The sequence below is a fragment of the Microtus pennsylvanicus genome, chromosome 1 (assembly GCF_037038515.1).
Source record: "Microtus pennsylvanicus isolate mMicPen1 chromosome 1, mMicPen1.hap1, whole genome shotgun sequence".
In the NCBI taxonomy this organism is placed as follows: domain Eukaryota; kingdom Metazoa; phylum Chordata; class Mammalia; order Rodentia; family Cricetidae; genus Microtus; species Microtus pennsylvanicus.
The window spans coordinates 154,537,448-154,609,536 of record NC_134579.1 but is presented as its reverse complement, the minus strand read 5'-3'; the positions used below and the strand labels follow the sequence as shown (position 1 = coordinate 154,609,536).

The 72,089-nt window shown below is 37.8% G+C and overlaps 1 protein-coding gene and 1 non-coding gene across 2 annotated transcripts; both read right to left on the bottom strand.

The window, feature by feature from the left end:
- Positions 1–18,684: 18,684 nt before the first annotated feature.
- On the bottom strand, positions 18,685–51,441 carry LOC142842469 (vomeronasal type-2 receptor 116-like). Its single transcript, XM_075959195.1, has 6 exons — positions 51,245–51,441; positions 32,737–33,025; positions 31,650–32,462; positions 30,029–30,256; positions 25,996–26,119; positions 18,685–19,589 (listed from the first exon to the last, which is right to left on the bottom strand). Exons 1-6 carry the CDS (start codon positions 51,439–51,441, stop codon positions 18,685–18,687), a joined length of 2,556 nt encoding a protein of 851 aa, XP_075815310.1.
- A 12,231-nt stretch (positions 51,442–63,672) lies between these two features.
- Positions 63,673–63,779, bottom strand: LOC142842766 (U6 spliceosomal RNA). The gene has a single exon (XR_012909446.1). It is a non-coding gene; the product is annotated as a U6 spliceosomal RNA (small nuclear RNA).
- Between the last annotated feature and the right edge of the window lie 8,310 nt (positions 63,780–72,089).

The window sequence follows — 72,089 nt, the reverse complement described above, 5'->3', positions numbered from 1 at the left end:
TTTCTTTTTTTATTGCCTGAATTTAAGCAAGCTTTTATTAAAATTTACATATTGATCAAGATGGAATTTTCTCAGGACCAACATCAGGAAACATTCCAGGTTAGTTACTCATAAATTCTTCTTATACCATTTTCCAACTCATGTCTTTTCGCTTGCCTTCTAGACTGTGCATTGCCACTGTGAGGGTGCATTGATGAGTGTGAGCTGATGAGTCTCTTTCAGTGGATGGATATGGACTGCAGTTAAAGCAGAACAAAAATAGGCTATGAAGGCACAAAAATATGAGCTTATTTCCACATTGACCAAAGTCAGAAAGTTGGAGCACACCTCTATTCCTTCAGGGTTACTGTGTTTCTATCTTAAACAAACGGATCACCTAGATTTAGGTCAAAGAGTTCTGCTTTCTTCAAGGTTATTGTCAACTAATTGCCAGACTTTGTATTTCAGGAATAGAGATAGACATGTTTCTACCTCAAACAAAAGTGTAAGGGTTCAACTAAGGTTCCATTTCTTTTAAGGAGGTAACATTGGATTACACTCAGGGAGTAGTTTGCCTATAGGATGTTTTGATCTAAGGTGTGAGCATGACTTGTTTTGTTCTATCAACAGAATGTTGAACTATGGATGTAGCCCAGGAACTTCACCTTGTCTATTCATTTTCTTTTATCATGCTAATGCTGTTTTTTTTTATCTTACTACTACTTTTTGGGGCCAGAAGAATTTCAAGCAATTGGAAATTACATGTGGCCAGTTTCAGTATTTATAGAAACTCCATCCCAGTACTATTCTATGGTTTATTATTTTAAAATACATTAAGTAACAGAAAGTATTAAGACTTTCTCTGCTTGGTTGTAAGATTTACTTAGCATTTGATGAGGCAAACAGGACTACTGTTCTACTTTTGAACTTAATACATTTAAAGATCGACATGTAAAACGACATGAGCCCTGATTCTGTGATGACTTGTCCTGGGGGGTTAAGATGTGAGAGAGAAGTATATGACAGGAAGAGTCTCTCATTGGAAGGGTCTTATTTATATATTTATATGTTATTTATTTATTTTTTTAGATTTTTTTTAATTGAACAAATTTCTGCCTCCACCCAGCCTCCCATTTCCCTCCCCTCCCACATTTCTCCGCCTCTCCCCACTACTCTCCCTCTCCAACTCCATTCTAAAGAGCAGTCAGTGTTCCCTGCCCTTTGTGAAGTCCAAGGTCTTCCCCTCTCCATCCAGGTCCCAACTACAGTTTCATCTCCATCCTCTTTTTTCAGTCCTCCTCGACCTCCCATCTGCCTCTAACCCCAATCACCTCCTCTGTTTCTGCTCAGAATATATCAACCCTCCCATGGATATCATTGTGACATCGGATTCCAATTTGTAGTAAAAATAATCACCTTCATTGTATTAAAGATGGTCAAGGTGATGCAGTATGAGGAGTAAAATCCCAAATTCTGCAAAGAAGTTTGAGACAGCCCCCTTTTCAGAAAATTGAATATTGTTCTAACTCAAAACTCAGAAATTCACCATTCAAAAGTGCAAATGAAATTTACATCAGTAAAGGTTTATCATTATACCCAGTTTCATTTTATGTGTGGTTATTACTATTATTTTAATATCAACATCACGACCATACTTCTTTGCTCTATCATCACTCCTCCCTCTCATGGATTGGTCTTCAAAAGCTAGGCCCAGTGATTTATTGTACATCTCTGTATCTGCTTCTTTTGGGTTTTGGATGAATGTGCTATGATGACAATAGTGGAAGTCACCAATCTGATTAAAGAGGAAGGCACTATGGTTTAGAACCTTAACTGGGCTTATTCTTGTAAATTCCTGAGAATTTCCCTGGTGCGCTGTTTCTCCCTAGCCCTTTGCTTGCTCCCTCAATGAAGATATCACGTTTCTTGTTCTCCCTCACTACTGTTTCCCTTTCTTTAGCAACCTGTTCCCACATATTTCCTCTTCCCTCTCTTTCTCTCTTCCCCCACCCTTTGAACCCCTCTTCCATACTTCCAAGATTTTCAGAAGATCTTGTCTGTTTTCTAATCCCATGAGGATCCATATATATCTCTTAGGGTTCTCTTTGCTACCTAGCTTCTTTGGGAGCATGGGCTATAGACTGGTTATTCTTTGATTTACATGTAATATTCACTCATGAGTGAGTATATACCATGGTTATCTATCTGGATCTAGGTTAAGTCATTCAGAATGTTTATTTTCTAATTCCATCTATTTGAATGCAATTTCAAGATTTTATTCTTTCTAGGGATCAGTAATACTCCTTTTGTAAATATACCATAATTTTTAAATCTATTCTTCATTTTGGGAGCACCTAGGTTGTTTGCAGGTTCTGGGTATTGCAAATAGTGCTGCTATGAACACATCTGAGCAAATGTTCTTTTGGTATGAGTATGCATCTTTTGGGTATATTTCCAAGTGTGATATTTTTGGGTCTTGAGGAAGACTGACTTCCAGATTTTCCCAATCCACAGCAATGTTTTCCAAAGTCTTTTTCTTAGATTGTATTCCCACAGGTAATGGTGGAGTATTCCCCTTACTCTGAATCCTCTCCAACATAAGCTGTCTTTGGTGTTTTTGATCTTAGCCATTCTGACTTGCATAAGATGTTATCTCAGAGTCACTTTGTTTTGCATTTTCCTGATGGCTGAAGATGCAGAGCAATTCCTTTATTGTGCTTTGGTTATTTGCAAATCTTCTGCTGATTATTCTCTCTTTAGATCTCTACCCCATTTTGGTAGATTATTTTATAATTTGATGTCTAGTTTATTGAGTTTTTGTTTTTATATATTCTCAAATATTGTCTATAAATGTATATGAATAATCTGCGTTTGTATGTATCTTGATTTTTTGATACAATTATTTTTAAAAAATTATTAGTAATTTTATTACAAATTACCATCCCCTTCCCCTCCTATTTCCCTCCCTTTACCCCATTCCCTCTTCCCCTCCCTCTCCAGTCCAAAGAGCAGTCTGGGTTTCCTGCCCTATGGGAAGTCCAAGATCTCCCCGCTCCATCCAGGTCTCGGATGGTGAGCATCCAAACAGACTAGGTTCTCACAAAGCCAGTACATGCTGTAGGATCAAAACCCAGTGCCATTGTCCTTGGCTTTTCAGTCACCCTTCATTGTCCGCCATGTTCAGAGAGTATGGTTTGATCACATGTTCCATCAGTGCCAGTTCACCTGGCATTAGTGAGCTCCCATTAGATCAGCCCCAACATCTCAGTGCGTGGGTGCACTCCTCGTGGTCCAGACTTCCATGTTTTCCCTACTTCTGCTCCTCATTTTTGGACCTTGGGAGCTCAGTCCAGTGCTCCAATGTAAGTCTGTGTCTCTATCTCCATCCACTGCCAGATGAAGGTTCTATGGTGATACGCAAAATATTTATCAGTGTGGCTGTGGGATAGGGCCAGTTCAGGCACCCTCTCCTCAGCTGCTCAAGAAACAAGTTGGGGACATCTCCCTGGACACCTGGGAACTCCTCTAGAGTCTAGTCTCTTTCCCAACCTAAAATTGCTCTCTTAATTAAGATATATACGTCCCTGCTCCCATAACTGTTGTAATAGGAGCGGCGGGGCTGCCTCCTGGCACCCGGCCGCCCACATGGCTAGCTTATGCCCCTAAATAACAACACACAAATTGTATTCATTTAAACACTGCCTGGCCCATTAGTTCCAGCCTCTTATTGGCTAGCGCTTACATATTGAGAAAACCCATTTCTAATAATCTGTGTAGCCCACAAGGTAGCTTAGCAGGAAAGATCTTAACCTGCATCTGTCTGGAGTGGGGCAATCATTGCGACTGGTCGACTCAGCTTCTTTCTCCCAGCATTTTGTTCTGTTTACTCCTCCCAGCTATGTTTTAACCTATGAGGCCAAGCAGTTTCTTTATTACTTAACCAATGACCTTCCTCCATCACATATCCACTCTTTCTCCATCCCAACCATCCCTTTCCCCCAAATTCTCCCCATCCTCATTTTCTCCCTTCTTTCTCCCCATCTCCCCTTACTCCAACCCGCCCACCGCCAAGCTCTCAATTTTTGCCTGGCAATGTTGTCTACTACATGTTTTTCTTTGGGTTCACCTTTCAATTTAGCTTCTTTAGGATCATGAATTTTAGGCTCAATATCCTTTATTTATGTCTAGAATTCACTAATGAGTGAGTACATACTATATTTATTGATACAAATTTAAGGCCAATTTTGTTATATGTATATTTATGCTCTTGATTAAGGTATTAGGTGTGTGTAGCTCATTTAAAAATGTAATGTATGATTTAAAAATATAGGTTAATAGATAATCATCTATAATAGTCAAGCTTGTAGTCATGTTAGTTAGATTTTCTAGGTCTATAGAGACAAATTTCAGGTATATAAGTATTCTTCAAATCTCTAGAGGACTTTAGAAAATGGCATTTAAATGTTTTAATAACTTAGGACTTTTCATGGCATGAGACACATCTGCTCATGGCAACACCAATCTACTTCAATAGGAAGATGGGCATTGAAGAGGCTCCTTATAAAATCTGTTAGTCATTTATGCAAGAAATTGATTTTGCCTTGACTGCAAACTGGACATGCAGAAGCCACAGCGAAATGACTGCTGAACTTGCCTAAAATGAGATAATCCTTCATGGTTCCTACTTCATGAAAGAGTCTGCTAGACATTCTGCAGGACACATAAAAATATGACTGAAAAACTGCTGATATAGGCAGAACTGTCTTTGAAATTTCCTGCTTCATGGAAAAATCTGCTGGATACTATGGGTCTGTAGGCTGAAGATGAGTGCCCCAACTGTAAAGAAGAACTTTGGGAGACTGTCCAGGCAGTGATATGTCTCTGTCAATTCTAGAATTCTGAAAGTTGCTTACTAATAAACATAGATGTAAAAATACTCAGTAAAATACTTGCACACCAAATCCATTAGCCCATCAGAAAATCATCCCCATAATCATGTTGGATTCATCCAAAGGATGCAGGTATTGTTCAACATACAAAAAAAATCTTTGGCATAATCTACAATATAAACAAACTAAAACAATAAAACCAAATCATCATCTCATTAGATGTTGAAATAGCATTCAACAAAATTGAACATCCCATAAGGATAAAGGTTTTGGAGAGATAAGGGATAAATGAACATATATAAACATTAAAAAACAAGATAGAGGAATCCAAGAGCTAAAATCAAACCACTGGAAGAAAACTTAAAGCAATTCCACTAAAATCAAGAACAAGACTAGGCTTTCCATTCACTATATCTATCCAACATAGTACTCAAATTTCTAGCGTGTGCAATAAGACAACAAATGATTAAAGGGATTCACATTGGAAAGGAAAATGTCAAACTCTCACTATTTGCAAATGATATGGTAGTATACATAAGTGATTCCAAAATCTCTACCACGGAATTCCTACAGATGGTAAACACGTTAAAGAATGTGTCAGGAGACATCCAGATCCCCCCAGCCCCTGTCTCCCTCCCTCCCTCCCTTCTTTGGTGGCAGAGCACCTCCCAGCCCAGCCTGCTTGGGCGCTGGGACCTATCCTGAAGCGGAGGGCAAAGGGGAGGGCGGTAGCTCCTTTGTCCCCATAGCCTGCCTGCAGCGAGCAGGGTGGGCCCTTTGTTCGCAGGCTAACCAAGCAGCATGGAGTTTCAGTCTGGGCACCTAGTGTAACATCATTGTGGTGAATGAGTGCTGCGGCACCCGGGAACAGCCTGCCTGCACTTCCTGGTCATCCTACAGGGGCTATACTGCCCTGTACCTCCTCTCTCTTTATATTCCATCCAGCTTACATCCAGATACCCCCACCTCCTGTCTCCCTCCCTCCCCTCTTTGGCGGCAGAGCGCCTCCCAGCTCAGCCTGCTTGGGCGCTGGGACCGAACCCGAAGAGGAGGGCAAAGGGGAGGGCTGTAGCTCCTTTGTCTCCATAGCCTGCCTGCAGCAAGCAGAGTGGGCCCTTTGTTTGCGAGCTAAACAAGCAGCAAGGAGATCCGATCTGGACACCAGCAGAAACATCACTGGGGAGTGACATGACTGGGAAGGTACATCAGTTGGCAAGAAGACCTGATCCTGTAAAAGAAGATCCATAGGAGAGTATTGGGAGGAAGAGATGGGGAGATGCCAATGCAAGAATTCATCCAACATTCTGAAAAACAGCATGAAACCATCAGAAGCCAGCGACCTCACAACAAGAGGACATGAACACCTTAACCAAGAATAAGTAGAAATCATGAAAGTGATTGACACCTTTAAACAGCATATAAAAAACGCCCTTATAGATATGGATGAGAAGTATAACAGAAAGTTCGAGGAATTGAGTAAATCAGTGAATGATACCCTAGGAAACCAAGGAAAAACAATCAAGCAGATAATGGAAACAGTTCATGACTTGAAAACTGAAATGGAGGCAAAGAAAAAAACACAAACAGAGGGCCGGCTGGACATGGAAAATCTAGGTAAACGAATAGAGACTACAGAAACAAGCATAACCAGCAGAATACAAGAGATAGAAGAAAGAATCTCAGATTCTGAGGATAACATAGAGAAAATAAACGCACTGATCAAAGAAAACAGCAAGTACAACAAACTCTCATCACAAAACATTCAGGAAATATCGGACACAATAAAAAGACCGAACCTAAGAATAATTGGAGAAGAAGGAGAAGAAGTGCAGCTCAACGGTCCAGAAAATATACTTAATAAAATTATAGAAGAAAACTTTCCCAACCTGAAGAAGGATGTACCTATGAAGGTTCAAGAAGCATACAGAACACCAAATAGGCTGGATCAAAAAAAAAAAAAACCCATCCCCTCGCCATATAATAATCAAAACACAAAATATACAGAATAAAGAAAGAATATTAAGAGCCACAAAGGAAAAAGGCCAAGTTACTCATAAAGGTAAACCTATCAGACTTACACCTGACTTCTCTATGGAAACCATGAAAGTCAGAAGGTCCTGGATAGATGTACTTCAAAAACTAAAAGACCATGGATGCAAGCCCAGACTACTATATCCAGCCAAGCTTTTGTTCACTATAAATGGAGAAAACAAAATTTTCCAGGATAAAAACAAATTTAAACAATACATAGCCACAAATCCAGCCTTACAGAAAATAATAGAAGGAAAATCACTAACCAAGGAGTCCAACAATGACCACAATAACTCAGACATCTAGAGACCCTTCACCAGCGCAACTCAAAGAAGGGAAACACACAAACCCTACTACTGAAAGAGTGACCAGAGTTAACAACCACTGGTCATTAATATCACTTAATGTTAATGGGCTCAACTCACCTATAAAAAGGCACAGGCTAAGAGATTGGATACGAAAACAGGATCCAACATTCTGCTGTCTACAAGAAACACACCTCAACCACAAAGACAGGCACCTATTCAGAGTAAAGGGCTGGGAAAAGGCTTATGAAGCAAATGGACCTAAGAAACAAGCAGGTGTGGCCATACTAATCTCTAAGAAAGTTGACTTCAAACTTAAATCAATCAGAAGAGATGGAGAGGGGCATTTTATACTCATCACAGGAACAATTCATCAGGAAGAAGTCTCAATCCTGAATATCTATGCCCCTAATATAAAAGCACCCACGTACGTAAAAGAAAGATTGCTAAAATTCAAGGCAGCCATTAAACCGCACACACTAATAGTAGGAGACTTCAACACTCCTCTCTCACCAATAGACAGGTCAATCAGACAGAAACCTAACAGAGAAATTAGAGAATTAATGGAGGTAATGAAGCAAATGGACTTAACAGACATCTATAGATTATTCCACCCAAATAGGAGAGAATATACCTTCTTCTCTGCAGCTCATGGAACCTTCTCGAAAATCGACCACATAGTCGGTAACAAAGCAGACATCCACAGTTACAAAAAAATATTAGTAACCACCTGTGTCTTATCAGATCACCATGGATTAAAGTTAGAATTCAACAACAATGCTACCCCCAGAAAGCCTATAAACTCATGGAAACTGAACAGTCAACTACTGAACCATACCTGGATTAAGGAAGAAATAAAGAAAGAAATTAAAGTCTTCCTTGAATTCAATGAAAATAAAGAAACAACATACTCGAACTTATGGGACACTATGAAAGCTGTCCTAAGAGGAAAGTTCATAGCACTAAGTGCCCACTTAAACAAAACAGAGAAAGCACATATCGGAGACTTAACAGCCCACCTTAAAACTCTAGAAAAAAAAGAAGCAGACTCACCTAGGAGGAGTAGAAGACTAGAAATAATCAAACTGTGGGCAGAAATCAACAAAATAGAAACACAGAAAACAATCCAAAGAATCAATGAATCAAAAAGCTGGTTCCTGAAGAAAATCAACAAGATTGACAAACCCCTATCCAAACTAGTCAAACGGAAGAGAGAAAATTTGCAAATTAATAAGATCAGAAATGAAAAGGGGGACATAACCACAAACACAGAGGAAATTCAGAAAGTCATTAGATCTTATTACAAAAGCCTGTATGCCACAAAATTGGAAAATGTAAAAGAAATGGACAGTTTTTTAGATAAATACCATTTACCAAAATTAAACCAGGACCAGGTGAACAATCTAAACAGACCTGTCAGTCATGAAGAATTAGAAACTGTTATCAAAAACCTCCCTACCAAAAAAAGCCCAGGGCCAGGTGGTTTCAATGCGAAATTCTACCAGAACTTCCAAGATGACCTAATACCTATACTCCTCAATGTATTCCACAATATAGAAACAGAAGGGTCATTACCAAATTCCTTTTATGAAGCTACAGTTACTCTGATACCAAAACCACACAAAGACTCAACCAGGAAAAAGAATTACAGGCCAATCTCACTCATGAATATTGACGCAAAAATCCTCAACAAAATACTGGCAAACCGAATCCAAGAACACATCCGAAAAATCTTCCGTTATGATCAAGTAGGCTTCATTCCTGAGATGCAGGGCTGGTTCAACATATGTTACGGGAGGTCCTCCCACTCCTCCAGCCTATCACTGCTGAGATACCAGCCCATTGGGGGGTGGTCTCTCTCCCTTTAAAAAAGTGGCCACTTCCCTCTCCTCTCTCTCTTCACTTCCTGCACCGCAGGTGACTAGACTTCCTTCCTGGTTATGCAGAGGGCTGACAGTGATCTGTAAGTTTTTTCCCCTTTAAATAAATACCACCCTATTAATCATAATTCCAAACTGGTGTGGCATTGTTTATGACTTACGTCTTCAATTGGCACCCAACATTTGGTTTTAGAACCTCTCCTTTCCCCGCTCGGCTGCTGGTCGCGGCTTGGCGGGTGCCCTCCCTTCCTCAGCTGCTGCCTGTGCCTTTTAGAGGCCGCTTTGGCCTCCCCACGTGGATTTAAACTCCACAGGCCCGCGTAGTCTCTGCCCGTGTGGTTTGCTCTTTTCTGAGTCGTTTTTAAAACTCCCTTGCAAGCACAGCTCTTAAGTGGCGCAAACCAGAGCACGCGGTTGCTGAAAGCTGCAACCCCTCAGGGTGACTCTGTCATGTGGAGGCATAAGCGGCTTCCAGGTTGCTCTTCTCTACCCCTGGATTCTGGTTTCTGGTTCCATCTCTGGAATTGATTTAATTACATTTACTTTGTTGAGCAACTTATATTTTCCAGTTTTTAACAAATACTAGGCAGACTCTGAAACAGGACCCTGTTTTCGTCGAGACTTGGCAACAGCGCCACCTGCTGGATAATAGGTAATATGGCAGTTTTCGTTCCCAACTGAATTTTACTGTTCTGGTTACCAATACAATGGGTTATATCATGCAAGGTTTATATGACTATGGGGATAACTTAATTTACTGGTTACTAGGTTTCAGTATTCTTTTGAATATTCTATCATTTAGGAAGATCTTGGCACTCCTAAGAACCATACAATCTTTACCAGAAACTCATGCAGGTCAGGAGATTCAGGATTCAAAAGAGACAATAATAAAGACAATAATAAGAAGACTTGAAATGATTGAAGAAATGATTGGAGCTGGTGAACAGAGTAATAAGGCACAAGGACAGGATACAATGCCAACACCAGCTATTAGAACTGGCTTACCCAAGGTTTTAGCGGCATACCCTATACTTAATTCTGACAAAGCATCAACTTCTAAAGGCTCAAAGGGAGTCAGAGAAGCTAGAAGGATGCCAATAGCAATGAATGATCTAAAAGAAATTAAGCAAGCTATTGTTAATTTTGGCTTGCACTCTGCATACGTAAAGGAAATGATAAGGAGTTGGGCTTCTAATGCTAGAGCTACCCCCCATGATTTCCATCAGTTAGTGTCTGCAGTTTTAGATAATGGACCTTCCTTGATGTTTGGAATTTATTTCAGAGAAGAATCCAAACATATGGAACAGCAAGGAAGAGCAAAAGGTATTGAGGTTTCCCAAGATCAAATTCTTGGTGCAGGAGAATATGCTGATCCACAGGTCCAAGCTCTTTATGATGATGAAGTACTGTGTCTATGTCACCAAGCAGCTTTAAATGCTTGGAATAGGATACAAGATCCAGCAAAAAGGGTTGAATCATATACCAGAATTAGGCAGGGACAGAGAGAACCCTTTATTGACTTTTTGCAAAGATTGATTAAGGCTCTGGACATAGGGGTAACAGACCCAGAAGCTAGACGAATACTTCTTGAATCTCTAGCTTTTGAGAATGCAAACATAGAATGCAAAAAGATAATTGGGCCTTTAAAGTCTAGATCAGCACCTATGGATGAATGGATTCAGCATACGATGAATGTTGAGACGTTTAGCTATAATGATGAATCTTGGGTAGGAGAAGCGATTTCCACAGCAATGAGGAGACATCAAACTGCCAGGTGTTTTAATAGTGGTAAATTAGGACATCTGAAAAGGGATTGCAAGCACAGAATTTCTAGGAATATTATCTCCTCTGGGAATGACAAAAGTAGGAGGCCTAGGCCTTCAGGTATATGTAGGAGATGTGGTAAAGGCCGACATTGGTCCAAGGAATGCAGGTCAACAACAGACAAACAAGGCAACCGGATACCATCGGGAAACTCCTTGAGGGGCCTCTCACAGGCCCCCAAGCCAACAGTGGCCCAGTCATTCCCAGTCACAGTGGAGAACGTGCCTCACCAAGAAAATTAAAAGCTCCAATTTCTGCTGTAAAAAGTAATACTGGTCTAAATGATGAAATCCGTGTGGAGGATGAGTCAAAAAACCCAGTTGGACAGAGTAAACGTATATTTTGGCAGACTTCTATTAATGATCAAAGACCAAAGCTAAGAGTCTGTATAAATGGCACTTTTATTGAAGGCTTATTAGACACAGGTGCGGATATAAGTATCATTACGCCAGAATCTTGGCATCCGAATTGGCCTCTTCAAGAGGTAGATGTTCAGTTCCTGGGAATTGGAACCCTATCTCGTGTAAAACAAAGCACAAGATGGGTTGAATGCATAGGGCCCGAAGGGCAAATAGGAAGACTAAGGCCATATATAGCCAATATTGCCATAAATTTATGTAATCCAGCATATAAATAAACTAAAAGAAACAAACCATATGATCATTTCATTAGATGCTAAAAAAGCATTTGACAAAATTCAACATCCATTTATGTTAAAAGTCTTGGAGAGATTAGGGATACAAAGGTCATACCTAAATATAATAAAAGCTATATACAGCAAGCCGACAGCTAACATCAAATTAAACGGAGAGAAACTCAAAGCCATCCCGCTTAACTCAGGAACACGACAAGGCTGTGCACTCTCTCCATACCTCTTCAATATAGTGCTTGAAGTTCTAGCAATAGCAATAAGACAACATAATGGGATCAAGGGGATTCAAATTGAAAGGAAGAAGTTAACCTTTTGTTATTTGCAGATGATATGATAGTGTACATAAGCGACCCCCAAAACTCCACCAAAGAACTTTTACAGCTGATAAACAGCTTTAGTAATGTGGGAGGATACAAGATCAACTCCAAAAAATCTGTCGCCCTCTTATACACAAAGGATATGGAAGCAGAGAGGGAAATCAGAGAAGCTTCTCCATTCACGATAGCCACAAACAGCATAAAATATCTTTGGGTAAATCTAACCAAGGAAGTGAAAGATCTATTTGACAAGAACTTTAAGGCATTGAAGAAAGGAATTGAAGAGGATACCAAAAAAATGGATGGACATCCCTTGCTCTTGGATTGGGAGGATCAACATAGTAAAAATGGCAATTCTACCAAAGGCAATTTATAGATTCAATGCAATCCCCATCAAGATCCCATCAAAATTCTTCACACATCTGGAGAGGACAATAATCAACTTTATATTGAAAAACAAAAAACCCAGGATAGCCAAAACAATCCTGTACAATAAAGGATCTTCTGGAGGCATTACCATCCCTGACTTCAAACTCTATTACAGAGCTACAGTAATGAAAACAGGGTGGTACTGGCATAAAAACAGAGAAGTCGACCAATGGAATCGTATAGAAGACCCGGATTTTATCCCACAAACATATGAACACCTCATTTTCGATAAAAATATACAATGGACGAAAGAAAGCATCTTCAACAAATGGTGCTGGCACAACTGGATGTCAACCTGTAGAAGAATGAAAATAGACCCATATCTATCACCGTCCACAAAACTCAAGTCCAAATGGATTAAAGACCTCAATATCAGCCCGAAAACACTGAACATGATAGAAGAGAAAGTGGGAAATACCCTACAACAGTAGGGCACAGGTGATCGCTTCTTAGGTATAACCCCAGAAGCACAGACATTAAGGGCAACATTGAAGAAATGGGACCTACTTAAACTGAGCAGCTTCTGTAAAGCAAAGGACACTGTCACTAAGACACAAAGGCAACCTACTGACTGGGAGAAGATCTTCACCAACCCCTCAACTGACAAAGGTCTGATCTCCAAAATATGTAGAGAACTCAAGAAACTAGACTTTAAAATGCTAATTAACCCAATTAAAAAATGGGGCACTGAACTGAACAGAGAGTTCTCAACAGAAGAAGTTCAAATGGCCAAAAGACACTTAAGGTCATGCTCAACTTCCTTAGCAATCAGGGAAATGCAAATCAGAACAACTTTGAGATATCATCTTACACCTGTCAGAATGGCTAAAGTCAAAAACACCAAGGATAGCCTTTGCTGGAGAGGCTGTGGACGAAGGGGTACCCTCATCCATTGCTGGTGGGAATGCAATCTTGTCTAACCACTGTGGAAGTCAGTGTTTTGTTTTCCAGGAAATTCGGGATCAACCTAAACCTGGACCCAGCAATACCACTCTTGGGAATATACCCAAGAGATGCTCTATCATATGACAAAAGCATTTGTTGAACTATGTTCATAGCAGTATTATTTGTAAGAGCCAGAACCTGGAAACAACCTAGGTGCCCTTCAATGGAAGAATGGATGAAGAAAGTATGGAATATACACACACTAGTGTACTATGCTGCGGTAAAAAACAATGACTTCTCGAATTTTGCATGCAAATGGATGGAAATAGAAAACACTATCCTGAGTGCGGTATCCCAGACCCAAAAAGATGAACATGGGATGTACTCACTCATAATTGGTTTCTAGCCATAAATAGGGGTCACGGAGTCTACAATAGATGAGCCTAAAGAAGCTAAGTAAGAAGGTGAACCCAAGGAAAAACATATAGTTATCCTCTTGGCTAAGGGAAGTAGACAAAATTTCTGGGGAGAAAATTGGGATCTTGGGGGTTGTGTGGGATGGGGGTAAGGGGCGATGGGGAGAGAAAAGTTAGAAAGGAAGGAAGGGGGGGGACTTGGGGAAACATGAGGATTGTGATAAAGGAAGGTTGGATAGGGGAGCACGGAACCACAATTCTTAGTTAAGGGAGCCACTTTAGGGTGGGCAAGAGTCTTGACCCTAGAGCGGCTCCCAGGTGCCCAAGCCGAGGTCCCCAGTTAGTTCCTTGGGCAGCTGAGGATAGGGAACCTGAAATGACCCTATCCTAGAGCAATACTGACGAATATCTTGCATATCATCATAGAACCTTCATCTGGTGATGGATGGAGATAGAGACAGAGACCCACACTGGAGCACTGGACTGAGCTCCCAAGGTCCCAATGAGGAGCAGATGGAGGGAGAACATGAGCAAAGAATTCGGGACCATGAGGGGTGCACCCACCCACTGAGACAGTGGAGCTGATCTACTGGGAGCTCATCAAGACCAGCTGGACTGTTACCGAAAAAGCATGGGATAAAACTGGACTCTCTGAACATGGCGAACAACGAGGGCTGATGAGACGCCAAGGACAATGGCAAGGGGTTTTGATCCTATGCAATGTGCTGGCTTGGTGGGAGCACAGCCAGTTTTGATATTCACCTTCCTAGATATGGACGGAGGGGGGAGGACCTAGGACTTACCACAGGACAGGGAACCTTGACTGCTCTTTGGATTGGAGAGGGAGGGGGAGAAGGGTGGGGGAAGGGGGAGAAGGGTGGGAGGAGGGGGAGGGAAATGGGACCCTGGGAGGAGGTAGAAATTTGGGGTTTTTTTGTTTTTTTTATTCTCCTTTTATCAATAAAAAAAAGAAAAAAAAAGAATGTGCCAGGATACAAAATCACCTCAAAAAAATTAGTACTCCTTCTATATTCAAATCATAAAATGGCTGAGAAATAAATGAAAACAACATCACCATTTACAATAACCACAAATAACATAAAATATCTTAGGGTAAAACTAACCAAACAAGTGAAAGATGTGTATGACAAGGACTTTAATTCTTTGAAGAAGAAATTTGTCAAAGATATAAGCAAAAAATTCCCATGCAGTTGGATAGGTAAAGACAAAATAGTAAAAATGGAAATCCTACCAAAAACACTCAACAAATTCAATGCAATCCCCATCATAATCCTAGCACAAATATTCACAGAACTTGGAGAACATTATTCAACTTCATATGAGAAAACAAAAACCAATAATAATCAAAACAGTCTTCTATAATAAAGGAACTTCTGCAGGCATTCCCATCCCTGAAACCAAGCTTTATTATAGAGCTACAGTAATAAAAACTGCTTGGTATTTGCATAAAATTGGACATGTAGACCAATGGAATTGAAACAAAGATCCTGACATTATTCCACACACCTATGAACACCTAATTTTTGACCAAGAAGCTAAAATTATACAATAGAAAAAAGTGTTGGGAGAAGAGGGAGGCTACTTTTTGGTTCCAGGCTGCCTGTTAGCTTAAACTCAAAATAATCAAACAGAAACTTTATTAATCAAATCAATGCTTGGCCCATTAGCTCTATCTTCTTATTGACTAACTCATATTAATTTAACTCATTCTATTTGTAAGTATATCACCACCTGGCTGTATCTTATTGGTAAAGTCATTAGCTTTTATCTCTGGTAGCTTCGTGCCTTTTATCTATCATCCTCATAAAGTTATATTTGAAATCATTTTCTTCTCTTGTTCTGGGTTAGCATGATGAAGTCTTGCTGTAATACTGAGTTTTGTTGTTACTATGTTGTTTTTTAGTTATTTGGAGAAATTCTTGTATTGGTCCCAGCAGTATCTTTGTATATTGTTCAACCCTTGGTGTAGCTGTCTGTGTCTTGGGGAACTTTTCTGTTCTGCTCTGTACTATTGCTCTCTGTGTCTCAGGTAGACAGTGAGTTCTCTCTGGGCCCTGCTCTCTTATTCTACTCTGTGCAATCACAGTTTGTGCTTCACATTTCCTCTATTCATCCTCTCTGTGTAATAGCAGGCTGTGTTTCAGAGTTCCACTGAGATCGTGGTTGGGTGATAAGAAGGTTTGGGGGTGTAGTGGGACTTGTAGCATTCATGGTCCGATGGATGGTTTGAGGTGTTGGAACAGCCTACCTGCAGGAATCTTGACTGCTGGCTCGCTAGAGAAGCTGACACAAGTACAGAAGGAAAACTGTGTGTTTTTCAATGAAAGATAGAAAGGAGTGGATAAGATAACCTAATGTGGTTTTGGGGAGGGGTATGGAAGAATAAAGGAATAAAGGCAGAAGAAGCCATAATCAGGAGATATTATGTGGAAAAATATTTGCAATGAAGAAAAAAGAACACCAGTGTTCCATTTCAGTGTTTTGCAAAATTCAATTTTAAGAAGAACATTATCTCCATCCACTTTATCCTGAGTGAGATAACCCAGACCTAAAAAGACGAACATGGGATGTACTCACTCATTACCAGTTTATAGCCAAAAATAAAGAACATTGAGCCTATAATTCGTGCTCCTAGAAAAGCTAAATAAAAAGGTGAACCCAAAGAGAAACATATAGTCATCCTCCTGGATATTGGAAGTAGACAAGATTGCTGGGCAAAAATTGGGAGCTTCGGGGTGGGTTAGGATGGGGGTAAAAGGAAATGGGGATAGAAAAGTGAGAGGGGGAGGATGGAGAGAGTTTGGGGGAATGGGATGGTTGGGATAAAGGAAGGGTGGATATGGGAGCATGGAAGTATATATCTTAATTAAGGAAGCCAATTTAGGGTTGGCATGAGACTTGACTCTAGAGGTGTCCCCAGGTGTCCATAGAGACGTCCCCAGCTAGATATTTGGGCAACTGAGGAGAGGCAGCCTGAAATGGCCCTATCCTCTAGCCATACTGACGAATATCTTGCATTTCACCATAGAACCTTCATTTGGCGATGGATGGAGATAGAGACAGAGACTCACATTGGAGCACCGGACTGAGTTTCCAAGGTCCCAATGAGGAGTGGAAGGAGGGAGAAGATGAGCAAGGAAGTCAGGACGGCGAGAGGTGTACCCACTCTTTGAGACAGTGTGGCTGATCTATTGGGAGCTCACCAAGGCCAACTTGACTGGGACTGAAAAGCATGGGATAAAAACTAACTCTCCGAACATGGCGGACAATGAGTGCTGACTGAGAAGCCAAGGACAATGGTACTGGGTTTTGATCCTATTGCGTGAACTGGCGTTGCTGGGAGCCTAGCCTGTTTGGATGTTCACCTCCCTAGACCTGGTTGGAGGGTGGGGACCTTGGACTTCCCACAGGGCAGGGAACCCTTTCTGTACTTCTGACTGAGAGGGAGAGGTAGAGGTGTGGGGGGAGGAGGAGGGAAATGGGAGTCGGGGAGGAGGAGGAAATTTTTAATAATAAATAAATAAATGAGAGACACACACATACAAAGAACATTATCTTTTAATACAATCTGTACTCTCAATGAGGAATGTGTTTTATTATGTAGAGCTAACAAAGCACATTATAGGAGAGTCTGTGGTCTGTGTCTCTATGCTCAAAGATCACAATAAGACTGACAAATGAGAAAACAACCTCATGTAATAGACAAAAGCATATGGTCACCACACTAACTTTATATCTTCACAGAACCTCTATTAAAGTATTTCAGTTTCATGAATTAAGTTTGTCAAAGTCTAAAGCTAACCACTGAAAGATATCTATCCATATGTTTAAGTATATCTAGATAAATATATATTTTTCGTATTTTCTTCTGTGTTTTAAAAAGGAAGATAGTACAGCAATGAATTCAGTATATTTAATCAAAGATATACAATATTCAGTTTTATATTTTTCCATTCAAAACAACAAATGAGAAATATACATTATAAAAGTCTCTATTAACATAATGTACCCAAAAGAAAATAATTGTGTGGATATTTTATACATTGTTCTATACTATATCATGTACAATATGAGCATGTATTGTTAAATTGCATCATATTTAAATTCTCATGTTAATTTTTATTGGTATTATCTTATCTCTAAATAAAAGACTCCTAAAATTAAAAAATTAATTTAATTTCAATTAGGTATATGTGTGCTTTTTGGTATGTTATTATGTGCACAACTGTATGGAGGTGTTCTTGGAAGCCAGAGAGAGCAATGCTTTCATTGGAGCTATTATTATTGGAAAGTGTGAACTACAAGTTCTGAGGAATGGGAAGTGAACTCATCTCCTTGGAAAAAACATACATGATGCCTGGCAGTGGGGGCGCATGCCTTTAATCCCAGCACTTGGAAAAAAGAGGCATTCAGATCTGTATGAGATCGAGGCCAGCCGGGGTCACAGGAGCTAGTTCCAGGACTGGCTCCAAAGCTACAAAATAAAACCCTGTCTCTAAAAACCACAAATAATAAGGAAAAAAAAAACATACATGACTTTAAATGCTGAGACAACTTTCCAACTTTCTTAATATCTTTTATATTTATTTATGAAACATTTTTCTCTCCCTCTCCTAAATTCTATTCTTCTTACTCTCAGGATGCAAAAGGATTCTCTTTTATTTCCATTAGAGTGGGCAAATTTGTTTTACCATCTGAAAGCTTTATTTCTCTCTACTATAAGATTTCTCTGTTTTCATTTGCATTCAAAGTCCCTCATTCACTCAGATATCAATAAAGTTACTTGAGTTTATTTCAAATCTTACTGTGAAATTGTGAAAGAAAGGAAAACATCCCCTATGTGCTAATGTTCAAGAACTGGATCTTATCATGTAAGTGGCTGTGCGGATGATTATGGATCACAGTGTACAGAAAAGTAGTGTAAGTGACACTGCTGTGCCTCCTAATTAGAAGAAATGATGAGACTCAGTAGCCATTCATGCAGTTTACATTGTATTGTATTAGGTGGTTCTGTACCAATACAGTAATTGTCATTTACAATTTATGAAATGTGTGTTCAGGAAGATGCTTTCTCCCTTAACTTTTGAAGAGAATTTCTCTCTGGTCTTAACAAAATTATGTAACACTTGGGGATAAAAATGCATCCCAGTAGACCTGCACTGGAAGCCAAGATGGACAAGACCTCCACAGCCACCATTATCTTGCCCTTGGTGCTGTGGTAGACAGGAAGGAATGTTATCCAGACACTGCAAAACAACAGCATGCTGAAGGTCAGCAACTTGGCTTCATTGAATGTATCAGGGAGATTCCTGGCCAAGAAAGCCACAATGAAGCTCGCTAATGCAAGGGAGCCATGGTATCCCAGGACACAGTAGAATGCAGTAACTGAGCCCTTGTTGCACACAATGATGATTTGGCCGTGCTCAGAATGCACATCTTTGTCAATAAAAGGAGGAGAAAATTGCAGCCAGATTGTACAGAGAATAATTTGGATGAGCGTACAGATGGCAATGATGTAGTTGGGAACACCAGAAGCCAGAAAATACCTCATCCTTGTTCCAGGGACTGTGACTTTGAAAGCAAGCAGCACAGTCACAGTTTTGGCCAACACAGTGGAAACAGCCACAGTGAATACAATTCCAAATGTGATTTGTTGCAGAACACAGGTAGCTGAGTTGGGATGCCCAATGAAAAGCAAGGGACAGAGAAAACAAAAGATGAGTGAAATTAGCAAGATGTAGCTGAGATTCTGGTTATTGGCTTTCACAATGGGAGTGTTGTGATGTTTCACAAATATCCCAAGAACCACAGTTGTGAATGCAGAGAAGAACAAGGCCATTAAGGTCAGAACCATCCCTAAGGTGTCTATATAGTTCAGAAAGACCACAGCTTTTTTAATACACCGATTCTGCTCTCTGTTAGCATACTTATCCTCTGGACACCTCACACATTTTTCCACATCTGCTGGAGACAGAAAAGCATGATTAGTACAATGTACAACTTCTGCCATTTACTGAGAGACTATTTAAATTTAGTGTGTTAAATAAACATTGTGAGGTGAGCATCCAAACTTCCTAGGCTCCCCCAAAGCCAGTACGTGCACTAGGATAAAAAACCCACTGCGATTGTTCTTGAGTTCCCATTCTTCCTCATTGTCTGCTATGTTCAGCTAGTCCAAATTTATCCCATGCTTTTTCAGACCCAGGACAGCTGGCCTTGGTGAGTTCCCAATAGAACATCCCCATTGTCTCAGTGTGGGGCTTAGCACAGTTCAGGGAACGCTGATTGCTCTTCGAGCAGGTGAGGTAGGGTGACTTGATCGGGGGAGGGGGAGGGAAATGGGAAGCAGTGGCAGGGAAGAGGCAGAAATACTTAATAAATAAATGAATTAAAAAAAACAAAAACAGACAACAACAAGAACAACAAAATAAACAAATAAATAAACATTGTGATATCTGCCTTCTTTACTGATATAGTTGAGAGACAGTGTTGCATAGCAATACTTTCATTTCAAAATACTCACTCATTATTATTATGAAGAATTAAATAAAACAATATGTTGTCTATTTAACTCTTTGTGTTGATGATACCATTTTTTATGTTATCAGAAAATACAGATATTTTCAGTACTTTCTGAATGCTATAATGAATTCAGAGAAACTAGGAGTTTAGAGATTAAAATAATTAATCATATTATTGCACAGAGTGTATTTTAATATTTCAGATGTCATGGTTACCCAGATGTCTGATTCCTTTCTGTCTGTTTTATTAATGCTTTTCCCTGAAATAGATGTGTCTTCTTTTGCTACAAGTTATGTGATATATTATCTAGTATGAATTCACCAGCCCAAACACACTGACATAGAAGAAACAGGAAACAGAATCTGTAGAGACCCATGGAGTCTGCATACAACAGGCTAAGATCAAGTTCTTAACTAAAAAGAGATTGGTTTTTCCAAGAGGACAATGGATAGGGAGTGAGAGTCAAAGACAAGAGACAGAGAATGGATAAGAGTATTCAATAAGAGAGGAGAGAATGCGTTTTGGTAAAGGAGAACATTGTTCTGCCTCTGGTTAGAGGAGTCAGCCATGGCGGGCGGAAAAATAGCAGTATATAAAGGTAGAAGGGGAACCCCCTGATAGGACAAATAATTTAGTTTTGATTGGATAGGTCAATTAGGACTGCCATAAAACACTTTTTGCTGTAGAAACAAGTAGTTGAAACTTGTACTGGCCTTTTCTGACCCTAGTCTATTTGGATGCACAGCTTCCTAGGCTTGGATGAAGATGGATGGGTCTTGGACCTCCCACAGCAAAGAGTACCTTGCCCTCTGTTAAGGTGGAGGGGGATGGAGGATGTAGATTAGGGGAGTGGGAAGGAAATGGGAGGAGGGGGGAAGTGGAAATTTTTAAATGGAAAAAATATATTAAAAAGAAAATAAATAAATAACAAAAATAAATCTAAAAATAACAAAAAAACACTTTTTGCTAGTTGGAGTTAAATACTCTGATAGCCTGACCTTTATAGAGAGAGCTTGTGGCCTATTTTACGAATATACTAGTCATGTTAGTGTTTCTGAGGATGTGAAGAGAAAACAAGACCATAGTTACTTTTACAAAGAAAAGCATTTACTTGGGTGTCATGAAGTTTGGAGGCCAAATCCATTATTATCATTCTGGGACATGTTGGTATGAAGGCAGACATGATGCTTGAAGAGGAGCTGAGTATTCTATAACTTTGATCCATAGGCAAAAGGAAGTAAATGGTCTAACTGGTAATGGCCTAAGCATATGAAACCTCAAAATCTCCCTCTTCTATGACAAGTTTCCAGCAAATGACGACACCTATTCCAAGAAGGCAACATCTCCGAAATGGCCAATTACTATCACTGTTCACTATTACTCTAATATAATATTGTAACCAAAACGAAGGTAATGGGGAGAGGAAAAAGACTTTCTAGAGTCATGCTTTATATTCTCAGGTTGGCAAAAGTCCCTTTAGAATCAGTAAGTTATACGTGTTTGTATATCTACATGTTTGTATACATGTAAAATAACAATAGAGCTTGAATATCAGAGTTATTAGTTTACATGGGGAATATAGGAAAGTGAGCAAAAGGGAAGAAAGGTTTATAAATGTAATTTTTAATTTTCAAAGGAAAATATATTTAAAGAAAATAATGTGTTCACGTATGTCCTCATCAGGCAGTAGGGATGCTAATCTAAAGGTAGATACCTGTGTGCATACTGAGCATTAAAAAGCCCTCCATATTTATTCTATCACTTTTGGGAACAAATACCTTAATGCCTTAACATTTTATTCAAGACCAAGACTCTGTAAATGTAGTCTGATATCAAGTAGATATTGATATAACACCATGATTATGAAGAGAGGTTATTCAGGCATGTAAAAAAGGTTTCATTTGAAGAAGCGTACTGTATTCATAAGATGTAATTTCCTACCTGGATAATAAGGAAATATGATCCAAATTGTTTTTATCTATTGGATAATTGCAAAGAGTAATGAGGTGTCCCAGGTTTTAAGCATTTTTTATTTAGAAAGATGAATTTATGGACACATGTACTTATTTAATTTGTTTAAGTGCTGGAAATTTATTCCAGTTATCAAGAGAATATACTATCCTTGCACAATACTTGAGTTTAATTCACAGCATCCATGTTATCTGTCTCACAATTGTTTGTAATTCTAACTACAGGGGCATTGGATGCCTCTCACATGCACCTGCAATTGTGTATGCAAAACCACCCATCTCACATATATACACATATTTCAAGAGTTAATAAATTATTTTTGTTTAACTTTTGTTGTAAATACCCTTTATTCTTATATATTTTTATTTATAAGGCAATTTCATTGCAGTTTGATTAATTTGGAGTATGATCTATGTGCAGGTCCATAGAGATCTGAGCACAATCTCAATGAGTTGGCAACCACTTCCTACCACATGGAGCTCGGGCTGAGATCACCATCAGATTTAGTGGCAAAAGATTTATCTTGTGAGTCATCTTACCACTCATAAATATTCTTTATAAACCTTAATTTTCTAGAACGTCAGGCAATACGGGAGAAAACTATCTATTTGCCATTTTATGTAAGCAACTCTAAACAACCATTTAACTAATAGGAGCTGTGTAGGAGATAGCACCATTTGGGTAATTGTGGCTAGTTGCTTTCACAGAAAATGATTTTAATCCTCTAGTTCTTGACATTACTATCTGTGTGCTTTATGTAAAAATGGCTATTATAAGACTCCACATTTTCTACATCATGTGCTCAAACTTATTAACTTCCCTAGATTGCCAATCACATTGATCTTTGAAAAAAGGATCTTTGGTTATTGCTTGAAGTCTTCTGTTTAATAAAGAACAGTAGTTGAAAAATTTAAAAGTAATGATTTCACCTCTTTATTCATCTTATAGTATACTTGAATTTGGCTCCCAAGATATACAAAATAGAATTTAATTACTCTGACTTCTATTCAGCATTGATTTTGCAAATATATGGTGGCTATAAAAATATAGTGAAATATAGAGATATGAAAATTGAAAGAAAGTAAATATTAGTGAAGATTCATGACTGGAATACAATCTATATGTAGTTACAGAAGATATTAATCACTAAAGAAAACCTTATGTAGAACTTGGTCACACTGTTGTGTTACTGTGAAAATTGTTTCTTTGAGAAAAGGCCACCTAGTTTAGACTTTCAATGAATCAAAGATGTATGTCATGGTATGAAGCACTTTTAAGAACAACTCAGAGTCAGAAATTGGGGTTCAACCTGAAAATCTAAAAATCAAAACAGCCAGCCACTGCCTTTTAACTCAACCTCCGTCTGAAATGGCTATCCTGGCTCCTGGAATCACAGAAAGAGACTTTGTCTGAGAGCTGTCTTCCCCCATTTATTATTCCCCTTTATTGCTGGGATTAAAGGCATGCATCACTGGGATAAAGGCATGCACTGCCCAATTTCTATATCAACTATGGTGGCTACTGGGATTAAAGTTTTTTTTTTCCAAAATCTTTTCTATAAGGCTGACCAATGAAATTGCTTTACTCTCAGAACTTCAGGTAGTCTTCATTTATTATATACAATTAAAATGCCTCTACATTTCTCCTTTTTGTCAAAAATAATAAAAAGAAGGCTATATTAATATAAGAAAACTATATACAATAAATATAATGACTATATATAATATATGCAGGGAAGAAATATACCCACATTATTTAGTTAATTTGCATTTGGCAAATTCAGAGAAAATATTTTATATATATATATGTTATCATGTTGAGCCCAAAGGCTTATACTTAATTTAGTTCCTAACCTTGACTTTTTCCTCAAAGTAAACTTTATGAAGAGATTCTTCAGTGTCCCTTATCTTCTCTGAATAGATTGGTCTGCTCTATTTTCCTATACAGTTAATATGCTAGTTTTCAAGGACTAGAAATTGGCATTACATTGTTAAATGAGCTGTATAGATACTATACCTTGAATAATATTCAAAATATTTGTACAATCTGTTTTAAGAAAATTAATCTCAAGTTTGTATGAATATACAAAATTTGTTTACAATATACAAAAGTAAAACCAATGTGAAATATTTAAAACTAACATTTACTTTGAAAAAGTCAATTCAAAAATCTACTTTTTTACCTTGTCATATCTGTATCCTCCTTTTATCTTTTCAGAGTAGATTCAATAATCTACTTTTCTATTTTATACTATTTATATCCCTTTTTCTTTCCATTTCTTGTTTCCTTATCTCACTTTTTTATTTCTTTCTCTCTTTTTTTTTTTCTTTCTTTTGAGACAGGATTTCTCAGTAGCTATGGAGCCTGTCCTGCAACTCAGTCTGCAGTCCAGTCTGACCTTGAACTCACAGAGTCTACCTGCTTCTGCCTCCCAAGTGCTGTGATTAAAAGTATGCATCACCACAGCATGACTTTTTTTTTCAAAACAAGAATCTTGCATCTAATTTCTTTGCTTAGCCCTTTTTCGTGAATATTAGCCATAACAACTAGTAATGAACATTTCAAACAAAACATATCCATAATTCATTGAGGGGGGATTTGTGCATAGTTTTCTAGGCTATATCCTGCTGATTGTGGGTGCTGATAATGTTTTGGTGACACAAAGAAAATTTATAATTATAGTCAAGTCCTTATTGGAGTATTGTTTGAGGCTGGATCATTTCAGTCAGTAGTCTTAAAGCTGTTCTGAATGCAGAACTCAGAAGAAAATGCAACAAACGTACTCTGAATTGTTGGATCATCTGGGTCATCCATTCTCAGTGGAGATTTTTCAGGGAGCCTTTGCCAATTAAACATTATCTCTCTTGACCCAGAATCCACAGCCTCTTACTTCCTTTGGAAACAAAAGTAAAATCTCTTCTCCAAAGCAACATATCTTTTGATTTAAATTTTGAAGTAAAGGAATTTTCAAAATATATAGGTTAGATCAATCCAGCAGCACTAATAAACAAATATCTTTTAGCAGCTGTTGTTTCTTTCCCAGAAGTCAAACAATTCAAAGACACCACATTAGCATACAGTATCCAGATTTTCTGTGTATTTTGGATCTTTACATGGAAGCTAAGACAGGGAAGATGGGAGCTGGGAGCCTTAGTTTATCTCTGAAACCAGGTGGCTAGTTTTCATTCCAGCTCCTAGAACTAGAAATCCAATCCCATCTGTGGCTTGGGCCGGTGGATAAAAAGCCTCAAGCTAATATCATTTTCTTGAATTTGTATCACAAAAGGTTGGGTACCAAATGAAGCATGATTAATAAATATTCAGGGTCAGCAACTAGGGTTCAACCTGATGATCTAAAAAGCAAAAGAGCCACAAACTGTTACTTATCCTCAGTTTGAAATGGCTATCCTGCCTCTCAGAATCTCAAAAAGAGACTGTGTCTGAGATCTGTCACATATTCCTCTCTATGGCTGGGACTAAAGGCATGTACCACTGGGATTAAAGGTATGCACCAACCGAATTCCATATCAGCCTAGGGTAGTTCCTGGGATTAAATGTGCATGGCATTGTGGCTACTGGGTTTAAAGGTGTATGTTATCACATTGAAGTCTGTAAGGCTGACCAGTGGGACTGTTTTACTCTCAGATATGCAGGCAGTTTTTATGTATTAAAATACAATTGAAATGCCACTTCAATGGTATGACAATTTACTTAAAGTGACCTTGTTAATAATCATAGTTTTATAAAAACTAAGTTAGGAATTTAATATATTTCATTTCTTCATTTGACTTTTGGCCCATTAGATCATCCCAGTATAACTGAGAGGAGATGATCTATGTGGTCTGTAGGATTTATCTTAATAGCCAAAACTTACTTGTCTCATTAGAAATTTCATTTTGTTGGCAGGGACTGCAAACAAAACAGCAGGCTGCCATTCCCTCCTGTGAGAACTTTCTGAATCCAGGACCACAATCCGAACTGCACACAGAGGGCGGCATCTGTGAAGAATCAGACACAAGCTGGTGTCAGGAGTTTTAGCTACTCCTATAAATATATTTTATTATTATGTTGATATACCGATAAGTCAATTTTATAAACATCAAGGAGTGATCAGATTAAACTTAATATATTTTACAATACCAGGCATACAAATGTATGGACACAAACTGATGTAAATTTGAGTAGCTTCCCAAATCTAGAAATTTAGGAGAAAGAATGGGGTAGTTGATATGACAAATACTATAGAGCTTACAAAGTGGTTTTTGTATTTAATTTTCATCACCTTGACATAACGTACATAATAAGTTAGAGGGAACCATAACTAAAATATTTCTCTCCATCAAATTAGCCTACTGTCAAATCATTTAATCATTTTATGAATGGGCAATATGTGTGGGACTGCCTTGCCCACTTTGGGCAGTGCTGTTCCTAGTCAGGGTTGTGTGAGAATTCAGAGAAAGCCGGTAAGCTATGTTCCTTCAGAATCTACGATGAATTGTATTCTCCATATGCCTGCCTTGTTATTTCTTTGCTGTAATTTATGATCCCAATCAAAACTCCTCCTCCATATGAATTTGGTCAGTATTTAATCACAGCAATATCACAGAAGGCTAAGATGAATGTATGTCTGAAATAGGTGGTATATCTCTTTAAATGTCAGATAACACACAGGAACTACAAAAACATCATTAGAAAGAATGACATATTATAAAGAAAAAAAACAGCTATATAGGCAGAGTAAGGGCATAATTGATATGTATGTAGCAGGTAGAAATGGTGTTTCCAGAGGTTTAAATGCTTTACAAAGCCTGTAAATATTTGGGGAATCTGAATAAAAGTTTGATTTGGATTATTTGTTCTTTTGAAGACAAATTTCATGAATTTCTAGTATATTTTGGAGATCAGAACTCTGTAGGATGGGGGATTAGTAAAGATCTTTTCCCATTCTGTAGGCTGTCATTTTTTCTTGTTGGCCTTATCATTTGCTTTACCGAAGTTTTACAGTTTCAAGATCTCCCATTTATTAATTGTTTCTCTCAGTTTCTGTGCTGTTAGGATTATATTTAGGAAGTGGTCCCCTGTGTAAATGCATTTAAATTTACGTCTACTTTCTCTTCTATAAGTTTCGCTGTGGCTAGCTATATGTTGAGGTCTTTGATCCATGTATGCTGTAAAGGTTGTGGGGTAAAGGGAATATGTCTGCATTGCTTGGGGGAATACAAGTTGGTACAGACACTTTGAATGACAGTTTGGTGATTTCTCAGAGAATTAGGAAAAAAACATTTCTCAAAACCCAGTAATATCACTTTTGGATATATATCCAAAGGATACTCAACTGTGCCACAAGGACATGTGCTCAACCATGTTCATAGCAGCTTTGTTTGTAATACCAGAACCTGGAGAACACCGAAATGCCCCTCAGCTGAAGAATGGATAAGGAAAATACGGTACATTTACAGAATGTAATACTACACAGCAGAAAAAAATGATGACATCTTGAATTTTGCAGGAAATGGATGGAGTTCGAAAACATAATTTTGAGTGAGGTAACCCAGACATAGAAAAACAATTATCACATGTACTCTCACATAAGTGGTTTTTAAATATAAATCAAAGAAAACCAGCTTGCAAATCACAATCCCAGAGAACTTAGACAACAAAGAGGACACTAAGAGAGACATATCCTGAGTAAATTTGACAACACAGAAGACACTAAAAAAAACATAAATAGATCTAATCTACATGGTAAGTAGAAAAAGACAAAATCTCCTGAGTAAATTTGGAAATAATGCTTGGGGGAGGATTGAAGGAGAGGGGAAAAGCAGGGAGTGAATTAGAGAAAAATAAAAATCAATAAAAATAAAAACCACATCTATTCACATAAAATATAATAAAAATATAAAAGTTTGATTTTGTAAAACTTACACTGAAGTGTTTCTTAAAATTTAAATTAAAGGAACTTAGTATAAAGAAAAAGCTCTTGATTGGTTTCTATACACTCTTTTAGACATCTGCTATTGTTGTGTGCGCACTCTGCATCCACTGTTCAGAACTGAGTTATGTGTCATCACCACAGTGTCTCCATTACATTGGTTTTTTCATGTTCTCCCCAATATGATTGAATACAAACCATTTTTTTTCTTGTGGTTTTCTTGAAACAGAGACTCAAATTGTAGTATTGATAGACCTCAACTCATTATTTAGAGTATGTGTACTTAGATCACACAGCAATCTCAGTCTCCTGCCTTCTGAATACTGGGATTAAATATGTAAGCTATCAGTGCTTTTATTTCTTCTCTTCTTTTCTTTCTTTATTTTTTACGATTTCTTTTTTTTTTTTTGCTAAGATATTAAGGACTTATTTCAAGAAGAGTGGAGAAAATACTCATCCTTGTCCAATCACTGTTTGTTTATTTGAGCCAAGGTCTGTTTATGCAACCCTAGTCACTAGGACATGCTAAGCAGTCCTGACTGGCCATAAACAGTAGGGTTTTTTCATCCTCTGCCACCCAAGAGTTTTGATTAAGCATACTCACCAACACATACAAATGACCTCACTTAGGATTTCATTGGAAATTGTTTGAGTTTATTTTCCTGTAGTACAATGTTGTCAATATGATTGTCATAGAAAACTTTTTAATATGATCAGACCCTAAAACATTGAGTAAATAATGTTTTAACTCTTTTTAAGTCAAGATGGGTTCCTTTGATTGTGAGGACTTCCCATAGGGCAGGGCACACTGACTTCTCTTAGCCCTGGAGAGGAAGGGGGAGGGGGATTGGGGAAGTAGGAGGGAAATGCTAGGATGGGAAGAGGTGGAAATTTTTTAATAAATAAATAAATAAATACAAATAAAATAAAAACAAACAAAAAGAATTGTGTTTGATTTAAATTTTAACTCTCAATGAATGCTAAATTTTATTAAGAGCCATTTCTGCACATATTTGAATATTCATGTAGGCCTATGCTTGCGACTATTTCTGGGCTACATTTACTTAACTGATTTGCATATGTCGACCAATCCTTGTAATCGTGGAATAAAGTCATGTCTGTCACAGTGACAGATCCTTCTGTTGTGTTGTTGACTTATAGTACTCAATGTTTAGTTGAGAATTTTCCATTCAAGCCATGAAAATGTGTAGTGTCTGATGTTCTTTATTATGTCTCATTTCCACACAGATAAGGTAACTAGACACACAGTCTCTGGTTTGAGTGAAATGTGAAAATATTTACAGGATCAAGCAATGTTCTTCTAGATAGCAATTACTCTAACAGCTCTGCATCCATTGTCACCACACATAGCAGTGTTGCAGAGACATATACACAAACAAAGCACCCATGTCAATTTTAACCAAAAAGAAAGAAAAATGAATAAAATTAAAATTCATAGGATTATGAATATATTGCGTTAATATGTTTTTTAAGATGTTGGCAATTTAGGAACTGTTGGTAAAGAGATTTAATAAAAATTATCTAATAAAAATTAATGATTTGTATGTGTTTACTTCTCTCTTCCATTAGAGTTAGCCTCAATCTTTCACACCTGTGTCCATTGTTCTGCAAAAGGAGGACAATAACAGTCTAGCTATCAGAATAGTACCAAGATAAGTGGCTCTCTTACTGGACACAGTATAGCATAGGAGTACAATGTATACATTATACATTGTATATTAAAAACAAAGAAGAAATTCTGGAATGATAACAATTCATTGTATGCATATCTGAACTCCTCAAAGTATTAATAAAATGTCTCAAAAAGAAAAATGTAGAAACCTAAAATAGGAGGTGAGAAAATGTTCTGTAATGTGATTATTTATTTGTAGTTTGTTACAAGACAGCACAAATCTATCCCATTGTGCACGTTACTGCTGTGTATTGCAAAAGAATACAGTTAAATCAGACCCACCTGTCTACTTCCTGTTGCATGCTCTATCATGTCTTCATATAAATGCAGCTGTTGTCCATATGGAAAATATGAGCTAAACTCTCCTATTTTCACCTTTAGTCCAAGACCGTATGGGAGATTCCAAATATGAAAAATGCTATACTCTTCCTGAAGTTTGTCTTTCTGGTTCATAATCACTCTGTCTCCAAGTGGATTAGTGAAGCGTGTTTTCCTCAGACAGGAGTGCAGCTGAAAGAGACACACCATTCTATAGTGTGTGTGCCCTTCCTTGAATTCATTAAATGCATTTTATTTCAACTTAATGGCAGTATTATTGAAGATGTCCAGGAGTGCATTAACCATGAATCCAGTGGACTATTAATACTATCATAATGTTTCTAGAATTTAAGTTCTTTCAGAAAAAAAAACTCCCAAACAGAAACACAGACTTACATGCAAATACCAAACACTAACATGAAAACACATGTACACACACACACACACACACACACACACACACACACACAAAACATGAAAGAGATAGAGACAGACAGAGAAAGCGACAGAAGTTCACTTCCATTCAAACATACATAATGCAGCTACTTACATTTTATACAGATATACTCATAAATGCCAACACTCACACATGAAAACAAAGCTAAATACAGTGAGATATATGTACAGAAACAGACACACAAAAACAGAAAACTACAAAACACATAAACAGGCCCACCAATACATGCACACAATAATTTACATTACACCCATGGGGACAGTTACAGAGAAAAACACCTACACAGAGAGATATTGATATAGTTAGATTTATGCTCAAATACAAAGAAAGATTCTGAGAGGCAAGCAGACAGACAGGCACACAGAAATAAAAATATACATATGTGCAAGCAGTATACAACAGTGAGATCAAAACACATGAACACATGCACTGAAAAAATACACAGAAAAATATTTAAAGAAACAAACTCCTATGCAAAAAGACGTTGACACAAGACAAATTCATGTTCAGTTCCACATACAGATAGATATGTAGATATACAGAAACAAATATATTTATATACATATATACTGATACAAACAGAGTTAAACAAGACACTCAATCATACAACCGTATACAAGAAGAACCATGCATGCACACATATGGATGCAAATCTATTTCCTTAAGTGAAAAATGACACTGTTTACTGTGTAATTGCTTTCACTCAGGATGTGAAATAATGTCCCTAGAGCCTACAGTGTGAGCAGAATCAATTTTGAACACTTGTGGAACATGATCTCATAAGCTGATTATCACATATTTGACAATGAATTCACAAGGATTAATTTTCTCATGAATAAGAGAATTAAGGAGAAAGGACTTAGGCTTGCAATTTTAGAATAGTTGTGGTTATAGTCAGGTACTCTGTAACAAAATCAGTAATCTTCCTTTACAAATTGTATCTTCCACACCATTGCTTTTGCATTAAGATTTATACCAGATTTTTGATTTACATTGCTTCTGAAAAATTTCCAGAAATGTTTCTATTTTATGAAATATTCCCTAATTTAGTAAATTGGGATATTTGACAGACACTTAAAGACTTTGATATTGATTATATCAAATTTCATCTAAAAGATGAAACACTACCTTGAAGCAGTGATTATAGTATCTTTTTCCATTATCCATTGGTTGATTATATACATGCTGAAGAAGCATTTCATGGAAGGCATGGGCCACAGTATACACTACATTATATATGTCATAACTCTCTTCACTAAAGGCCATGCCAAATGTCTGTGCTTTTAGCAATTGCAATGAGGCATTGGAGAAACAATTTTTTAGGGTCTTAAACATAGAAGTTGAGACTTTGCAGTTCATGCTCATCCACTCCAGCTTAGCCAGGAATTCATCAGTGTATTTGAGAGGGTTCAGTGTCTGTACAAAAGTTTTAAAGCTAGAAATCTCAGAATGCTTGTGGGCAAAAGTTATTTTCCAATTGAATGAATTAAGTGGGTAGTCATGCTTACTTGTAGTACCATCCCACTGTGAGGTGGTGACCCATATTCTCTGTAAACCTAGAGATTCCCATCTTCTAACGCCCACAGCTAGAATACTGTCTGGGTCACCATAAATGATAACTACATTTGTGGATGATGTCACTATTTGGTTATAATACACTTCAGCTCTTTGCAAGAACAAATCCATCTTGACTGGGATCACACTCACAAAGGCAAAGCAGACTGTAAGTTTTTCCATCTCTCCTCTTAATTGTGTGAGAAATTGAGTACCCTGATCATTGTCTGAGATGGCCAGGCCAATCCAGTTCCAGTTGAAATTAAGCATCAAAGAGATCATGGCCAGAGCTAAAGATGTGTCCTTGGCAGCCATCTGATACAGAGACGGAAACTGTTCATGATTGCTCAGGACGGGATGGAAAGGTCCGTAGGTAATCTGAAGGAACTACAACACAGGGAGCAGCATGAGGTGGCACACACTCAGAAGAACTTGTAAACACACTTTTGGTCAAGAGTTCCTTAAAAACCACTTATATGTTACTTTTTCCCTCATCTCAATTTCAAAAAAAGAAATGAAACCCCATCAAGCCTGAATAATAACTATGAACTACACAGTTTAACACAAATTTGAAGGTACTATCCTGCTCACAATCTACTTAGCATCTAGGACTTATAACGGGAGAATGAGAATTTGTGGCAAACACATCACAAAATCGCACCTGTTGAGGTATGAAGAGGTTAAACATGTTCCCAATCATTACAGATATTGCCAAATTTGGTCCTGTAAGCACCATTTCACACATAGTCTGTTTTTTGCAGATATAATTAGGGGGTAAATGAGGCATTTCGTCAGATAATTTCAATTGAGCATAAAATTTAATATCAAATGCACAATCACCTTGGGGGCATCCAAATACAAATGATGAATTTGGTAAAAGATCAGGGTTCCTGTTGACTTCATCCATGGCAAAAGCTAAGGCCAGTGCAAACTGGATGTTTTTAGATGTTCTGTAATATAAATATGGTTATTAATATGTACAAAGATCTACAGACGATCCTGTGTAGTCAATAGATGTACTATTCTGAGTTGTACAGTATTCCCAACCACTGCCAATGCTGAAACAATGGCCTCTGCTTTGAGATTGGAATAATATAAGTAGCTGGAAGCTTGTAATAAGCTTTAATGTTAATCAGAGTGCATCTTCTATAAAAAAGATGAGCCATCAGCATCTTTCAAAGAGTTTGTTTTCAACTTCTGGTTTTTGAGTGCTTACTCTAAAGAAAAAGACAATGGCAAAAGTTTTAACCAATCAATATACCTATTCATGTATTTATTTTTAAATCACAGAGCAATGTGAAAAATTAAAAGACATGTGAACCAATAAGTTTATCATAATTTCTACAGATGAGACTGTCCTCAAATGTACAGAGATACGCCAGCATGCCAGCCTCAGGTTCTTGATGAGGAGATTAAGGCCATGTACTCCCTTCTAAGTACTCTTCACCTGTTTTATGTTTACAAAGAATGTCATATATTCACACTGGATATATCTGACCAATATATTTTTTATACTAACAAATTGCTTTTACTACCTTTCCAGTTACAGGTACACGACAATAGAATCATACATAAATTTGTATATGCCAGTTAACATATTTGTAAAACAGAACATGATAAAGTATAAAATGTGAGGAAAATGTTTATGAGGCATTTTTGGTAATAAAATTGGGTAACAACTATGTTGGAAGTGAATAATATTAATTTGTGTTTATATTTTTGGGAAGAGCTTTAACTTCTGTCTCTTCCTAGTCATTTCACATCATCTGACTGATAAACATCAATTATTCCTTGGTGCGGGAGAATTGTCTGTATTCTGTCAATCATGTTCTAAATAAACACTGATTGGCAGATAGCCAGGCAGGAAGTATAGGCAGGAAAACCAGACAGGAAGTAGAAGAGGATCAGAGAGAACAGGTGTATTCTAGGAAGAAGGAAGGTATTTCTGCAGTCCAGCCCAGATCACCGAAGAAGCGAGATTTGACTACCCCACTGAAAAAGGTACCAAGCCATGTGGTTAACATAGATAAGAATAATGGGTTAATATAAGTTATAAAAGCTAACAAGAAGCCTGAGCTAATGGGCCAATTAGTTTATATCTAATGTAGACTCTCTGTGCGATTTTCTTTGGGGCTTACTGGCTGTGGGGACCTGCCAGGACAGAATCCCCAACAAGAAGCCCCTCATGTTACAGAATGGTACCCAATGTCCTCTTATAATACCTCTTCATTCTAAATAATTCACTCAGAGTAAAATGAATCTATTTCCCACTTAGATATTGTAGTGCTATGATGTCTTTATGTATTTACCTATACATTTTAAAATTAAAAATAAATTTTGAATATTTTTATTATCACACAGAAAAAGTGTCATTGAAAATTGAGTAATCACAACAGGCATCTGAGACTAGATCTTGTGAAGCCAAAACACTAATTTCTTTCCCCAAACATTAAGAAACATAAATCCATTGAACAGTTAGAGTGTCCCAGTGGACTAAATTTCTATATTTGTTAACAACATTTTTTGTTTGTTTGTTTTTATTTTTTCACTTTAAAAATAATACAAATAAAAATTCCCACTTCCTTCCCTATCCTACACCCCACCTTCTCCTCCCACTCTCTCCAGTCCAAAGAGGGCATGGCACCTTGCCCTATGGGAAGTCCAAGGTCTTCACCACTATATCTAGGCTGAGCAAGGTATGCATCTAAATAGAGTAAGATTTTAAAAAGCCAGTACATGCAATAGATACAAATCCAATGTAATCGTCATTGGCACCCCAGTCTGCCCCAACTGTCAACTACAGTCAGAGGGAACAGTTTGATCCCATGCTCATTAATTCCTAGTCCAACTATAGTTGGTGAGCTCCCATCAACTCAGGCACACAGTCTCAGTATGTGAAGCCCTCATAGTCCTGACTTCCTTGCTTATGTTCTCCCTTCTTCTACTCTTCAACTGGACCTTGGGAGCTCAGTCCAGTGCTCTGATGCGGGCCTCTGTCTTTGTCTCCATCTGTTGACAGATGAAGTTTCTATGGTGATATTCAAGATACTCATCAGTCTATGGGACAAGGCCAGTTCAGGCACCCTCTCCTCCACTGCCCAGGGTCCTAGCTGAGGTCATCCCCATGGATTCCTGAAAACCCCTCCAGAGCCAAGCCTTTTGCCAACCCCAAAATGGCTCTCTCAAATAAGATATCTCCTTCCCCTCCCTTATACATCATTTCTCCATCTCAACCATCCCATTAACACTAGCTCTCCCAAACCTCTCCTTCTTCCCTCTCTCTCACTCTTTTCCCTCTACTCCTTCTCCTCCATGTACCAAATTTGCCTGGCAATCTTGTCTGTTTCCAATTTCCATGTTGATCTATACATGATTTTCTTTTGGTTCACCTTATAATTTAGCTTCTCTAGGGTCATGAACTATAGGCTCAATGTTTTTTATTTATGGCTATAATCCACTTATGAGTGAGTACATACCATATTCATATTTGTGGGTCTGTGTTATCTCACTCAGGATAGTGCTTTCCACTTCCATCCATTTGCATGTAAAATTCAAGTTTCATTGCTTTTTTTTTTAAAAATGAGAAGTACTCTATAGATGTGCTACGCATTCTTTATCCATTCTTCCATTGAGGGCACCTAGGTTTTCCCCAGGTTCTGGCGTATTACAAATAATGCTGCTATGAACGTAGTTGAACAAAAGCTTTTGTTGTATGATTGGGCATCTCTTGGGTGTATACCCAAGAGTGGCATTGCTGGGTCCTGAGGTAGGGTGTTTCCTAGTTTTCTGAGAAATAACCACACTGATTTTCAAAGTGTCTACTTCCCACTTTCTCTTCTATCAGGTTTAGTATGGTCAGATTTATATTGAGGTCTTTCATCCATTTGGACATGCATGGTGATGGCTATGAATATATTTTCATTCTTCCACAGGTTGACAGCCAGTTAGGCTTTAGGACATGCTAGCACATGCTTTAGGACATATACATTGATGAATTCCATCAGTTGATTATATTCTATGACCATTTACTTTGGCCCATATAGGATGATACTAATTGAAATAGAATGGGGTTTTATTTAATAAGTCATCTCTTGCTACAATGCTATAGAAACTGTGAAGTGGATGGATATATATTATGGAAAATGTAGAGATCTTCAACAGACTTTTAAAGGTACTGCATCTGAAGTCTAGAGTTCATGTGATGAATGCATATGAGACAAATTCAGGTAGTTTAATGACATTTCTCTTTGTTGAAGGCATTAAAGCCATTTTAACCAAAATTTTGTCCTTCCATTCTTTTGAGAACTAACAATCAAACTATATCCTGAAAATTTCTATATTCTAATATTCCAAAACTATCCAGCTCATCAAACCACCATAGGTCATTTTCTTGTTAAATGCTGATTTTTAAATATTCAACAAAATCCAGAGAGAATAGCAGACCTTTGTGATTCCTTTTGTCCACTACATAAGACCTATCACTCTTCCTCTGAAACAATCATGAATAATGAGAAGGCAAACTGAATATTTAATATCTAGCAATATATCCCTCCATGACCCTCTATTCTCACAGATCAAGAACATCTGTTGACTGATTTTTTTTCTGCTTTATCTTCATTTTCTTTTTATTCATTTTTTTTTGCTCACTTTAAAATCTAGTAGTGGTTGCAAAGAAGTCTTTTGTTGATTAGCTTAGAAGCAAGTAGAAACTAGGAAGTGACATTCTTATACCATTTCTCTATTCGTGTATTTAGTTTGCTCTCAAAATCCTGCACTGAAAATGGGATTTGGGAGAAGACACTTGTTTGTACTGGGCAACTCTGTTTCTGGTGGCAGTGGATCCACAGTGTCTCTCCAACTCTACCTTCTTCCTCCCAGCATTCTGTTTAGTTTTCCTCAACTATCTAAGTTCTGACCTATCAACAGGCAAGGCAGTTTTTTTATTCATTAATGGTAATCACAGAATACATTGTGGACTCCCATATTACAACATGGGAATCCTCTCAACAAAAAGTTTCCATTATTAGAGCTAAAATATTTGCATGTATTTTCACACTCACATTGTCTTTAATAATTAAAAAAGAAGTAAAACTTATTAGTTGTAAAGAAAATAGCACTACTAAATTTTCAAGTTGGCCATAGGCTATCTCTAGACTGCATCCATCTTGATGATGTCTGTTCTGCTGGTTAGACTCAAGCAGGTAAGATATAGTCAAGAGGCAATACAGATTATTAGAAAAGGGTTAAACAAATGTGTGAGAGTTAGCCAATAAGAGGTTAGAACTAATGGGCCAGGCAGTGTTTAAATAATTACAATTTGTGTGTTGTTATTTCGGGATATAAGCTAGCTGGAAGGCCAGGAGCCAGGCAGCGGGAAGTGGCTCGCTGCTTCTAATAGTACAGGTACTTCATTTTTATTATAGTATACAACCCAAAGATTACATTTTACTTCTTAATTTCTATAGTTTACTGCATCTGGACTCATATTTGTAAAAGAAATATAACTAAAGCTTACATGACACACTCTCTTTCAGATATTTCACCATCCTACTTTCTCCAGAAAACAGGTCATCCGAACAAAGCAAGACAAAAAAATACTCCTAGTAACAGATATTATAAAAAAAGAACCTCTCAAATATCTCCAGAATGCTGAATACAAACACAAACTAGTATTTCATCTTTTCAGAATCTCATGGAATTTTCCCCAAAATTGGCCACATACTTGGTCATAAAGCAAATCTCAAATGATGCAAGAAAAGTAAAATAACCCTCCACACCCTATCAAATAAACAGAGATTAAACTTGAATATCAGCTTTAAGAGAAAAACAGTAAACTTTCACACTGAAAACAAACAACTTTCAAATGAATGATGAGGGAATCAAGGTAACAATAATGAAATTAAAGACTTTTTAGACCTAATTAAAAATGAATACTACATATAACCAAACTTATTGACAAAGTGAGAGCAGTGGTGAAAGAAAATGTCATTGAGGGCAAGAAAACCTGCTTCTGTGCTGGGGGGATCTAGAGAGGTCCTTGAAGCCAGGCAAGAGGCCCGGCTCCCATCTTGAGGGTAATCCAAAGAACCCTCCTTTTTGTCTTCTAGGTCTTTGGAACACAGTAAGGAAACCTGTTACCATGTTGGGGGGTATATGGAGAGCCTGCCTTTTTGTCTGTAAGGTGCTTGGAGCCCATCAAGAGGCCCTGCTCCCATGCTGGGGAATCTGGAGAGGAAGAGACAAGATGTGTAGGCAGCAATCAAGAATTCCTCCAACATCCTAAAAAGCAACATGTTACCACCAGAACACAGCGGACAGACACAACAGGAAGACTTGAACATCCTAACCCAGAAGAAGTAAAAGAAGTCAACTTTAAAAGTAACCCCATGAAAATGATGGAGACCCTTAAACAGGAAGTGAAAAACTCTCTCAAAAAATAGAAAAGAAGACAAACAAAAAGTTAGAAAATATTAATAAATCCCTCAAAGATACCCAAGAAACCAAAGAAAAAGCAATCAAACAGGTAAAGGAAGGAGTTCGAGACTCGAAGTCTGAAATGGATGTAATAAAGAAAACACAAACTAAGGGATGTCTGGATATGGAAAATCTCGGTAAATGAACAGGAACTACAGAGACAAGTATAACCAACAGAACACATGAGATAGAAGAAAGAATCTCAGGCACTGAAGATACTATAGAGAAAATAGACTTATTGATTAATGAAAACAACAAATCCAACAACTTCTAAACATAAAACACCCAGGAAATCTGGGACACTATGGAAAGACCAAGCCTAAGAATAATAAGGGTAGAAGAAGGAGAAGAATTACAGCTCAAAGGCCCAGAAAATATATTCAAGAAAATTATAGAAGAAAATTTTCCCAACCTAAAAAAGGATATTCTTATGAAGGTACAAGAAGCTCCCGGAACACCAAATAGACTGGATCAAAAAAAATCCCTTTGCCATATAATAATCAAAACAAGAAACATTCAGAATAAAGAAAAAATATTTAGAGCTGCAAAAGAAAATGGTCAAGTAACATATAAAGGTAAATCTACCAGAATTTCACCTGACTTCTCAATGGAAACAATGAAAGCCAGAAAGTCTTGGATAGATGTTCTGCAGATACTAGGAGACCACGGATGCAAGCCCAGACTCCTATACCCAGCAAAGCTTTCTTTCACCATCGATGGACAAAATAAGACATTCTGTGACAAAAACAGATTTGAACAATATGTATCCAGAAATCCAGCCTTACAGAAAGTACTAGAAGGAACACTTCAACCCAAGGAAGGCAACAACACCCACAATAGCACAGACATCTGACAACCCACCATCAACACAACTCAAAGAAGTGAAACACACAAGCACTACCACAAAGAAAATAACCAGAGTTAATAACCACTTGTCATTATTATCGCTCAATATCAATGGACAAATTCACCAATTAAAAAGGCACAGGTTAAGAAAATGGATATGAAAACAGGAACCATTATTCTTCTGTTTACAAGAAACACACTTCAACCCCAAAGACAGACACTATCTCAGAGTAAAGTGTGAGGAAAAGATTTTCCAATCAAACAGACCTAAGAAACAAGCTGGTGTGGCTATCCTAATACCTTTCAAAATTGATTTCAAACTAATATCAATCAGAAGAGATGGAGAAGGATTCTTTATACTCATAACAGGAACAATTCATCAAGAAGAAGTCTCAATCCTGAATATCTATGTCTTTAATATAAAAGCACCCACATATGTAAAACAAATATTACTAGAACTCAAATCACACACCAAACCCCACACACTAATAATAGGAGGTTTCATCACACCCCCCTCTCACCAATGGACAAGACAACCAGACAGAAACTTAACAGAGAAATAAGAGAACTAACAGATGTAATGAAGCAAATGGACTTAACAGACATCTATGAAACATTCCACCTAAACAAAAAAAGAATATACCTTCTTCTCAGTATCTCATGGAACCTTCTCTAAAATTCTTTACATACTCGGTAACAAAACAAGCAGCCAAAAATAAAAGAAAATGGAGTAACCACCCGTGTCTTATTGGATCAACATGGAGTTAAGTTAGAATTTATCAACAATTCTACCTCAGAAAGCATACAAACTCATGGAAACTGAACAGTCAACTACTGAACCACCCCTGGGTCAAGGAAAAACGAAACTAAAGTCTTCCTTGAATTAAAGAAAATTGAAGACACAACATAGCCAAACCTATGGGACCCTATAAAAGTAGTGCTAAGAACAAAGTTGATAGCACTAAGTGCCCACATTAAAAAAAAACATAACAGAGAAGCTCACATTAGATACTTAACAGCACAACTGAAAGCTCTAGAAAAAAAAAAGAAACAGACTCAACCAGGAGGAGTAGAAGACTAGAAATAATCAAACTGAGGGCTAAAATCAACAAAATAGAAACACAGAAAACAATCCAAAGTATCAATAAAACAAAGAGTTGGTTCTTTGAGAAAATCAACAAGATTGACAAACCCCTATCCAAACTAATCAAAAGGTAGAGAGAGAACGCACATATTAACAAGATCAGAAATGAAAAGTGGAACATAACAACAGACACTGAGAAAATTCAATCATTGGGTCTTACTACAAAAGTGTGTATGCCACAAAATTGTAAAATGTAAAAGAAATGGATATTTTTAAAGATAAATATCTTATACCAAAATTAACTCAAGACCAGGTTAACAATATAAATAGACCTTTAAGTTGTGAGGAAATAGAAGTTGTCATCAAAAACATCCCAACCAGAAAAACACCAGGACCATATGGTTTCAATGTGGAATTCTACCAGAACTTTCAAGAAGACCTAATACGTATACTCCTTAAACTATTCCACATAATAGAAACAAAAGTGTCATTGCCAAACTCTTTTTATGAAGCTATAGTTACCCTGATACCAAAACTACACAAAGATTTAACCAAGAAAGAGAATTTCAGACCAATCTCACTCATGAACATGGATGCAAAAATTCTCAATAAAATACTGGCAAACTGAGTTCAAGAACACATAAAAAATCCATTACGATCAAGTAGGCTTCATCCCAGAGATGCAGGGCTGGTTCAACATATGAAAAATCTATCAATGTAATCTATCATATAAATAAACAGAAAAAAGTATATGATCATTTCATTAGATGCTGAAAAAGCTTTTGAAAAATTCAACACCCCTTTAGGATAAATGTCTTGGAGAGATTAGTGATACAAGAATCATACATAAATATATTAAAAGCAATATACAGCAAGCCAACAGCTAAAAATTAAATTAACATAAAATTAAATGAAGAGAAACTAAAAGCAATTCCACTAAAATCAGGAACAATAAAAGGCTGTCCACTCTCTCTATATCTCTTCCATTTAGTGTTCAAGTTCTAGCAATAGTAGTAAGTCATCATAAAGAGGTCAAGGGGATTCTACTTGGTAAGGAAAAAGTCAAACTTTTGTTATTTGCAGCTGGTATGATAGTGCACATAAGTGACCACAAAAACTCTACCAAAGAACTCCTACCTTCAGTAATGTGGCAGGATACAAGATCAACTCAAAAAAAAAATCAGTAGCTCTCCTACACACAAAGGATAAAGAAGCAGAGAGGGAAATCAGAAAAAAACATCGACTTTCACAATAACCACAAATAACGTAAAATACCTTGGGATAACAATAACCAAGGAAGTGAAAGATCTATTTGACAAGAACTTTAAGACTTTGAAGAAAGAAATTGAAGAGGCTACCAGAAAATGGAAGAATCTTCTATGGTCTTGGATTGTTAGGATCAACATAATAAAAATGGCAATTCTACCAAAAACATATATTCAATGCAATTCTCATCAAAATCCCAACAAAATTCTTCACAGACCTTGAAAAAACAACAATTAACTTCATATGGAAAAACAAAAAACCCAAAATAGTCAAAACAAACCTATATAATAAAGAAAATTCCGGCGGCTTTAACATCCCTGACATCAAACTCTATTATAGACTTACACTAAAGAAAGCAGCTTGGTATTGGCATAAAAATAGAGATGTTGACCAATGGAATCAAATCGAAGACCCTGATATTAATCCACAAAACTATGAACACCTGATTTTTGACAAAGAATTTAATACTATATAATGGGAGAAAAAAAGCATCTTTAACAAATTGTAGAAGAATGAAAATAGATTCATGTCTATCACCATGCACAAAAGTCAAGTCCAAACAGATTAAAGACCTCAATATAAATCCAACCACACTTAACCTGATAGTAGAAAAAGTGGGAAGTATCCTGTAATACATGGAAACAGGAGACCACTTTCTATGTATAACTTCAGTAGCAACCATGAATAAATGGGATCCCATGAAACTGAGAAGCTTCTGTAAAGCAAAGGACACAATCATCAAGACAAAAAGGCAACCTACTGAATGGGAGAAGATCTTCGCCAATGCCACATCAGACAAAGGTCTGATCTCCAAACTATATAAAGAACTTAAGAAACTAGACATTAAAATTCTAAAGAACACAATTAAAAAATGGGGTACTGAACTGAACAGAGAATTCTTAACAGAAGAATTTTAGATGGCCAAAAGACACTTAAGGAAATGTTCAACTTCCTTAGCTATCAGTGAAATGCATATCAAAACAACCTTGAGATACCATCTTACACCTTTGAGAATGTCTAAGATCAAAAATACCAATAATAACCTATGCTAGAGAGGATGTGGAATAAGGGGAACACTTATCCATTGCTGGTGGGAATGTGAAATTGTTCAACCACTTTGGAAATCAGTGTGGCAGTTTCTCAGAAAATTGAGAGTCAGCCTACCACAGGAACCAGTGATTCCACTCTTGGGAATACACCCAAGAGATGCCAAATTATACTACAAAAGCATTTTTTTCAACTATGTTCATAGCAGCACTATTTGTAATAGCCAGAACCTGGAAACAACCTAGGTGTTCCTCAATGAAAGAATGGATAAAGAAATTTTGGCACATCTACACATTAGAGTATTACGCAGTGGTAAGAAAAAAAATGACATCTTGAATTTTGCATGCCTATGGATGGAAATATAAAACACTAAATTGAGTGAGATAACCCAGGCCCAAAAGTGCAAATATGGTATGTATTCACTCATTAGTGGATTCTAGACATAATAAGGCCATTGAGCCAATAATTTGTGATGCTAGAAAAGCTAAGTAATTAGGTGAATCTAAAAAAAAAACCATATATATATATATATATATATATATATATATATATATATATATCCTCCTGGAAATTGTAAGTAGACAATTTTGTTAGGCAAAAGTTAGGAGAGTGGGGGTGAGGATGGAGTGAGGGAAGGGGAGAGGGGGAGAGAGAAAGGGGAAGGGGAGGGTTCCGGACAGCTTGTGGGAGTGGGATTGTTGAGATGGAGGAAGGACAAATATGGGAGCTGGGAAGAAGGTATCTTAATTAAGGGAGCCATTTTGGGGTTGAAAGGAGGCTTGTGTTTAGAGGGTTTATCAGGTGAACACGGGTTTGTCCCCAGCTAGGAACCTGGAAGTGTAGGAGAGGGTGCCTGAACTTTCCTTATTCAGACTGATGACTATCTTGAATATCACCATAGAACCTTCGTCTGGAGACAGATGGAGACAGAGACAGAGACCCACATCGGAGCACTGGACTGTGCTCCCAAGGTCCAGCTGAAGGGCAGAAGGAGGGAGAATATGAGTAAGGAGATCAGAACTGTGAGGGTTTGGTCCACCCACTGAGACAGTGTGCTTGAACTAATGGGAGATCACCAAAGCCAGCTAGACTGGGACTGAACGAGCATGGAATCAAACTGGACACTCTGTTTGTGGCTCACAATAGAGGCAGAGCGACAAGCCAATGATAATGGCACTGGGATTTGTGTCTATTGCAGGTACTGGGTTTTTGGGATCCTAGTATATTTGGATGCATACCTTTTTAAGCATTGATATAGTTGGGGAGGACCTTGGACTTCGCATAGGGTAGGGTACCCTGTCCTTTCTTAGTACTGGAGGAGGAGGGTAGAGGATAAGTGGGGGGTGAAAGGGAAATTGGAGAAGGGGAGGTAGTGGAAAGTTTGAAATGTATTAAATAAAAGCAATAAAAAATAAAAAACCAAGTATTAAATAAAAGAAAATGTCTTTCATCTAGCATTTGACAAAAAAATAGGCGAGACTGTATACTCAATATATCGTATATACTATCAATTTAAACACCTAAATGCTCTAGAACAAAAAGAAATATGGGCATGCAAGAGGATTAGACACAGGACATAAACAAACTGAATTATGTATTGAATAAATTAGATAAAAGAGAACAATAAAAGACAATGAAACTAAGAATTGATTCTTTGAGAAAACCAACAAGAAAGCTAAATATGTTTCCAAACTAACTTAAAGATTGACTATCTAAATTAAGAAAATCATAAATAAAACGGGAGAATTAAAATGTACATCAAGGAAATCTAGATAATCACTAGGTCTAACTTAAAAAACTTACAATAACAAAATCTGAAAATCTTAAAAAAAAGGATTGTTTCTCAGTAGAACTGTTAAATTCATTCAATAACAGAGAAGCAATAGAAATACTCCAGCAATTCCTCAGGAAATATAAACCATTATTAAGAGTCTCACCATTAAATAAGGCCCAAAGACAGATAATTTTACCACAAAAGATTACCTGACATTTCAGTAAGAGCAAACACCAGGTTACTTCCAGTTATTCCACGAAATAAAAAAGAAGCTAAATTGCCAGCTTCATTTCATGAGACAACAGTCACCTGATACACAATATACAAGTAATTCAAATGTGAACAAAAATTCCAATGATTTCCCTTTTGAATATCAGTGTAAAATACTCAATAAAATACTTGCAAATGGAATCCAAAAATACATCACAAAGATTACGAAAAACCAGGCTCCATCCCAGAGTTTGGAGGATGATCCAGCACACGAAAATCAGTCAATATAATTCACCATATAAGCAAATTGAAGAAAAATACAACATCATAATCACATTTGATGCTAAAATTCCTTTGACAAATTCTAACTGAAATCATGAAAAACGTCTTTGGGAATGTATGAATTCAGAGATCATACCCAAACATATAAAGCTATTTACAGCTCTCCTATGCCCAATATAACTATAAATGAAAAAAGTGAAAAAGATTTCTATTAAAATCAGGACCAAGTCAAGGGGGTCTATGCTCTAGATGTTTATTTGAACTTTTAGTAAGAGCAGTAAAACTGTAAAAGAACATCAAAAGTCTACAAATTGAAAAGTAAGATTTTAAATATAGGTATTTGCATAATATATGACAGCATATATAAGTGATTCAGAAAATTCTAGCACAGAATCCCTACAACTGAATCATTCCTAATGTGGTGGGATACAATAGAAAGGAAAAAAATGTAGCTCTTCTATTTAATAATGACAAGAGACTACAAAAAAATAAACAACACCCTTCATGATAACCAGAAATGATGTAAAATATCTCTATGTTTCTCTACAAAGTAAGTGAAAGATTTTTATATTGTATATTTAGATTACCTTGTTAACTATCATATAACATTCAATGTTCCCAAGGGTGATAATAAAGTTTGTGTTGACTTGTATGTTGCACCTAGCTACTCATTTACGAAAATTAAGAGGAAGTAATAGTGGGCCTCTAGAGAGGGACTTGACTCTTTTTGATGGGGAAAAAAGAGATAGGTGGGCACTTGTTGCTTCTCCACTACTACTCGGACCATTCAGGCTCTTACACTGATAGCTGACTCCTGAGTTTTTATTGATAAAAAATAAGTAGATAAAACCATCATCTGGTATTCAACTCCGGGCTGAAGATCAAGAGTTAGCCAGTTACCCTGGGCTCTGCAGTTACTTTAGTGACTGCCACCAATGCTGGCTTTTCTTCCCTTGCAGCCAGTCCTCAAAATAAGTCTGTCATCTTCCTTTTTCAGTCTCTTACAAGAGTCCCTAGCTGTTGCCCATTCCCTGATCCCAAATGCAACAGGCCTTAAAGTTCACGGGCAAAGGAATTCCTAATCTAACTATAGTTGCTGGCTGACAACAGACAAGCTCTTCCTACAGGCAGCCCCATTCCCTCACATCTTGAAACAGTTTCCTCTTTTACACATCTCCATGTCTACTTTAGTGGCTTTTTCTCTATTACCATGGTTTGCAGGCTTTCCTCGGACCCCATATTCCAGTTGCTTCTACACTGGTTGAGCTTCTTCAGCATAGATATGAACTGCACACACACACACATAACAGAGAAACTGCTACACACAGAGATACTCACATCCATAGAGAAATAAATGCATATTACAGCCACATACTCATTTATACAAACTCACTCATTTGTGCAATGACACACAGATAAGCACAGTGGCATATGTAGTCATAGAGACGTATAAAACCCAAAGAAACACAGAAAGAAATTATGCAAAAAGAGACATAAACACATATACATGCATATTCTCAGACAAATACACACAGGGAGAAATACACAGATATAAATAACCAAACAATGAGACAATGACATAGACAAATTTATGCACATAAACAAAGACATAACAACACACACAGCAACACAGATATACATATGTGCAAGCACAGACAAAGAAATATGAAGAACATACACATAGGCACACGAAGAGACATGTATTCACAAACAAGCACAGGAAGTTATACATAAAAATGTCCCAAAAGAAAGAAATTGACATAAGGAAAATATATGCTCATTTCTAAAAACAGAGATGCAGCTATAGAGAAGCATACATCAAACACACACACATATATTATATCAACACAAACATAAACACAGATATAAAGAAATACACAAACATACATGCATACAAAGTGAGAAATCTCCATTCACATAAATGAATATGTATGCAGCCATTGAATTGAATCACAACACAATTTCTTCTGTAATTACTCTCAGAGTTATATTTGCGGTCCCCAGAGTGTAAAAGGGGGCAGAATCAGTTAAGAAAACTTACGGAAAACATAACCCTCAGTAATTAACACATATGTGACAATTAACAAAGGAGGGTTCTTCTTATCAACATGGAGAGCATTAATAACTACAGACTGATATGTTTTCAGTATTAGGATGGGATGATTACATTCATGTGCTTTGTAGCAGTCACTGATTTTCACTGATAATTAGTTTCTTCCCCTTCATAGTCTGTATTAGAAATTTATATCAAAGTCTAGATTTATTTCCACAGCAGAAAAATGTTCAGAAATCTTTGTATTTGGTGAATATTTCTTAAAATACTAGATTTGAGCATCTGAGATCCTCTAAGCACTATGGCATTGATGACACCAAATATAATCCAATAAAAGAAGCTCTCCCTTCAAGCATGTAATATCAGATTTTTTTCCTATCATCCAGTGACTGTTCATCTTATTGAAGAATCTCATGCACGGCTTGGGACACAGCATGCACAGCACTGTATACATCATATGTGCTCTTACTAAAGGCCATGTCAAAAGTCTGTACCATTAGCCATTCCAATGAGGCATTGAATGACAAATTTTTCAGTGTCTAAACTAGAAGCTGATACATCTAAACCTCATCCACTTAGTCTTGTCACGTTTTCATCTGAATTTTAGGAACTGGTCCAAAGTAAGGTCAAAATTTAAAAAGCATAAATCTCAACAGGCAGATTTGTAAAAGTTCACATCCCAGTGGTATGAGTCAAGTGTGAATTTTCTATTTCTTATAGATACATTCAACCTACTGTGAGGGGTGACCCATGTTCTTTATGTACCTTGTGATTCCCACTTTCTAAAGCACACAGTGTGAGTATTGTCTGTGTCACCATAAATGAAAAATAAATTGTGGGTATGTCATTATTTGGTTATAATATACTTCAGGTCTTGACAAGTAAAGTTGACTGCGATCATATTCACAAGTCATAGCAGACTGTATATTTTCCATGTCTTTTCTCAATTTTGAGAGAAATTGAGCACCGTCTTCATTGTTTGAGATGTGCAGCCCAGCTCAGTTTCAGTTTAAGTGAAGCACAAAAGAAATCATGGCCTGAGCTAGAGATGTATCTTTGTTGGCCACCTGATCACTTAGGACAGGATAGGCAGGTGCATAGATAAGCTGAATGAATCACGCAAGGTGCATAAGTAAGCTGAATGGACACAGGGACCTGCATGAAGTAGCTTGCACTCCCGAGAACGTAAAACCACTGTTCTGCCAAGAGTTCTAGAGAGCCACCTCACTTTTGAAACTGTTCTCATCTCTGTTTTTCACAAGGAAATGCAAAAGCCTCATCAAGTCTCTGAATATTAGCCTTTAACTACATATTTTGACATACATATGTGGCCTTCATCTTCCTCACACTTTTCTTAGCCTCTTTGATCTTACAAATAAAGACAAGGATTTCTTTCAAATATCCAAAAATACTCACTTGCTCAGATATAGAGAGGTATGTGACTAGTCCTATTATGACAGATGTTCAATAAGGTCCTCTAAACTCCATAGTATACATGAACTTGTCATTACAGACATAATTAGGGAAGTTTCTTTATTTTGTTCTGAGAAAATGAATGAGACTGTGTAATTGTGGCACATTATTACACCATCCTTGCTGGTAATTGAAATACTTGTGACATATTTGCTAAAAGATCAGGTTTCTTGCTGACATCACCAATGCAAACAGTCAAGATCAGAGCAAACTGACAGTTTTCATTTTGTGTTCTATAAAAGGCAACAGTGTTTATTATAGACAGAGATCTACATATGATATTTGTATTAAAAAGAAGGATATGAAAATACTGGACAGTATTCCCAACATCCCTCAATAATTGCAACAAATGCCCTGTGTTGTGGGTTGGAATGACATCAGTTGCTGGAAGTTTGCAAAAGCTTTAAAAGTTCATGAAAGTAAATCTCCCATAAATAAGATGAGCCATTTGGAGCTTTCACAGAAAGGGCTGCCCTTCTCTGGTTTTTAGTGCTTGCACAGAAGACAAATAAAGGTTACAGGCTATGATGAAACAGAGAACCTGATCATATATTCAGTTTGAAATTATTGAGCAAGATTAAATGTACACGTGATGCATTAGCCAAGATTCTGGTAATTTTTGTAAAACAAACTGAACTGGGTAAAGGCATTCAAGGAATGATGGTGACTGCACAGTAGTCTTCTGGGGCAACCTTTGGCTCCTGTACTAATAATTCCTTCATATTTAGTGGACAACATAGTTAACATATTCCCTCACGTCTATCATCACCATCTTGTATTTTTCTTCTTTATTGATTATTGGCAAAAATTCTTTAAATACTTAATTTTTAATAAATTTAAATACCAGAATACAGTGGGTAAATAGATCATCTGTGTGTATGGACATGAGAAATACTCATATAGACCATAAAAAGGGAATGGAATTCATTGTTTTCATTAATATCTGTCTTAGTTGCCACTGGCCTCGAGTGTGCAATAATGCACCTACAACATTTACAAATGTAGAGATTATGGATAATAATACCAGGTATATCTGAACAACATACATTTTCTTGTCTACATTTGAGATAAGAACTTATGGAAGTGAAACACTAACTTCTGCACACTGAACAACAAAATAGGTCAATGCACTCCTGAAAAATCCATCACTAGCTAAACAGGATACTTTTGAATTAGAGCATTCAATACAATGTAATTGAACTTGTACCTTAGAGTAGTTTTTTTCCCTCTATAAATTGTGTAAGGAAATGCACAGCTATACTGTGTTATTGTTGTTATAAGTCTGTAAGTAATGTGCATTTTAGGTCATCTACTAGATTACCCAATTTGTTAAGAAATATCCAAGGTAACGTCATCTTCAACATTAGTGGAAGAAAACTAACAAAATAACATGAAGATTTAGAAGCAGAGAAAATGTTTTATTGCTTTCTTACATTCCTTCAATAGGAAAAGATAGGAGATTTCTGTTTGCCTCACTCTAAATCACAGAGCTATTTTTCATTTTGTATATTTTACTAAAAGAATGTCCATCCATGCACCTTAATGTCATTTAAAAATATCATTTAATAAAATCTTTAGTTGTTTAATTCAGAATGAATAACGAATTTGGTAAAAATAATACGTCTATGCATAGTGACCTAAAGTGCTATATTTGAAAAGAGCTATCAAGAATACATGAAAATCAAAAGGGCATATGCCTAAATTGGTAAAAGACAACGCTATAACTAGTAAAATCATTGAAGAGAAAAATAAGGTGTAAATGAGATATAATTGACAGTGAGTAAACAGTCTGGAGTTATAGAGAAGAGACATGTCCTTCTTAGATAATAGCAAAGAGCTGGTAGATCACTATTCTCAAGTGTTTTCAAGGATCATATGCAGCAGCTGCCAGTTAGCCAAGTGCTAGGAAAGTACGCAGTCTCCGCTCTTAGTGACAATTCCTATTACAAAGAATGCAAATATATCATTTATACTACAAATATTCTTTCTCTAGTTTAAAGAGACAGTGAAGAACTGTACTGTGGAAACAAAGGCCTATGGTTATACGTAAGTGAAGTATGGAGAAACAGAATCATATAAGAGTGTAACAGTGGGCAAGCGTCCTGTTTTTATTCTTCATGCGGCATTAGAAGGCACAGTGTGTCCACATGCAGAACATTTGAGAGATTACTGAATATCTATGTAAAATGTCTTTGGATCCAAGGGTATCACACATATTACTTGCTTTGGGACATGCATTTGAAGCTGCATGGTCGTCACAGTATCTAATCCACATCAGTTTAGTTGCACCCATTTATTATGATATTTATTGACTAGTATGGGTTTCTTACGATAAGATATTACTGGCTACTTAGTTGTGGAAACAGTCAAAAGGACAGATACACTTGATGAACAAAGTTATACAGTCCCCTTTTCCCCACAGTTTCCAGCCTTATACGTAGGAGGGTAACTAGGAAAATAATATTACACCACCTTGACAAACTAAAAGTAAAAAAAAAAGCAATGGGTCTCAAAGAACACGGGGTTATTTTTTTAGGTGTGTAGGTGTGAAAATTGAAATAACAGGACAAAACATTTTAAACATTGTTCTGATTCTCATTTTCTGACCCCCTATGAAATATTTATGTTGACATTTACATTGAAAATTCAAAGAAACTTACTGCATATTCAGAATGTTGTTGAAATAATCTTTCTCCACAGGCTGCTGCACTATTTTAAGGAAGAAGATATAACCTGTCTCCAAGTCTTCGCCCTTGTCTTTATTATGCCTCATTCTCCAAAAGCACCTGGGTTGAGTGAACCTGGACACAAGAATTGGAATGTTCAGGATAAAGAAGAGTAAAATCAAAGGAAACATCTTTGTCTTCCTTGAAGCCTGGTCAGTGTGTGTTGTGAAGTGCTCTTCAGATCTGCACATTATATGGGCACCCATATATTCCCAATTGCTTTTATTTCTGCAGCCAAAGGAGAGGCTATTTGTGTTTTCATGGTTCCTTTATTTCCCAGTTGATTCCTCAGCTCTGGAAGAATCTTGGACACTTTCTTCCCCTGAGGCTGTGCACCTGATATGCATGTGATCACAATTCGGTTCAGAAATATATATGGGAATAATTCGGGTAGTTTTATGACATCATTTGTTTTTGTGGAAATTAAGGCTCCTTGGGTGATGTTATTTTGAGAAAAATTTGGTTCTATTAGAGCCAGAATTATCTTTTTATGTTAATGCCTTCAGAAATGATGTCAGTGTACTTTGTTAGATGATCAACATGGAGGACACACAAAGTCAAAATTCCTAGTTGCACACTGGGAATTCTTTCCCAAGTCTCTGTCAAGGAACAACAGTTCCATAGTTAGAGAAATTGAGTTTCACACAACTTGCACATGGGGCTTATACTACATGACTGACAGTAACAGATTATCTCACCAAATACTGTGCTCCCATTGTCTTGAGAACAATAATCAGCCTCAATTCTAGTTTTTCTGAATCCTGCTGTTCTACCATTATATAAATCACCACAGAATCAATTCCATTTATAGCATTACAAATTTTTTATGAATATTCAACAAGATCCCTTCCTATTCTGTGTCCTACATTTCAAACTCTCAATAATATCTCTCACTCTTTTGCCAAACACAAATATTAAATAGAAGACAAGGCAAATGTTTTATGTCTAAAAATGATCTCCCTCCATGAGCCTAAGTTCTCATAGAACAATTAGTCCTCTGATCAAATTCTTCTGCCTTATCTGTGATTTCCTACAGTGTTTTACTCATTTTAGATTCTTGTAGTCATTGTGAATATGTTTTGTTGAGAATCTTCCAAAGCAATAAATACCGTGAATTTACCATGAGCTCAATGCATATTTTTTTTCTTTTTTTGGCTGAATTTAAGCAAGCTTTTATTAACATTTACATATTGACAAAGATGAAATTTGCTCAAGACCAACATCTGAAAACATTCCAGGTTAGTTACTCATTAATTCTTCTTATACCATTTTCCAACTCAACTGTTTCGCTTGCCTTCTAGACTGTGCATTGCCACTGTGAGGGTGCATTGATGAGTGTGAGCTGATGAGTCTCTTTCAGTGGATGGATATGGACTGCAGTTAAAGCAGAACAAAAATAGGGCATGAAGTCACAAAAATATGAGCTTATTTCCACATTTACCTAAAGTTGAAAGATACCTCTATTCCTTCAAGGTTATTGTATTTCCACTTAAAACAAAGGTCCCACCTAGATTTAGGTCAAAGAGTTCTGCTTTCTTCAAGGTTATTGTCAACAAGTATGGCTAGTAACCACACTTTGAATTTCAGGAATAGAGATAGACATGTTTCTACCTCAAACAAAAGTGTAAGGGTTCAACTAAGGTTCCATTTCTTTTAAGGAGGTAACATTGGATTCCATCCAGGGAGTAGTTTGCCTTTGGAATGTTTTGGGCTAGTATGTGAGCAAGACTTGTTTTGTTCTAGCAACAGAATATTTAACTATGGATGTAGCCCATGAACCTCAACTGTTCTATTTATTTTCGTGTATCATGCTAATGCAGTTTTTTTTTTAAATCTTACTCCTTTCTTTTGGGGCCAGGAGTATTTCAAGCAATTGGAAATTATGTGCAGGCAATTTCAGTATTTATTGGAACTCCCTCCCAGTACTATTCTATGTTTTATTATTTTAAAAAACATCTTTGTATACATAACAAACTTTTTCTAAAACCACATACCCCTATCCTGGCAAGTGGAAATTCTGTTGAGGCTGGTTTCCGTCAGTAGTGTAAGACTTTCTCTACTTGGTTGTAAGATTTACTTAGCATTTGATGAGGTAAACAGAAATAAAATTCTACTTTTGAACTTAGTACATTTAAACATAGACATGTAAAAGGACATGACCTCTGATTCTGTGATGAGCTGTCTCTGTTTAGATCTCTACACATTTTATTAGATTATTTTATAATTTGATGTCTAGTTTATTGAGGGTTTTTTGGGAGCATTCTTATGAGTTTATTTATTTAATTATTTATTAAAAATTTCCACCTCCTCCCATCCTCCCATTTCCCTCCCACTCCCTCTATTCCCCCTCCCTTTCATTCTCCAGTCCTAAGAGAAGTCAGGGTGTTCTGCCCTGTGGGAAGTCCAAGCCCCCCCACCCTCCATCCAGGTCTAGGAAGATGTGCATCCAAACAGATTAGGATCCCATAAAAGCCAGTACATGCAGTAGAATCAAAATCTGGCATCATTATCATTGGCATCTCAGTCTGTCCTCCTTGACAGCCACATTCAGAGAGTCCAGTTTGATCACATGCTCATTCAGTCCCAGTCCATCTGCCCTTGGTGAGCTCCCATTAGATCAGTCCCACCATCTCCATGGATGGACCAACCCCTCATGGTCATGACTTCCTTGCTCATGTTCTCCCTCCTTCTGCTCTTCATCTGGGCCTTGGGAGCTCAGTCTAGTGCTTCCATGTGGGTCTCTGTCTCTATCTCCATCCATTGACAAATGAAGGATCTATGGTGATATGCAAGATATTCATCAGTGTGGCTATCGGATAAGGCCAGTTCAGGCACCCTCTCTTCTGCTGCCCATGAACCTTGCTAGGGAAATCCCCTTGGAAACCTGGGAACCCCTCTAGAGCCAAGTCTCTTCCCAAACCTAAAATGGCTCCCTTAGTTAAGATATCTTCCTCCCTGCTCCCATATCCACTCTTCCTCCATCTCAACCATTCCATTTCCCCTAGCTCTCCCCAGTTTGCTCCTTTTCCCTTCTCTCTCCCCATCTCCCCTTCATCCCAACCCACCACCACCACCCTGCTCCCAACTTTTGCCTGGCGATCAGGTCTACTTCCAATATCCAGGAGGATAAATATATGTTTTTCTTTGGGTTCACCTTCTTATTTAGCTTCTCTAGGATCATGAACTATAGGTTCAATGTCCTTTGTTTATGGCTAGAATCCACTTATGAGTGAGTACATACCATATTCCTCTTTTTGGGTCTGGAATATCTCACTCAGTAAAGTGTTTTCTATTTCCATCCATTTGCATGCAAAATTCAAGATGTCATTGTTTTTTACCGCTGAGTAGAAGTCTAAAGTGCATATATTCCACACTTTCTTTATCTATTCTTCTATTGAGGGGCACCTAGGTTGTTTCCAGGTTCTGGCTATTACAAATAGTCCTGCTATGAATATAGTAGAACAAATGCTATTGTAGTATGATTGGGCATCTCTTGGGGATATTCCCAAGAGTGGAATTGCGTGTTCCTGAGGTAGGTTGACTCCCAGTTTCCTGAGAAACTGCCACACTGCTTTCCAAAGTGGTTGCACAAGTTTGCATTCCTACCATTGAACTTCTGTTGAGAATTTTCTGTTTAGTTCAGTAGCCCATTTTTTAATTGGGTTAATTAGAGTTTTAATGTCTAGTTTCTTGAGTTCTTTACATATTTTGGAGATTAAACCACCTGCTCCTGGGCTTTTTATGGTAGGGAGGTTTTTGATGACAGCTTCTCTAATTCCTCACGACTTATAGGTATATTTAAATTGTTCACCTCGTCTTGATTTAATTTTGGTACATGGTACTTATCTAAAAAATGTCCATTTCTTTTACATTTTCCAATTTTGTGGCATACACAGGCTTTTGTAGTAATATCTAATGATTCTCTTAATTTTCTCTGTGTCTGTGGTTATGTTCCCCCTTTTATTTCTGATCTTATTAATTTGTGTGTTCTCTCTCTGCTGTTTGATTAGTTTGGATAGGGGTTTGTCAATCTTGTTGATTTTCTCCAAGAACCAGCTTTTTGTTTCATTGATTCTTTGGATTGTTTTCTGTGTTTCTATTTTGTTGATTTCAGCCCTCAGTTTGATTATTTCCCGTCTTCTACTCCTCCTGGGTGAGTCTCCTTCTTTTCTTTTCTAGAGTTTTCAGCTGTGCTGTTAAGTCTCTAATGTGTGCTTTCTCCATTTTCTTTATGTGGGCACTTAGTGCTATGAACTTTCCTCTTAGCACTGTTTTCATAGTGTCCCATAGGTTTGGGTATGTTGTGCCTTTATTTTCATTCAATTCAAGAAAGACTTTAATTTCTTTATCTATTTCTTCCTTGACTCAGGGGTGTTTCAGTAGTTGACTGTTCAGTTTCCATGAGTTTGTAGGTTTTCTGGGGGTAGAATTTTTGTTGAAGTCTAACTTTATTTCATGGTAATCTGATAGTACACAGGTGGTTACTACAATTCCTTTGTATCTATGGATGTTTGCTTTGTTACCAATTATGTGATCAATTTTTGAGAAGGTTCAATGAGATGCTGAGAAGAAGGTATATTCTTTTCTTTTTCGGTGGAATTCTATAGATACCTGTTAAGGCCATTTGGTTCATTACATCTGTTAGTTCTCTTTTTTTCTCTGTTAAGTTTCTGTCTGGTTGACCTGTCCATTGGTGATAGAGGAGTGTTGAAATCTCCTAGTATTAGAGTGTGGAGTTTGATGTATGCTTTGAGTGCTAGTAATGTTTTTTTTTAACATATGTGGGTGCTTTTATATTTGGGGTGTAGATATTCAGGATAGAGACTTCCTCCTGATGAAATGTTCCTGTTATGAATATAAAGTATCCATCTCCACCTCTTCTGATTGATTTTATTTTGAAATCAATTTTTTAAGATATTAATATAGCCACACCCACTTGTTTCTTTGGGCCATTTGATTGGAAAATCTTTTCCAAACCCTTTACTCTGAGGTAGTGTCTGTCTTTGAGGTTGAGGTGTGTTTCTTGTAAACAGCAGAATGTTGGATCCTGATTTCATATCCATTCTCTTGGCCTGTGCTTTTTTATAGGTGAATTGAGTCCATTGATATTAAGTGATATTAGTGACCAGTTGTTGTTAGCTCAGGTTATTATTTTGGTGGTAGAGTTTGTGTGTTTCCCTTCTTTGAGTTGTGCTGGTGGAGGGTTGTCAGATACTTGTGTCATTATGGGTGTTGTTGGCTTCCTTGGTTTGTGGTTTTCCTTTTTTTAATTTTATTTATTAATTAAGGATTTCTGCCTCCTCCACGCAACCGCCTCCCATTTCCCTCCCCCTCCCCCGATCATGTCACGCTCCCTCATCTGCTCTAAGAGCAATCAGGGTTCCCTGACCTGTGGGAAGCCCAAGGACCGCCCACCTCGATCCAGGTCTCCTAAGGTGAGCATCCAAACTGCCTAGGCTCCCCCAAAGCCAATACGTGCAGTAGGATCAAAAACCCACTGCGATTGTTCTTGAGTTCTCAGTATTCCTCATTGTCCTCTATGTTCAGCTAGTCCGGATTTAACCCATGCTTTTTCAGACCCAGGCCAGCTGGCCTTGGTGAGTTCCCTATAGAACATCCCCATTGTCTCAGTGTGTGGGTGCGCCCCTCGCGGTCCTGAGTTCCTTGCTCGTGCTCCGTCTCCTTCTGCTCCTGATTTGGACCTTGAGATTTCTGTCCCGTGCTCCTCTATCTTTGTCTCCTTTCATCGCCTGATGAAGGTTAATATTCATGAGGATGCCTATGTGTTTGTCTTTGGGTTCACCTTCTTACTTAGTTTCTCTAGGAACATGCATTATAAGCCCAATGTCCTTTATTTATGGCTAGAAACCAAATATAAGTGAGTACATCCCATGTTCCTCTTTTTGGGTCTGGCTTACCTCACTCAGGATAGTGTTTTCTATTTCCATCCATTTGTATGCAAAATTCAAAAAGTCCTTGTTTTTTACTGCTGAGTAATACTCTAATATGTATATATTCCATACTTTCTTCATCCATTCTTTCGTTGAAGGGCATCTAGGTTGTTTCCAGGTTCTGGCTATTACAAACAATGCTGCCATGAACATAGTTGAGCATATACTTTTATTGTATGATAAGGCGTCTCTTGGGTATATTCCCAAGAGTGGTATTGATGGATCCAGGGGTAGGTTGATCCCGAATTTCCTGAGAAACCGAAACACTGCTTTCCAGAGTGGTTGCACAAGTTTGCATTCCCACCAGCAATGGGTGAGTGTCCCCTTTTCTCCACAACCTCTCAAGCAAAGGCTATTATTGGTGTTTTTTATTTTAGCCATTCTGACAGGTGTAAGATGGTATCTTAAAGTTGTCTTGATTTGCATTTCCCTGATCGCTAGGGAAGTTGAGCATGACCTTAAGTGTCTTTTGGCCATTTGAAGTTCTTCTGTTGAGAATTCTCTGTTCAGATCAGTGCCCCATTTTATAATTGGATTGATTAGCCTTTTACGGTCTAGTTTCTTGATTTCTTTATATATTTTGGAGATCAGACCTTTGTCAGTTGCGGGGTTGGTGAAAATCTTCTCCCAGTAAGTGGGTTGCCTTTTTGTCTTAGTTACAGTGTCCTTTGCTTTACAGAAGCTTCTCAGCCTCAGGAGGTCCCATTTATTCAATGATGCCCTTAGTGTCTGTGCTGCTGGGGTTATACTTAGGAAGTGGTCTCCTGTGCCCATGTGCTGTAGAATACTTCCCACTTCCTTTTCTATCAGGTTCAGTGTGTTCGGACTGATATTGAGGTCTTTAATCCATTTGGACTTGAGTTTTGTGCATGGTGATAGATATGGATCTATTTTCATTCTTTTACAGATTGACATCCAGTTTTGACAGCACAATTTGTTGAAAATGCTGTCTTTTTTCCATTGTATACTTTTAGCTCCTTTATCGAAAATCAGGTGCTCAAAGGTTTGTGGGTTAAAGTCAGGGTCTTCTATTCGATTCCATTGGTCGACTTCTCTGTTTTTATGCCAATACCAAGCTGTTTTCAATACTGTAGCTCTATAATAGAGTTTGAAGTCAGGGATGGCAATGCCTCCAGACAATCCTTTATTGTATAAGATTGTTCTGGCTATCCTGGGTTTTTTGTTCCTCCATATAAAGTTGATTATTGTCTTCTCCAGATCTGTGAAGAATTTTGATGGGTTTTTGTGGGGATTGCATTGAATCTATAGATTGCTTTTGGTAGAATTGCCATTTTTACTACGTTGATCCTCCCAATCCAAGAGCAAGGGAGGTCCTTCCATTTTCTGGTGTCTTCTTCAATTTCTTTCTTCAAAGACTTATAGTTCTTGTCGAATAGGTCTTTCACTTCCTTGGTCAGGGTTACCCCTGGATATTTTATGCTATTTGTGGCTATCGTGAAAGGTGATGCTTCTCTGATTTCCCTCTCTGCTTCCTTATCCTTAGTGTAAAGGAAGGCAACTGATTTTTTGGAGTTGATCTTGTATCCTGCCACATTACTAAAGGTGTTTATCAGCTGTAGGAGTTCTTTGGTAGAATTTTTGGGGTCACTTATGTAAACTATCATATCATCTGCAATTAACGAAAGCTTAACTTCTTCCTTTCCAATACAAATCCCCTTGATCTCCTTATATTGTCTTATTGCTATTGCTAGAACTTCAAGCACTATATTGAAGAGGTATGGAGAGAGTGGACATCCTTGTCGTGTTCCTGATTTTAGTGGGATGGCTTTGAGTTTTTCTCTGTTCAATTTAATGTGAGCTGTTGGCTTGCTGTAAATAGCTTTTATTATATTTTGGTAGGATCCTTGTATCCCTATTCTCTCCAAGACCTTTATCATAAAGGGGTGTTGAATTTTGTCCAATGCTTTTTCAGCATCTAATGAGATGATCATATGATTTTTTCTTTCAGTTTATTTATATGGTGGATTACATTGATAGATTTTCGTATGTTGAACCAGCTCTGCATCTCTGGGATGAAGCCTACTTGATCATAATGGATAATTTTTCTAATGTGTTCTTGGATTCAGTTTGCCAGTATTTTGTTGAGGATTTTTGCGTCGATGTTCATGAGTGAGATTGGCCTGTAATTCTCTTTCCTGGTTGAGTCTTTGTGTGGTTTTGGTATCAAAGTAACTGTAGCTTCATAGAAGGAGTTTGGTAATGACCCTTCTGTTTCTATATTGTGGAATACATTAAGGAGTATAGGAATTAGCTCCTCTTGGAAGTTCTGGTAGAATTCCGCATTGAAACCATCTGGTCCTGGGCTTTTTTTGGTAGGGAGGTTTTTGATAACCTCTTCTAATTCTTCGTGACTAACAGGTCTGTTTAGATTGTTCAACTGGTCCTGGTTTAACTTTGGTATATGGTATTTATCTTAAAAAGTGTCCATTTCTTTTATATTTTCCAATTTTGTGTTATACAGGCTTTTGTAGTAAGATCTAATGATTCTCTGAATTTCCTCTGTGTCTGTGGTTATGTCCCCCTTTTCATTTCTGATCTTATTTGTTTGTGTGTTCTCTCTCTGTCGTTTAATTAGTTTGGATAGGGGTTTGTCGATCTTGTTGACTTTCTCCAAGAACCAGCTTTTTGTTTCATTGATTCTTTGGACTGTTTTCTGTGTTTCTATTTTGTTGATTTCGGCCCTCAGTTTTATTATTTCCAGTCTTCTACTTCTCTTGGGCGCATCTGCTTCTTTTTTTTCTAGAGCTTTCAGGTGTGTTGTTAAGTCCCCAATGTATGCATTTTCCGTTTTCTTTAAGTGGGCACTTAGTGCTATGAACTTTCCTCTTAGCACTGCTTTCATTGTGTCCCATAGGTTTGAGTATGTTGTCTCTTTATTTTCATTAAATTCAAGGAAGACTTTAATTTCTTTCTTAATTTCTTCCTTGACCCAGGTGTGGTTCAGTAGTTGACTGCTCAGTTTCCATGAGTTTGTCGGCTTTCTGAGGGTAGCATTGTTGTTGCCTTCTAACTTTAATCCGTGGTGATCAGATAGGACACAGGTGGACACTGATATTTTTTTGTACCTGTGGAGGTTTCCTTTGTTTCCAAGTATGTGGTCAATTTTTGAGAAGGTTCTATGAGCTGCAGAGAAGAAGGTATATTCTTTCCTTTTTGGGTGGAATGTTCTATAGATGTCTGTTAAGTCCATTTGCTTCATTACCTCCAATAATTCTCTTAATTCTCTATTAGGTTTCTGTCTGATTGACCTGTCCCTTGGAGAGAGAGGTGTGTGTGTGTGGTTTGATGTCTGCTTTGAGTTCTAGTAATATTTCTTTTACATAAGTAGGTGCTTTTATATTGGGGGCGTAGATATTCAGAATTGAGACGTCATCCTGATGAATTGTTCCTGTTATGAGTATAAAGTGACCATCTCGGTCTCTTCTGATTGATTTTAGTTTGAAGTCAGTTTTGTTAGAAATTAATATGGCCACACCTGCTTTTTTCTTAGGACCATTTGCTTGAAACACCTTTTCCCAACCCTTTACTCTGAGTAGGTGCCTGTCTTTGTGGTTGAGATGTGTTTCTTGCAAACAGCAGAATGTTGGATCCTGTTTTCGTATCCAATCTTTTAGCCTGTGCCTTTTTATAGGTGAATTGAGCCCATTAATATTAAGTGATATTAATGACCAGTGGTTGTTTACTCCGGTTATTCTTATTGCTTTTGGTAGTAGAGATTGTGTGTCTCCCTTCTTTGAGATGTGCTGGTGAAGGGTCACTAGATGGCTGGGTTATTGTAGGCAGTGTTGGCCGTGTTGGATTCCTTGGGTTGCGATTTTCCTTCTATTACTTTCTGTAGGGCTGGATTTGTGGCTACGTATTGTTTAAATTCATTCTTATCCTGGAATGTCTTGTTTTCTCCATTGATAATGAACGATAGCTTGGCTGGTATAGTAGTTTGGGTTTGCATCCATGGTCTCTTAGCTTCTGCAGTACATCTATCTAGGACCTTCTGGCTTTCATAGTTTCCATAGAGAAGTCAGGTGTAAGTCTGATCGGTTTACCTTTATAAGTTACTTGCCCTTTTTCCTTTGCAGCTCTTAATATTCTTTCTTTAACCTGTATATTTTGTGTTTTGATTATTATATGGTGAGGAGATGTTTTTCTGTGATCCAGTCTGTTTGGTGTTCTGTATGCTTCTTGAATATTTAAATGAATATCTTTCTTTAAGTTGGGAAAGTTTTCTTCCATAATTTTGTTGAATTTATTTTCTGGGCCTTTGAGCTGTGACTCTTCTCCTTCTTCTATTCCTATTATTCTTAAGTTTGGATTTTTTATTGTGTCCCATATTTCCTGAATGTTTTGTGTTGAGAATTTGTTGGCTTTGCTGTTTTCTTTGATCTGTTCGTTTATTTTCTCTATGGTGTCCTCAGCATCTGAGATTCTTTCTTCTATCTCTTGTATTCTATTGATTATGCTTGTTTCTGTAGACTCTGCTCGTTGACCTAGATTTTCCATATCCAGCTGGTCCTCAGTTTGTATTTTCTTCCTTGCCTTCACTTCAGTTTTCAATTCTTGAACTGTTTCCATTACCTGTTTGATCGTTTTATCTTGGTTTCCCAGGGTATCATATACATATTTACTCATTTCTTCAAACTTTTTGTTATACTTCTCATCCATTTCTATAAGGGCATTTTTTTACATGTTGTTTAAGGGAATCTATTGCGTTCATAAAGTCAATTTTTTCCACTTCTTCTGTGTTAGATTGCTCAAATACTTCTGTTGTAAGATCCATGGGTTCTGGTGTTTTCATGTTGTTTTTCAGATTTTTGGGTGAGTTCTTGCCTTGGCGTCTGCCCATCTCCTCCTATTAATCCTATCTAATGGGTCTTTTAAAAACCGGGTCAGGTTTCCCTGCTGGCCCAGGGCTCCGCTTACATAATGCCCTCGCTCTGTTTCCTGGTTCCTGCCGCAGGCCAAGAACCCTCTCACCCCTCCAAAGGGTCTTCAGGACAGAACCAGGCTCCCCGTTTGCCAGTGACCTGGCCAACCAAAGGCCTACCTCTTTGATTTGATTGTAGTAGGGCGATCTGCTCTCCTTATTGCACGCCTGGCCCTGCCGCTTGTGTCTGCTGCTGCGCTGGTCTCCCAAAGCCTCTTCCTGAATGCGCTGTCGCTACACCGCGTCTGGCCGCCACTACGCCTCTGTGCGTCTCTGTGGTTTTCCTTATAGTATTTTCTGTAAGACTGGGTTGTGGCTATGTATTGTTTAAATCTGTTTTTGTCCTCGAGTATCTTGTTTTCTCCTATCAATGGTGAATGCAAGCTTTGCTGGGTATAGTAGTCTGGGCTTGCATCCATGGTCTCTTAGTGTCTGCAGCACATCTATTCAAGACCTTTTGGCTTTCATGATTTCCATTGAGAAGTCAAGTGTAATTCTGATAGGTTTCCCTTTATATGTTACTTGACCTTTTCCCCTTGCAGCTCTTAATATTCTTTCCTTATTCTGTATGTTTTGTGTTTTTATTATTATATGGCAAGGGGGTGTCTTTTATTTTATTTTTTGATCCAGTCTATTTGGTGTTCTGTAAGCTTCTTTTACCTTCATAGGAATATCCTTCTTTAGGTTGGAAAGGTTTTCTTCTATAATTTTGTTCAATATATTTTCTGTGCCCTTGAGCTGGAGTTCTCCTTCTTCTACCCCTATTATTCTTAGGTTTTGTCTTTTCCTAGCATCCCAGATTTCCTGGATGTTTTCTGTTAAGAATTTGTTGGATTTGATGTTTTCTTTGATCAATGAGTCTATTTCCTCCATAGTATCTTCAGTGCCTGAGATTCTTTCTTCTATCTCTTGTATTCTGTTGGTTATACTTGTCTCTGTAGTTCCTGTTCATTTACCCAGATTTTCCATATCCAGCCTTCCCACAGTTTGTGTTTTCTTTATTGCCTTCATTTTGGTCTTCAAGTCTTGAAGTGCTTCCTTTACCTGTTTGATTGCTTTTTCTTGGTTTTCTTGGGTATCTTTGAGGATTTATTAATTTCTTCCTACTTTTATTTGTCTTCTTTTCCATTTCTTTAAGGAAGTTTTCCACTTCTGTTTAAAGGTCTCCATCATTTCTATCAGGTTATGTTTTAAGTTATTTTCTTCTGCTTCCTCTGGTTTAGGATGTTCAAGTCTTCCTGTTGCGTGTTTGCTAGATCATTGTTGCTTTTCAGGATGTTGCAGGAATTCTTGCACTGGTGCCTACCCTTCTCTTCCTTCAAATGAGGCCAGCAGAGTCTTGGCATCTTGATCCATTCTTTGCTGTGGCTCTTTAAGTACTTGGGAGTTTTTCTTGGTCTGCTCTCTCTTAGGTCCACTCAGCAGTGATGCAGACTGTGTTGCAGGGTTCCACGGACCTTACAGGCAACAAAACTTTGTATTACTTTACGAATTTGTCTGTCATCCCTGTGCAGGGTCCATGGTGATCTTCTCTGTATCATTCCAATTTCAGTGTATGTGTTGCTGAAGCAAGCACAATATTATTCTTTTTTAAAAAAAAGTAAAAATTTTATACTTAAATTACAACAATACTAAATATATATTTTAAAACATCTTTTGGAAATATTTAGTATTTGTAAGGGTATAAAACATCTTAAGTTCATAAAAGGTTTTATTATAATTCAATTTTGATAATAAGTAGCTTTAATGGACAACAAGTACTCAATTCATTTCCCAAAATTTCAGCTTCCTTCCCTGTCCTGTTTGTATGTAAAATTCAGGCCACAGGCCTTATTCTTCTAGAGCTGCTACAACATCTAGATACAGTTTGCCTGGCTACCAAACTCAGAAAACTGATAAACTCACAAAACAGATTTAAAAAAAAATATCCCATACTTAATTAAATTCACTCTCTGACAACTGCTGTTGGAAATCATTTGCCTATGTCTCCTGGTAAATGATTAGGAATAAAAATTATGTACAGTTCAACTTTAAGTTGTGAGGATAAAAAAAAGTCTTAGGGTCTAAAAAGGTGTATTAATATGTATAAATGAAAGTTATAAAGGTCCAAGGATGTTGTTGTAGAAGGCTGCTTGTTTGTTCCTGGCTGCTCAGCCCCAAAATAATCACACAGAAACTATATTATTTGCAATACTCTTTGGCCAATAGCTTAAGTGTATTTCTGGCTAACTCATATATCCTAAACTAACTCATCTCTGTAGTGATGAGACGAGCAGGCCTACTTTTTGTCCCACCCGGCTTCCACATGGCTAGCTTTACACCCGAAATAACAACACATAAATTGTATTCTTTTAAACACTGCTTGGCCCATTAGCTCTAGCCTCTACTTGGATAACTCTCACATCTTGCTTAACCCATATCTAATAATCTGTGTAGTTCCAATAGGTGGTGGCTTATCAGGAAGATTCTAGTGTACGTCCATTTTGGGCTGGAGCTTCATCGTGTCTGCTCAGAGAGGAGAGGCATGGTGATTGCCTCACTTCCTCCCATTATTCTGTTCTGTTTACTCCACCTACCTAATTTTCTGTCCTATCAAGGGCCAAGGCAGTTTCTTTATTAACCAATGAAATCAACTCAAAACAGATTGACAAATGACCTTCCCACATCACATCTTCATTAATCTGTGTATTACAATGTAGCTGTGGCTTACTGGTAGTTTTGGCATGTCTGTCTCTGGCAGAGGCTCTGTGACCTTTTCTGACTCTGCCTTCTTTTTCTCAGCATTTAGTTTAGTTTTTCCCACCTATCTCTGTTTTGCTCTGCTATAGGCCCAAAGCAGTTTTATTTATTAATCAATGACAATCACAGCATACAGAGGAGAATCTCACATCAGGATGTGAAACTTGAATTGTAATAAGAAAGTGACTTAGGTACTTCAATGCAAATTATTTATCACATGTTAATAGGATATGTAAATGTAAATTATAGAGGTCTGAGGACATCAAGCCCTGGATTGTGAGGATCTAAAATGGTTGGGGCTTTTTTGGCTGTTTTTTTTTTAAAATTGTAGTTTTTATTTATTGGTGAAATGTAGGAATTTTAAAATGCTTAAACTGTGTTCATGGCACTTATGAAAAATGTTACACATGGCTTGGCAAATGTGGCATCTATCATCTATCTATCTATCTATCTATCTATCTATCTATCTATTTGGGTGTTTCAAGAGTGTTTCTGCACTGGAACTTGCTTTGTAGATCAGGCTGGCCTTGAACTCACAGAGATCTGCCTGCCTCTGCCTCCTGAGTATTGAGCATGGTAGTTTATATAAATATTTCATATTAGAAGTCTACTCGGGATCCTAAGGGATTTGCCATTGTGGAGTTTGAAAGAAAAGATATAGGTGCTATGCATCTGTCTTACTTAGGGTTTCTATTGTGTTTTTCCCACTCTTTCATTGAGTGGGCTTTAAACCCAATCAGATATTGGTTTGTTACTCCCTTATACTTTGTGCCACTATTGCACCAACCTTACAGGCAGGTCACTCTTGTAGAAGGAAGGGTTTGTAGCTGGCTTGGTATTTACGTTCCTCCTTTGGCAGTATGGAAAGGACATTCTAGTACCTAAATACTAGTCCATATGAGCAAAGGCCCTAAGTAGATACTAAGTCAACTTCTCCATTTTCAACAAGTTGTATGCCTGTTGTTCTCATCAATGAGGCCTTACTGTCAGTTTGTGAAAAGCCACCAATAGTTATGGCAATAGTGTGGGTTCTTTGGGGGTTCCCATGTTACCCCTTTTGTCAAAAATCTTGATTAGATGTAACCAATTTTGAGTACTGCAAACTTCATTGGTAATAAGAGAAGTCAATTGGGGGCTCTGTCTTCCCTATTATTTGTCAACTACATTTAGATCATATATATATATATATATATATATATATATATATATATATATATATAAATAATGGGAAGCTTCTACTGCATTAGGTTTTCAGGTGATCTCTCAAGTGTTTCTGAGTTTTAGCTGTCCCAGACGATTCCCTTTGTCATTCTCCCCTTTCCTCTTCCTGTTTGATCCTCCCATTTCTGTCCCCTCCCCTCATCCATCCGTAACTATCTATTCTATTTCCCCTTTCTAGGGAAGTTCATCGCTCCTTATTACCTTAATCTCTACCTAATCACTGTTTTATATACTCATTGTTTTTAAAGCTCACTTATCAATGACTTAATTGATAACATCTACATATAAATAAATACATACAATATTTGACTTTCTGGTCTGAGATACTGCACTGAGTTACTTCTAGTTCCTCCCATTTACCTATAAATTTTGTGATTTCATTTTTATAATGGCAGATAATATTCTGCTGTCTAATTGTCTGATATTTTTCCTTATCCATTCATCTATTGACAGGCATCTAGGTTGTTTCAATTACTGACTACATTGAATAAAGCAGCAATAAACATGGACCAGCAAGGACTCTGTGGTAGAATAAAGCACCCTTTGGTTATAGGCCTAAGAGTGGTATATCTGAACCCTGAGGTAGATCATTTCCTGTTTCTCTAATGAACTGCCCTACTGATTTACATAATGGCTGTACAAATTTTTATTCCCACCAGCAATGGATTAGTATTCCACATTCTCATTAGCAAGAACTGTCATTTGTTTACTGAATGATGTAAGGATATGGTAGTTTGAATGTAGTTGGCTGCCATAATCTCATAGGGAATGGCAATATTGGGAGGTGTGGCTTTGTTGGAGTAGGTATGACCTTCTTGGAGAAAGTGTGTCACTGTTCGGGAAGTCTTTGAGGTTTCCAATGATGAGGATACTACTGCGCAGTTTCTCAGTTGGCTTCCCATTGCTTGCAAGATGTAGCACTTTCAGTTACTCCTTCAGCACCACTTCTGCCTGTATGCTCCATGCTCCTGCCTTAATGGCAATGGACTGAACCTCTGAAACTGTAAGGTGCTATCTCAACGATATATTTTTCACTTATAAGAGTTGATTTGGTCATGGTGTCTCTTCACAGGAATAAAAGTCCTAACTCAGTGGCACCAGAAACTGGGGTATTGCTGTGGTAGGCATGGTCATGCTTTTGTTTGGACATTGGTACTTTGGGTTTGGAAAGCAAGAGAATACTTTAAGCAGTATCTAATGGGCCATTCAAGGAGGAGCATGGAAGTCAGTGATACTGGGCATGATTTGATGAACTGTAGTGATCAAGAGGTTTCAGAGGAGATTGTATCATGTGGCCTAGAGACTGGTCTTGTGATACTTTGGTCAAGAAGTGGCTGCTCTTTCTTTTTTTCAAAGAGTCAGCCTGACGCTAAAGTGAAGGGTTTTGGGTCAGTTCTGTTGGCAGAAGAAATCTCAAAAGCATCTAGTATAGACTCTCTTATGTGGTTATCAGTAGTAACTCTAATGAAGATTCATAATGAAAAGGAGCAAGCTAAGCAGAGTAAATTACAGAATATAAATTTTGAAAAGAAAAGGAGCACCAGAAAGACAAAAGGAGCTAAAATCTGTATTCACATTAATAAATGGATTAAGAAATGGAAGAAACTGAGCAGTGATCTCAGGGCAAAATACCACCCAAGTAAGTTTCCAATTTGTGAAAAGTAACTTAAAAAAAAAGCTGAGAGCTTGGTGTGGTGTGCACATCTTTAAGCTCAGCACTGAGAAGAAAGAGGCTAATGAAGCTCTGAGTTTGAAGCCAACCTATTCTGCAGAGCAAGTTTCAGGAGAGTCAAGCTTAGGCAGCACAGGACAGAAAGCTGGTAAAAAAAAAGTTATTGAATACTGGGGTCATGTTTCAGCCTCAATAGACAGCAGAAATTGGCAGCTTTGGCTGTGTGGTCCTGGCCTTAGCGATAAGGATAGAAACAGGGTATAGAATTTGCCCCTGTGCCTAAATAAAGCTGTTGAGACCAGGCATGTGTCAGGGGTGTCCCTGAATGGAAGCCTAGAGAGGCCATTGAGTGAATCTGTGAGGGATTGTCTTAGAGAAACCAAGAAATTAAAGAGATGCCAGAGTTGTGGGATACTGTTTTGTTATGTTGTGAGACTCCAGTCAATCACCAGAAGCCAGAATCCAATAGAAACACAACAGGACATTTATTGAAGCAGATCTGAACATGGGCAGTGACTCCACACTTAGGAGACTGAGTGCAGTCCTGAGTATTCTAGAGTAGTGTTTATAGAGGAAAAAACCACAAGTAGGAGTCACAAGCTTTGGCATTACTCATAAGGTCTTGGGGTAGTTGATATTTAACCTGATTGGCTATGGGGAGCAGGGAAGTACACAGTTGAAGGGTAGGGTCATAAAAAGTGCATCAGGCATGGTTAGGGCATGTGGTTAATAGTTGTCATCAGTGATACCCAGGGAGAAGTTCAATCTGTTTCAGGAAGTTGGGGTCATGGAGAGGGCATAAGAGGGGTGGTCTTAGTTTAGTTCAAATTTGGCCATCACAATACCTGTCAATAAGGGCTGTTAATGGGGAGTAGAATCAGTTCAAGAGAAAGCAGTGTGTTGCAATCAACAAGGCTGAAAGGAGTTGGAGAATTGCAAAGTGTTCTGACATCAGACATAGAGATGCAGTTTGGAGTTTGCCCAGCTGACTTTTGGTCTTTGTTTGGTCCAGTATTTCCTTATGCTCCCTACCCTGCATTTTGGAAAAGGAATGCATATCCTGTGCCAATATATGTTAGAAGTATGGGATCTACTTTATTTGAATTTTACAGGTGATTGAGGTTGAGATTACATAAATCTTAGAAGATATTTTGAACTTTGGGCTTTTAAATATTGTTGAGACTGTGACAGACTATGGGGACATTTGAAGTTGTACAAAATGCATTTTTAATTATGATATTGTTGCAAGCTTATGGGTACCAGGGAGTAGAGAGTGGTAGTTTGCTTTAAATTAGCCCCCATATTCTTATAGTAAATGGTACAATTAGGAGATGTAGTTTTGTTGTAGAGGATATAGCCTTGTTGGAGGAAGTATGTCACTGTGGTAGTGGGCTTTGAGGTCCCCTATGCTCAAAATACTGACTAGTGTCTCAGTCAACTTCCGGTTGCTTACAAATATAGGATGTTCAGCTGCTCCTCCAGCACCATATGTACCTGTATGATACCATGAAATCTCAAAGCAGTTTTGGTTTGTATTTCCCAGATGGCTAAGGATATTGAACATTTTTAAAAGTGTTTCTCTAATAGAAGAGAAAGTGGGAAGTACCGTACAAAAGATGGGCACAGGAGATCGCTTCCTATGTGTAACCCCAACAGCACAGACATTAAGGACAACATTGAATAAATGGGACCTACTAAAACTGAGAAGCTTTTGTAAAGCAAAGGACACTGTCACCAAGACAAAAAGGCAACCTACTGACTGGGAGAAGATCTTCACCAACCCTGCAACAGACAAAGGTCTGATCTCCAAAATATATAGAGAACTCAGGAAACTAGACTTTAAAATGCTAATTAACCCAATTAAAAAATGGGGCACTGATCTGAACACAGAATCTCAGCAGAGGAAGTTCAAATGGCCAAAAGACACTTAAGGTCATCAACCTCCTTAGCGATCTCGGAAATGCAAATCAAAACAACTTTGAGATATCATCTTACACCTGTCAGAATGGCTAAAATAAAAAACTCCAATGATAGCCTTTGCTGGAGAGGCTGTGGAGGAAGGGGTACCCTCATCCATTGCTGGTGGGAATGCAATCTTGCGCAACCACTTTGGAAATCAGTGTTTTGGTTTCTCAGGAAATTCGGGATCAACCTACCCCTGGACCCAGCAATACCACTCCTGGGAATATACCCAAGAGATGCCCTATCATATGACAAGAGCATTTGTTCAACCATATTCATAGCAGTATTATTTGTAATAGCCAGGACCTGGAAACAACCTAGATGCCCCTCAATGGAAGAATGGATGAAGAAAGTGTGGGATATCTACACATTAGAGTACTACGCTGCGGTAAAAAACAATGACTTCTCGAATTTTGCATACAAATGGATGGAAATAGAAAACACTATTCTGAGTGAGGTAACCCAGACCCCAAAAGATGAATATGGGATGTACTCACTCATAATTGGTTTCTAGCCATAAATAAGGGTCACAGAATCTACAATTGGTGATCCTAAAGAAGCTAAGTAAGAAGGTGAAACAAAGGAAAAACATACAGTTATCCTCTTGGCTATGGGAAGTAGACAAAATTGCTGGGGAGAAAATTGGGATCTTGGGGGTGGGGTGGGATGGGGGTAAGGGGAGACGGGGAGAGAAAAGGGAGAAGGGGAGGATGGGGGGAACTTGGGGAAAAAGGAGGATTGGGATAAAGGAAGGTTGGATAGGAGAGCACGGAAGCACAATTCTTAGTTAAGGGAGCCACCTTAGGGTTGGCAAGAGACTTGAACCTAGAGTGGCTCCCAGGAGCCCAAGCCGAGGTCCCCAGTTAGTTCCTTGGGCAGCTGAGGATAGGGAACCTGAAATGACCCTAGCCTATAGCAATACTGACGAATATCTTGCATATCATCATAGAACCTTCATCTGGTGATAGATGGAGATAGAGACAGAGACCCACACTGGAGCACTGGACTGAGCTCCCAAGGTCCCAATGAGGAGCGGAAGGAGGGAGAACATGAGCAAAGAAGTCGGGACCATGGGTGTTACGGGAGGTCCTCCCACTCCTCCAGCCTATCACTGCTGAGATACCAGCCCATTGGGGCGTGGTCTCTCTCCCTTTAAAAAAGCAGCCACTTCCCTCTCCTCTCTCTCTTCACTTCCTGCTCCGCCGGCGACTAGACTTCCTTCCTGGTTGCGCAGAGGGCTGACGGTGATCTGTAAGTTTTTTCCCCTTTAAATAAATACCACCCTATTAATCATAATTCCAAACTGGTGTGGCATTGTTTATGACTTACATCTTAAATTGGCGCCCAACGTTTGGTTTTAGAACCTCTCCTTTTCCCGCTCGGCTGCTGGCCGCGAGTTCGGCTTGGCGGGAGCCCTCCCTTCCTCAGCCGCCGCCTGTGCCTTGCAGCGGCGGCCTTGGCCTCCCCACGTGGATTTAAACTCCACAGGCCCGCGTAGTCTCTGCCCACGTGGTTTGCTCTTTTCTGAGACGTTTTAAATCTCCCTTGCAAGCACAGCTCTTAAGTGGTGTGAACCAGAGCATGCAGTTGCTGAAAGCTGCAACCCCTCAGGGTGACTCTGTCATGTGGAGGCATAAGTGGCTTCCAGGTTGCTCTTCTCTACCCCTGGATTCTGGTTTCTGGTTCCATCTCTGGAATTGATTTAATTACATTTACTTTGTTGAGCAACTTACATTTTCCAGTTTTTAATAAATACTAGGCGGACTCTGAAACAGGACCCTGTTTTCGTCGAGACTTGGCAACAGTGCCACCTGCTGGATAATAGGTAATATGGTATTTCTCGTTTCCAACGCGAATTTTACTGTTCTGGTTACCAATACAATGGGTTATATCATGCAAGGTTTATATGACTATGGGGATAACTTAATTTACTGGTTACTAGGTTTCAGTATTCTTTTGAATATTCTATCATTTAGGAAGATCATGGCACTCCTAAGAACCATACAATCTTTACTAGAAACTCATGCAGGTCAGGAGATTCAGGATTAAAAAGAGACAATAATAAGACAATAATAAGAAGACTTGAAATGATTGAAGAAATGATTGGAGCTGGTGAACAGAGTAATAAGGCACAAGGACAGGATACAATGCCAACACCAGCTATTAGAACTGGCTTACCCAAGGTTTTAGCGGCATACCCTATACTTAATTCTGACAAAGCGTCAACTTCTAAAGGCTCAAAGGGAGTCAGAGAAGCTAGATGGACACCAATAGCAATGAATGATCTGAAAG

Excerpts from the sequence above, each read along its gene's own strand:
- LOC142842469 (XM_075959195.1), bottom strand. The coding sequence starts at position 51,441 with ATGTTTCCTTTGATTTTACTCTTCTTTATCCTGAACATTCCAATTCTT. Across the intron at positions 30,257-31,649 it reads ACTATAATCACTGCTTCAAG|CTGCACTCCTGTCTGAGGAA; the intron begins GTAGTGTTTCAT and ends TGTCTCTTTCAG. Across the intron at positions 19,590-25,995 it reads TGAAATTTCTAATGAGACAA|ATGTGGAAAAATGTGTGAGG; the intron begins GTAAGTTTTGGC and ends TGTCTCCAGCAG.